At 40.0% G+C, this 72089-nt stretch overlaps 1 protein-coding gene across 1 annotated transcript; it reads left to right on the forward strand.

Annotated features, from left to right (window-relative positions):
• The first annotated feature begins 21836 nt into the window (after positions 1 to 21836).
• Cytip (cytohesin 1 interacting protein) lies at positions 21837 to 50635 on the forward strand. The gene is made up of 8 exons (XM_057755402.1): positions 21837 to 22057; positions 29967 to 30016; positions 30378 to 30432; positions 33818 to 33920; positions 34110 to 34203; positions 36833 to 36902; positions 45500 to 45566; positions 49949 to 50635. The coding sequence occupies exons 1-8, from the start codon at positions 21884 to 21886 to the stop codon at positions 50416 to 50418; spliced, it is 1083 nt and encodes a 360-aa protein (XP_057611385.1). The 5' UTR covers positions 21837 to 21883; the 3' UTR covers positions 50419 to 50635.
• Positions 50636 to 72089: the final 21454 nt, after the last annotated feature.

Genomic DNA, 72089 nt, shown 5'->3' on the forward strand with positions numbered 1-72089 from the left:
TTAGGTGCAAAGCTCTCATAAGCAGGAACCTGGGCCTGTGGTTGATCAGTCATCTGTAATGCGCAGACAGCTTGTCACACCCAATGAAAACAACGAAGAAAGGGAAGCAAGCAGGGGAAGTGGGAAGGGGTGTATCACCGTACAGATCTTAGTGGTCTCTGGGCATTTGGAAAATGCAGAAGTTATCATATTGTTTTCAAAACCTTAATTTGCCTCTCTAAGACCTCCCAAGTATACTATTGACATTAGCTATTTGAGAAAAAGGATACCTTTATTCCTAAAGCAAGCTTGTTTCTGTCCACATCATGCCAATAGTCAATACCTCTGGGTTCCTTGGGTATTTAAAACTAACATTTACTAAGTGCTACTGTGTCACACATTTTTCTACTAATTGAATGTAAACAATACTTGGCAAGGTTATTATTTTTATATAGCTATGCACATGGACACATACTGTAATAAGGCGAAGCTATTGCTAGTATTGTGCTGCATGCTGCCCTTATACGGAACTTACAGGGAGCATGCAGCATTAATTAGTCCTTTCCCATATCTCACCGTGCACTTTCTGTGTGTCCCAGTGTCTACTCCACACACACATTTACCTTCTGCTTGGAGTAATCTCAAGATGCTTAAGTTATTTCTTACCATCCTGTGGTCAACTACATACATACTTATCTCCTTGAATTGACCATCAACTGTTTGACGTCTAAGAGATTTCTTTACGCTGTTCTGGTTAGGTACTAAGTAGTAAATGAACTCATGGCTTAATGGCTTTAATGAACAACAGCCTTCATCTTGTCCACAGATCTGCAGTTTGGGTAGGGCTCAGTGAAGATACATTGTCTTTACTCTACTTAGGGTTAGTTAAGGTGGTTCCGAGGCTAAAGGCTGGGATTGGATCACATATGCCATATTTGATCTTGTTCTCAACTGGGATAGCTGGAATCTAAATGCAGTCTTTCTATGAAGTAGCCTGACTTCCTCAGAACACAATGATTGGCTTCCAAAGATCCTAGAAGAACTGAGAGGAACTTTTTATAGCTAGCTTGTGAACGTCACAATTCTTCATTTACGTAGGCTTAGCCAGACGTCAGTAGAGAGAATGTCTCAAAACCTATAATGTAATGATGCCATGTGGAATGGGCTTTAAGGAAGATGCCATCTTCAAAATATGTGTTATAGTTAACTAAACTTTCATTTCAGGATCATCTCTCCGTGTTCTAGACTTTTATTTCTCAGTTTTATCAACAGTACATTTTCAATTAATGTCCAGGAAATATATCTGTTGAATCAAATTTAAGAGGAGGCAGCTTTCTTCGCTGAGCTGACCTAACACAGATGTGAGGTGTGTAGCTCTTACAAAAAACCCTGGAGAGTATATTGGGTCTCACTCAGGACAGTTGGTGGGGCTTGCCAGAACAGGCACGTGTAGCTATGTCTTTATCTTTAGGCTTCCTTTTGCTTGGAACGGGGAGGGAAAATATGGTGGTAGTTTGAGCTTTTAAAGAATGTGCACCTAGTCTCTATGGGAGAAGGGCAATAGTGGTAGCAGTTCTTCATACTTTAATCCTGAGAGGCACCTACGACAAGCAAGATGAACTTTAGTGTCGAGACTAGCTACCATTCGCATTTGGTGGTCATCTTTTCTACTGAGTTTTCTGTTCCTACTATTAGGATGTTTTTCAAACATGGAGCACTATGTACTTTAAGAATACTTCTGTGCCGGGTGGTGGTGGCACATGCCTTTAATCCCGGCACTTGGGAGGCAGAGGCAGGTGGATCTCTGTGAGTTCGAGGCCAGCCTCGTCTACAAGAGCTAGTTCCAGGACAGGCTCCAAAGCTGCAGCAAAATACTGCCTAGAAAAACAAAAGCAAAAACAAAACAAACAAAAAGAATACTTCTGTAGAAAGGGTTACGGATTTCCTCACTGACTGAGATTCCAAAGGTGCACGTTAGATCAGCTCAGTGAAGAAAGCTGCCTCCTGTTAAATTTGATTCAACAAATATATTTCCTGGACATTAATTGAAAATGTACTCTTGATAAATACCAGTTGAGGCTTCATGTTAAAGAATACATCTCCTGGCCAACCCTTGCAGGGTCAGTTGAGAATGAGAGACATACACAAGTCCATGGAAGGCCACAGTCACAACCGTGATTCAGAACTCACCAGTCTTGTGACTTTGTCTTTCTTATCCTCCTTTCCTGTTGACTCTGCAAAGTCCTTCATCCTCTGTCCTGTTGGATCTCCCAGCTGATGGCAATTTCCTCTGCTTTCAGAAAATTAATACGCTTGCTCATTCCTGCCATTTCTTTACTTAAAATGATATTGCCTGGCTCCTGCAAGCTTCCGCACTTCACAGGTGTGTGTGTGTATGTGTGTGTGTGTGTAAAATCCTGTCTGTTTTTCCTTTTAGGACTTTTAATTTGAGCGTGCAAGATCCATAGGCTGTTTTCATGTTTCTAGTCTGGTTTAAGTAGAGTTAAGGCTGGCAATCAGTAAGTATCTGTAAAGAGGACTTGGAGTCAGATATAAAACTCAAAAAATGTGCTCATTTTAAACTATATCTGGAAAACATCTATCAGATCAGCGAAGACAATATCATTTTCTTACATTCTCTGATTGTGTGTACATCACTCCAGCCAGGAATCTGTGTCCTGGCTACTTATGGGAGTCGTCTGTCATGCAGCGTATATCAGTTCTTCAGACATGTATTTATTGCGAGTATGAGCAGTTTCCTCCTCGAGCTTACGGCATTACCTTTGAACAGATCTCAAAGGCAATTTTCAGCTACCCACCCATCTTTGTTTGCACATTTTCCCTGACTGATAATGTTTAACAGTAGAGTATGACTTCATGGTAGTCACTAGAAGTTTCTATATCCAGGAAGAACAAGCAACTCAAAAGTGAGTTTCATAATATCATGGGAACCTTTGAATATTTGGGTCTGATGGAAACTGATCCAAAGGGATGGTTGAATCCTCAATTCTCTAGAGTTCAAGTTGTGTCTTTAAGAATGGTTATTTTTGGAAAGCTACAAGATCGTGGTGCTTTTTAATGTCTCATTGCCAATGGCTTTGGTAGAGTAAGAGAGAAAGAGAATTAAATTTCCCAATGTGACAAGGCTTTGTGGCTTAATTTCCAGCTCTTGAAGGTTGAGTACTGTTTTCTGGAGTTCAACTGCAATGCTGGTAATGAAATTAGGGTCGGACACCACTGTGAAATATTCCAACTCCCTGTCATCACTGTCACAACAACATCATTCTCCTGGTCCCTGGAGATGAGTCAGAATCCTTGAGTCTCTCTCTTATTGCTTCTTAATCCCCAAAGTCACAAAGTCCTAAACTTCTATTGCTTGCTTTTTCTGAGGTGCTTCTTCTACTCCCTCCATTGCTTTGATTCAAGTGCTTATCACTCATTTTCAATATTCTCTAGGAAATATTGAACTGTCTTCAGTCCTCCTTCCCATTATAAATGAACCACCAAATCAGTTCCCCAAAAATGAGTTAATGTCTGACAAAATTTAAAAAAATTCTAATCGTAATTTTTACTCTTATGGTAGAATCAAGTCCAAATTATCTACTGCGGTAGATATGGATGGACCCACATCCACAATGCCCCGTGAGGCGCTCAGATGTTATCACGTACACACGTCGCTTGTCCACAAACACCAAGCTGCACTTCCACTCTGTGTTCTCCTCTTGACAAGTCCCCTTACCTCACGGACCCTGGTCACCTTTCTTTTTCAAAGGTAACTCTTATCCTGAAGTCAAGAAGTTATCTCTCTGTTTGGGCCCTTGAAAGAAGTTTTTTCCTTTTCTTGCTCTGCTGTGGGGCACAGTAGAGATGTTTCTCTAAACTGAGTCATGCAGGGCATAGCTGGAGTTTTCCCATCCTCAGCATCACTTTCTCAGAGTCAGGGGCAAGGGCCTGGCTTTAATCTTGATGGAGTTCTTCGGAATTGCAATTTTCCATAGATTCTCTTTGAGAAGAGGTTAAGTCAAATACAGATCATCAACTTAATTTTTCTTTTGTATATAGAGTATGTAAAGCAAATGCAATACAAATGTGTGATTGTTTTGGTATCTAATTACTCAAATTAAGTTTTAAAATAAAAAACTCAAAATGTCATCTCATAAAGGATATTTAAAGCATAGTAGACTAAGAACTTAGGTCATTTAGCTTCTACAGCAAGTACGAGCACCTTCTGATGCTGGCCCATACTAATAATTTAAAAATCCAAACCAAAAGTATGTTAATAGCATCAAGGATTGGTTATTCGATACATTAGCATAGGAGTGTTTAAAACTTGCGGAATACCCGACCTTACCTTTATTTCCATAGTCATGTTTAGAACTGAGGTTGCTGTCATATGTTTATGAGAATAGGCACCTACAGAGTTTGTTTCACACTTTGGATATACAATGAAGATCTGACAGATGAGTAAGATAGCTGAGGTTTAGTGTTATGAAAAATTATTAATTAAAATAATTATTTTTTTTTGAAGAAAAGCTTTTTGTGTGTCTTCTTCTAAATCTTTCTTATTCCAAAGGGTATAGATAGATCTCAGAGCCAGCTCTCCTTGCATCTTGCCACAGATTTTCAGTTACCTGCTTTAGGTTCAAATGGTGTATAATTTTCCCATCAGTACCTTTTGGTATTTCATAATGTTTTGGGTAATGCTATTCATAATAGCCCTGCTATTTGGCCTCTACCGCACACGCAGCTAATATTTTGGGACCAGCACTTCCTTTGAGCTTTGTGCACAGATGAAACATGAAGCAGGGAGGGGCATGTCTCTTCCTCACTGCTGGACTCTTGCATCACTATGGAAAAAAGTGTCTCACTCTTCTGTAGATAAAAATCTTTCTCTGTCTATTTCCCATATATAACATGAGACTAAATGCTGCAGAACAACAGCTCTTCTCACCACATCCATGCAGATAAGTGAATCAAAGGGAGGATAGTGAGGCAGAAACCGTGGCCCCAAAACTGATGGATTTTGATACTGTCTTCTAGCATGTTCTTGATGCCAAACACATGGAGACGGATTAAGGCAATTTCTATTGTGTCCTCCCATTTACAGAAGGAGAATGGACAATATTATGCTTTGTCCTCCTGGTCTTTTGCTTGTTAGGACTTGATAGACGGAGGCAGGGGCTCAGTCGCATTGCTCAGTTCTTCTGTTTGACCGCTGGATCAGTTCCAGCCTCCCCCCCCCCAGATGTCTTGCTCTACTTTGTAGAATTTCTGATGTTCTGTAAATACCCTTGGCAGTCCTTGCCAAAGTGGAACAGGCTTCTCTTTCAGCAAAGTGCCAACTCACCTGGTTGCTTAAGGTCCCTGCTATCTTGTCCTTGTCTAGATTCTGAGGGCGCATATCCTCTTTTCTCAAGATATTAAAAGGATGGGTAGCAGAAGACTTTGTGGTAACCTGACTACTCTGTACCCTGCCATTGAGGGATTGCTTTCTTCACATTTTCCTTGTCTGAATTCAGATCTCTATGACTAAATTTAGTCAGAGTAAAGTCACTGAAGTTTCCATGCTAAAGTTCCACACGCTCTAAATTTAGTGTGTCAAGTTGGATTTTTCCCACCCAGGTCAGCCCCAATTTTTCTGTTTAAGAAACTCAATTATGATTATCTGGAAGGGCCAATTCTGTGACAGCTTTTACTGTTAAGCAGAAAGAACTCTTAGGTTGCCATCAGGCATGGTGGCATACATCAGGAATCTCATCATTCATAGAGCAGAGGCAGGAGACCCACCAGTTCCAGTACAGCCTGGACTACAGAGCAGCTCTGCCTCAAAACACTAAAAACAAACCAACAAAACAAACAAACAAAAACAAAATGAGCTCCAAAGATTTCACTTCACATAATCTGCCAAGGACTGACCACTGAGACAGAGACAGTATCATCATCATCATCATCATCATCATCATCATCATCATCATCATCATCATTTATGCCCTGGCAATGCTCAAGCAAGCATGTGCAGCCCACTTGTGGCAGTTCTCCAGTTGCTCCTGTCCTGGGCAGTCCTAGATGCTTGTGGTATTGTCATACCCAAGGTTCCACAGTCTTCCCTTATGCTGTCTACCCAGTGTTTTGGGGGCCTTCCTCTTCACCTTATCCTACGCACTTCATTAAGCAGTGTTATCTTCGGGTACCTGTTGTCATTCATCCTCATGACATGGCCGAAACATAGATAGGAAGTGTTTTCTAAATACTCAGTTGTGTTATAATAAGTATGTGATAAATCTGAAGGATTCCTCATAATCAGGAGATTTTTGTTGTAGAGTGTACTCATGTTTTTTAATTTATTTACACTGATTTTCTGTGTATTCTTGGCCATATTTTCTTAAAAAGAAAAAGAGCTTTTCTAGGCAACACAAATAGGAAGACTTGTAAAGATTACCCTCAAGTTCTTCCTTTTCAAAAGGCCAAATATGGAGCACAAAGACTGTGTTATTGCCTATATGTGCTTTTAAAGCTTACTATCATTATATCAAAATAACTTTACATTTTTCCACTTTAGAAACCAAGAGTTCAGGATGAGGAGTATTCTTTAGTGTGAAAGAGCTTTTTCTTAGCCATGTGGTTCTTTTTATGTAAAAAAAAAGTGTATGTTAGTTCATGTGGGCACATTGATTATGATCAATTTTTCTGCTTTGATGTGTTTGTTATTTTATTTTTAAATGAGAATCTGGCTATTATGATTAAATATATTTTGTGCCATTCTTCTTAATCATTCCAAATAATTGAGTTAGAAAAAAAACGCTCTAGATTAATTTAATTCCAAAGGACATAAAAAGGGAAAACCTGCCTTCCATTTAGGGCTATTTGCTCTGGGTTCCTTCCATGTACCTGAAGAAGGAAACAGTGTTTCCCTTGATCTTCTATAATTAGAATTTTAACATTGAAGCTTTTTTTTTGTCAGAATAGATGTCAAGTAATTTGGTAGATGTTGTAAAATCAATCAGAGTCTTTAAAAATTTTGTCCTGCCAAGACTGTGAAATACATTTGTACATATTCATCTTTGAATTGATGGATGGGTGTCAGGCAGTAGGCAGCAAGATTGAGCACTAAACGATTCTTGTGTCAGGCTTCAACAATCTCAGCAATCTGATCTGTAACACATAAAAGGCATAGGAAAAGAGCAAAACCAGAAATATGTATGAGGATTTGGTCTTAAGTCAGGAAATAGCAGCTAGGAATTATTTTTACCGGGAGATACAGAAAAATAGTAAAGCTAGAAGGCTGGGACTTTTGATGAATAAATGAACCGATTATTTTATGTTTTATTGAAAAGTTACATTATCTTGTGCCGCGTTGAACTTGAGGAGATGAATTGAAAGAGAATAAGAATGAGTGAAGGCTGGGAAGGCTGATTTTATGAGGAAAAATGAAAAATAGGCCAAGCTCCATCGATGATTATCATAACATTCTTGGGCGAGGAGAGTAAGCCTGAGAGGCTGAGGGCTGGTCCTCAGCCTACAGCTCCTTCTGTAGCCCACCGTATAGTCACACAAGTGGCTACTACTTTGTCATGGTGTCCATTTCATTGTACCATTGCACGAGACGAACTTAATGTCATCTCACCTTCTCAGGCAGTCAGAATACAAAACAAGAAGAGGTGTAGAATGTCTGGAGCTCATCTCGTTGGGGAAACATCTCTTTGTAAAGCTAGGGATGAAGTGCTCATGGACACTGGGGAGTGTTTCTGCTCCATATACTGCTGGCCTTTTGTGATGCTCATCTCTTTCTCCCTCTCACTGCAGAACCCCTTGTGCCTTTTGTATCCACAATCATGGTTGAACATCCACTCTGAAAAAGCAAGAATGAAAATAGGAAAATTAATGCAAGCTCAGTTTCTTCTGTGGCATCTACTGGCTCTTTCTCAGTCTGCCCTACTTTTTCTCAAACCTGGCTTGCATACCAATTTGGGGTGTTTCTTTGCGAATCTTGTTGAGTTTCTGCGAGGAATAACAGGTTGGTTTTTAAGGGAAAAGAATTACAGCTATAAGCCTGTAGAAAACTTTGAGACTACAGTGCTTAGAGTAAACAACACTGAAATATATTTCTCTCTACACCCAAGCCCTTCAGGAACCCAGGGAACGAGTAAATAATTAACTCTCTACTGCTTGCTTGGAAAATGGTGCAGAGTGCCTTAGGGTGTGTTGAGCCAGCACTAGACAATCTTCAATGTTCTCTGCAGTCCACAAGTTCCAAAGTATCGTTCCTGCCCTTAGGGAAATCACATTTCAAAACTGCAGGAAGGGGAAGCCTAGATTAAGTCAAGGTGAGGTGTTTCATTGGAAAACAACAGAAGCTGCCCCACCCCCACCCCGCCTGTATGTCCATAAACACTTAAAACATTCATTTCAGACAAAGGGCATTTTATTTTCCACCTGGAGAGATCATCAGTTTAGGTGGCTTGGTTTTTCAGGTCTTTGGAACAGAGAGCCACCTTCCATAAGTGAAGCTAATAAGCAAGGTGTGGCAAGTGGCCAGCAAGGGACACACTGGAGGTTGGAAGGAGTCCAGAATGCAACTCATGAACTATTTATAGTTTAAAGGGGATGCTGACCTTTTGAAAAAGTTAAATCAGTTACAGAGACAGTGAAAGAGAGAAAGAGGAAATTCTGGATATTAACACTGGCAAGGCGGTATTGGGCACAGACCCTGGGCTTCAATTAGCCAGGGGAGTTTGCTCAGAAAAACCCAGTGCTTCATGCAAATTTGGGAACAACAGTGAGGACTATGTTAATGACCCACAAAAGATTACTAGGGATCTCACCTAGGTCTTCCATGCATTTTTTTAACCTTTTAGGAGCCAGGCCATAGGGGAGGCATGGCACACCCTCAGGCCCCTCTGTTTCTTACCCTAAATAAACTCTCCAGTTTCCTATCTTTGTGTATCTACAGAAGTCTAAAGAGGCACAGGGGCATGGAACCTTCCGGATCTGTCTTCTGCACTCACATCTGACCCTGTGATAGGGTCAGTCATTACAAAATAAAGTTAAATGTAGCATATGTGACTGGTTGGGGCTACGCTTACATTTGAGAATAGATTCCTAACACAGCTATTCATAACACTAGTAGGCAGACTACCTATGAGAAGGGAGGTGATAGAGAGGCACCCCTGGTTTTACAAGTGAAACCTTGGGCCTGGCATCTGCAGCAAAGAGGAAAGGACACACCCCTCTGTGGTTAGGTGGTTAGGCATTTGGGAGCCTTCTATATATAGAAAGCTTTTTGTTATATGCTATGAGTGAGACAAAATATGGGGCCCGAACACACAGTTATAAGACCACACAGACAGCCACCGTTTAGGGAGACGTACAACAGCATAAGAAACACTGGGGAGTATCAGTGAGCCTCTTCCCTGAAACTGAGTGCTGTCTTCCACACAGACTACGGAGTTGAGTGCCATATCCCAGAGAGGAGCGACAGATCGATACAATCTGGCTGCTTCTTCATTCAGTTTCTCAGCTCGTGGCTAAGCGCCAGGGATATATTTTGCTGTCTTTGTTCTGCCCTGCACACGTGCTCTGGCAGGCAGCTGCTATGTCTTCCTTTCAGGGCTCAGCCACCATCAGGGTACTTCTGTGAGGTCCTAGCAAGAATTTACATCAGTCCTGGCCAGTAATTACTGTCTCTTTCCAGACACAACTCTTACACATTCTGCATGTTAAATGCTCCAGGGCTGTGGAGCAAGGAGGGTGAGGCTGACATGCTCCCTGTCATAAACCTTGGGGTGATACTGGCAGTAGGGAACAAACAGCGCAGCCTCCCAGCCAGGTGCTCAGGACTATAATTCCAGCTTTAAGAGGCAAATACAGGAGGACCAGGAGTTCAAGGTTAGCCAAGGATATAGGACGCCTTGTCTCAAAACATGAAAAACAAAGGGGTGAAGAGGGCATCCTTTCTTCACGTAGAATGGTCAAGGGCATCTCTTTAGATGCTGCTAACGTAAGATGCGCCGTTTGGATGATGGTCCCTGTCCTAGTCTGCTATTTACTGATGCCCTAAGTGTTTACTAATCACATCTACTTTCCACTTGGTCTGCTCTGTTTAAACACAAGCATTTCTCAGGGACAATGGAGACATTGTCTCCTCGTGTTTCATTAAACATGCCTAGCATTCCTCTACCAAGGTGCTGAGTGTCCTACCAAATGGACATGTGATAGAGTTTGAAATAAAATTCTTCAGTACAGTCTCTTCTATGTGCTCTGTCTCCATCCACATCTCCCCCAGGAACCTCCTTGTGAAGTTTAATTACATCAACAATCCCCTTTAAATTAATTTCATTTGTCATCTCATCATCCAAATTTTACTACACCGCTTAAGCCTGTGGAGAGGTGTTACACAAATGGATAAAATGAGGTTTCTAGCCCTGGATGGTGAGGAGAGTAAATAAGTGGGCATGTATCAGAGGCAGCTGAGTCAGGCAAAGGGGTGAATGGAACAGGAGTCTGGGAGTAGCAAAGACCCATTATCTGCTGCTGGTGTAGGGCGATGCTGCAGAGGAAGGGACATTTAAGGTGAGCCACTCAGAGAGTATGGAATTTAACGATGAGGGAGAAAAGCCGGTGATTGGCAGGGAGCACAGCTAACAGATACTCAGGTATGATTATCCCAGGTGAACTGACAGAAGGAAGGCGATCACATTTTGGAGCAATGAGACAATTTGTCTAGATTAAAATTGATAACTGAAGAATTAGGTTAAAAACTACATGGTAGATGCATTTGAAAGTAAAGATAGGAAATCACATGATTTGACTGATGTGGAGTCACAACATGTCCTGATGCTAACATTAGAAGATGGAAAACTGGGGGCACCAAACAAAGGGAGGCAATTTTGTGTGTTTGTGTGTGTGTGTTGTGCTGAGGACCACTCCTTGACTTCAAGAGAAGATGGAGATAGATGAAGTGGTAGGACATTCCAGAGGAATGACACATGAGGTCCTACCATATCAGATGAGAAATCAGAGAATGGTCTGGCAGATTGCATCTGCGACATAGCACTGGCCCAGACAGTCTGCTTCTATCTATAGCTTAGTGTATGAACGTCTTGTGGCAGGAAGGAAGCTGTAAACTCTACTTCCTGAATTCCGAAGCATCTTTATATTTGTCATATTAGGATATTTCCCATCACCTTTGAGCATATGCAGGATGACTTTTTTTCCTTGAACAGCAGTTAGTGAATTAATGGTACATGTTTTAATTGAGGGTGCCTTATTATCAAACTGTAACATGAAATATACATTAGTACTATATTTCAGTTTTGCCTTAAAATAGCCATACTCATTGTAATTGAATCAAACAATCCAGAGTATAAATTACATTTAGATATTGAAAACACCATGAATATCATTCAGCAAGCACATTCATTGCCCAAAGTAAATAATCAGAGAAAATATATTCACCTCCAAGCTTTAGGCACTAAATGAATGCATGGATCACTACTTACTCGAACACTCTGATAAATGTGCTTCTCTTTAGTGTTAGAAGGATACAAATAAATGAGACAAAAATAATTGCTTGGACTGGGAATATATGGGTAGCATCCAGAAGAAGAAAAGACTGAAATTTGAATAAGGCAGAATGTAACAAATCAAGGAAGAGGTTTGGATGGTCGGAGTTCCTTGGGGCCTCAGGTGAAGATTGGAGAAAGTTGAGAAGTTTAAGGTGAGCCTCAGATGATGGGTAGGCAACAAATTGATGAAGTGGGTGGATTCAGGTGAACCGTGTGTTATGAACAAAAGTGAGGTGTTAGAAAGAACCCGTGTCTTCAGGTAAGGAAAGACTTTATCTTTGGAATGAAGGCTCTGGATAGCAGTAACAACCCTGGGAGACTTGGATCAATTATTATTTATTTGTATGTGATTGTGTGTTCCACATGTTGGCATCACTCATCCTATTGTAGAAGCTGAGCTGAGCACAAAGAAATACAGGCCAGTTGGGTAGCTTGGTCAAGAAGGTAAGGACCCATGTTTCACCAGCTGACCTGACTCCTTCCCTAAGAAGGCTAGTGAAAAGCTATACACATGGGGACATGTGTCTGGGAAAGGATGCTGCCAAAGAAAAGGAGAGGAGTTGCAGGAGATGTGAAGAAATCTAAACTGAATTCTGCAGCTGAAGTGATGCCACATTCGGGACTTGGGATAATATATGATCAGTATTATAGATGGGGTAGTAGAATTGCCCCATAATAATCAATTGACATATTTCCTGCCCACATACTTCCTGCCCACATGAGATCAAGCACATCCAGTGTAGATGGATCAAGCAAACTTGTTTAGAGGAGGGAAAACATGTGGCTTGTTATTCCCCACAAAGAAACCTCCTACATTTCAGGAACCATCTGTCCTTGGACAAGGAACTTGCAGATCAGAGGCCTTTTTGTTTCATGGATCTCTTAGGTACAGTAATTAAAACTTAAAATGTAATGTTGGCTCTCATACTTTACTCTTTTTAGTTAAATAAAATTTAAGAACTGTTTCTTGTTTCCTTAAGTGAGGCATTGTGTTAGGTCAGAAATGACTAGAAGTGATGAATATGATGTTTTTCATTGTATTGCATTTAAATCTTAAAGCGAGTGAGATTTTAAATCTATTTAAAATTGTAAATAGGCTGGGGTAGAAATAAAGGATTCCGGTTTTCTAAGAAGTTACCTTATTGCCCATCTGTAGCTCCTTCTGCTACACACACACACACACACACACACACACACACTTCTGGATTTTGGAAACAAAAATGGAGAAGGCAAGGCACATTCCATCAGTTTCTGCATGCTGACCCTCTTTGCTGATTCACTTACCATGTTCAAAGACATCCTCTACAGGTGGCAGAGTGACTCCCAGCAGCAGATGGGGAACAGATTGGAGGGAGGACTCTTTGGAGAAGTCTAAGGGAAAGCTTCCTGGGAGCTGTTCCTTTTGTATGTGGTTGAACATCTTCCTCCATCTAATTGCATTGAACTGGTGCCTCTAGTTTATTTTGAATGGAGAGAAAAGGCAAGTGAAGTAGAATTGGGGGAGCAGTGTTGTGAGACAAAGGAGGGCAAAAGCTCCCCAGAGGAGCTGCCTTGTGTGAAAGGGACAGAAATAAGGTCAGAATGACTAGGTGTGGTCTGATATGAGGTCAGGTATGTACCAGAACAAGCAGGGGCAGGAAGGGTAGACTAAGGGGAAACCACCCAGACTTCATGTAAGTGTTTTGTTATTCCAAGTATCTCATACAATTCCCATTCTGAAGCTCAAGTTGCTTTCTAAGAAGTTGGTTTCTAAAGACTTTCCCATTTCTGTGGGGATAACTGCTCACGCACCGGTGCAAGGGTGAGGCTATGTAAAAGGTGAGCCTGAGAGGAAGAGGTGAAGGAAGAGGAAGAAGCCACCCTCACTTGTTTATCTCGAAATTCTGTGAAAGGTTCGGTTTTGAAATGTACCTCTGTGAGTGTGATGAGGAAGAAAACAGGTAAGAAATTACTTAAGAGACAAGTAGACAGACAGACAAGCAGACAGATATCTGTGTGTATGTGTGTGTGCATGCGTGTCTATCTTTTGTCTGCCTCTCTCTCTCTCTCTCTCTCTCTCTCTCACACACACACACACACACACACACACACAATGGCCTTTATAGAAACAACCAGTAGGCTTTAATAACCTTGATCAGTGTCCTTGGCCTGTGATTTCTTTCCCTCCTTTGCCATTGTTTTGTAGAGACCTAATTAGACCTTTTTAGAAGAAGAATTTTGCTTAATTGGAAGAAGGTGATACAAGGATGAAAAATAAATGAAAAAAAATCTGTTTTCCAACAAACACTGGGCATCCACTGGATACAATGATAATTATCACTAGTAAGCATAAACCAAAGGATGAGGACCTACAAAACCAAGATATATCAGCAAAATGGCTCCTTAAAATTATCTGTGAATTATTGAAATTTTGAAACTGATTTATCAGTGTGCAGATGAAATGCATATGAAAGGTTTAAAGAAGATCTCTCTCTTAAATAGAGCTCTGGCGATCATCGGCCTCTCTTTTCCTTCTCCAAGGCCATCACCAGTGATAACTAGGACTAGCAGGTCACCTTGTATTTTCTTGTTCCTTTTTCAATGTTTGTCTATGTTAGTCTTCATGGTATTTTCCTTAAAAAAAGAACAAAATCAAAATAAAAGCAACTTAGTACCACACTTGTCATTCTTCTGCCTTTGTCTTAAGGGTCTTGATCAGCACCTGAATTGCCTGTCTTACACTTTCCACCTAGTGCAATGTATTCCACAGAATTAAACTCACAAATCATCTCAGCACATCCATATGATACACAATTAGACCGGAAATGGTTTGTAGCTGCAAACAACCCTGTAAAAATCATTCTTGGATTGTCTTTGTAGAAAGAAGGGTTTACCAAGACTTCTAAAGTTAGAATTACTAGCTGCATACTTACTTTGAAACCATCAAATGACATCACTAATAAGACTTGATTGATATATATTCCTACTCAAGGTGTCTACCTACCCATTTTTTGCACCTTTTCCAGTACTGTATATCTGTCTTGTAGGCAACAGTTAATATTTACTATTTCAAAGTATTTCCTACTACTTTGTTTCACCAATAAAGTTAAATATTGACGAATCTATTGGTGATTTATATTTATTCTCTAAATTATAAGTTCACTGCTTTGTTATGCCTTGTATTGAAATCCCTAATGAAACCATAGAACTGTTTTTTTGGTGTAAATGCAAGAGGGTCTTTGTTTAGCAAGCTTATGTTTAGACCACAAACCTCCAGCACACCAACATAGTGAATGAGAAGAGAGTGTAGCCCCTAGTTCAAAGAGAGACAAGCTTTTAAAGGGAAACACTGCAATTAAGGGAATACATGTCTTACTGACTCAGGATTGGGTAGAAGGAGTACAGAGTAAGAAGATTTCTGAAATCATTGGTCAGTTTTTGGGCACAAAATCCTAAAAAAGTACTAAAAATCATTGACGAGGCATTCACGAGGGCGGGATGCCTGCAGAGACATCTGAATCTTCTTAACGTTGACTGTCTCATACCTTAATTGGCTGTCCAGTTGACTGTCCATTTTAAGTTTCTCTGTCACAACACATTATTGGACCTGAGGTCAATCCCAAGTCATCAACTGTTTTAAGAGAAGTCCCATCTTTAAGATGGGGTCTGTGTAGTCACATTTTAGTTAAATATTTTAAGGTCTCAGAGTTTTGCATTTTGAAAAAACTTTTCTAAGAATTATCACTTGACACACTCTACTTACTGTTTCCATTATTATTATTATTCCAATTATATGGACTGAACCCGTGGTCTTGCACTTTTCAGTGACTGAGCCAAAGCCCCAGTGCAAGCTCTCCGTCCATTATAACCACTAAGTAATTGTTTCTTAGGAGTAATGCTGACCTGATGCTTTCTGGGAACCCCAGAATGGACCAGGCCAGAGTCCTTCATCCTGGCCTGTATTTAACTAAAGATGGCTTCAAATTTGGGTCAAAGTTATGTGGTCTTATTATCGTCAGGTGGGATTAACAAATAAGCATAGTTATAAGACTCTCTCGTGGGAGCGTGATCTACGTTTCCCTCAGTCTAGATTTTGTAGCTACCCTCATAAAGTTTTAAAAATGCTTGTTTATGATGCTGTAGTTGTTATTAATAATGGTTCTTTTATCCACGATTTCAAGTCTTTTTATAAGATTGCAATATAACAATGAAATAATTTTAATAATTAAGTATAAGTATAGCAAAAATTATGAAGTATCGTATGTAAGAGTTGGTGTTGCATAACAACCTACTTGTTTTTGTATTTTACTTCTTCCTCTTATAATTTGGAAAAATATTGCTAAGTTTGCTCTTCCCTTCTTTGAATTGAGTCCTACTATGTTGACCAGGCTGGCTTTAACTCCTGGGACCAAGCAATCCTCCCAACTCAGTGACCGGAGTGGCTGGAATTACCGGACTGTACCACTGTGCCCAGATAACGGTTCTATAATCAGTTATGTGTCTTGGGGAGGATAGTCATGGAAGCCGAGAATCACTACATTATTTGTGCTTATGGAATTACAAGAAGAGCAATTGCAGAAATCATCGACCTTTCAATATTTAGCATCCATCTGTGGGTATTTATTTTAGATTTAGATTACTCATTTCTGTTGAAACCTAGCTTGTTTATGATTTCAAAAAGTAAAATTAGTATTCATAGAACCTCAACTTGTGCCTGAAGGGTGACTGGACACCACAAGGCTCCCTTAGTGAAGCAAATGTGGTTCCCTTCAGCGCAGGTGAAACTTGGCAAATGAACAGAAAAAGATGGCTCTAGGAAAGTGGTAGACAAACTCAACTTGGTTTCCTTTAACCGATAGTGGCGCTGTTTGCGTTGTCTCTATTGAAAGAGACTCCCTCCCCCTCCCCTAGCTCCAGCTTTATCCCTCCAAAAGAGAGCTATGTCCGTGGAAACTCGGGCGCCCTTCCTGTCCTGAAGCTGTGTTATGAAGGAGTGAATAGTCTATTGTTCTTCACGCCCTGGGTGAAGGCTCCTTTCTGTCATCCGCAGGCCTGCTGTTTCGCTTGGCTTTTATGTTTATCACTTAAATAAATTATGCAGCATGGAAGGAATACATCACACAGAGCTACTGCACGTACAGCCAGGCTGGAATTCAGAACTTCATGTGCCCTCCTATCACCCTGTTTCCCTCTTCGATGGGAAATTTAAGGAATTTTCTTTCGACTGGAAAGTTACACCTTTAAAATTACTGTACCGACTTCCTTTAAAACTCCCAACAAGGCTTGGACACCGCCTGATAATTTTGGATAACACCTGGAGCTGTATGCAGGCAAAGAAGGTGATTTTCAAAACTTACACACATCCCCTGCTCCAAGGGACCCACATGCCACTTTACACAGACCGCATGACTTCTTACAGACCTATTTCTGACACCCACTCTCTGCTGTGCGCATGCTCTCCAAGGCTGAAGTAGGGAGGAACGGAACTTTTACGAAGTCGCCGGCGATGTTGCTCTGTGATAAAGGAGTGAATGGATGTGGGAAAATATCTATTTTGTTTATCACTTAAATAAATTATGCAGCATGGAAGGAATACATCACACAGAGCTACTGCACGTACAGCCAGGCTGGAATTCAGAACTTCATGTGCCCTCCTATCACCCTGTTTCCCTCTTCGATGGGAAATTTAAGGAATTTTCTTTCGACTGGAAAGTTACACCTTTAAAATTACTGTACCGACAGAGTTAGCTCATCGGAGGACTTCAAGCTGATCTTGATAAGACAAGATGCCTCAGATAAATCTGGGGGCCTCTCTGGGGTGATAGGATGGTCCAGCCATGGCTCCATGAGCAAGTGAACCGAACCCGAATAGGTTAGAAAAATGTTTCCTTGTTTGCATATTAGGAACATTCTGCTAATTATTATTTATCGTGAGGGTTAATTTTTTTTTCTCTTTTCGGTTTAAATATGTGTTAGTATTTCTAATCCTGCTTTTGGTGCTTCTCCTCACTGCTGTTAATGAGCTGAGTCTGTTACTTTTTTTCCTTGAACCAGCTACTCTCTGGGGAAAGTCTTTGCAGGATAACCTTAGGTTGCCTATTTTGAAGATGAATACTTTTATTTTTCTTTTGAGAATGGAATCTAATTTCCATTTAGTCAGGGAAAATGGAAATGTCCATCTGCCCAAGCCAGTCTTTAAAATGAGGTAATGAGGGCACTAGAGATAGGGCACGGTGATTAGGCACACTTGCTACTTTTCCAGAGGACCGAAGCTCTGATCTCAGCACCCATGTTTGGTCATTTAAAACCTCCTGTAACTCCAGTTCCAGGAGCTCTGACATCCTCTTCTGGAACCTGAATGAAAGCATATGTTTTCATGCCCACATGTGTGCTTGCATGTGTGTGCGTACACACACACACACACACACACACCAACAAAAAATTTAAAAATCTTAAAAGCCTTACAATGACTTGTATATTTAAAATAAAATAAGTAACTTTACAAAATTAAATTCACCGTCTGCAAATTCAAACCCAGAGTCTTCCGCGTTCATCTATGTGATGTTGACTCAAATGTCTTACTTACGTCCAGGAGCCAAATAAAAGCTTCCTGTATAGTAAGGGCATAAAATAAAACAAAACACTATGACATTTTAGGAAGCCAAATAAAGTCTTGAACAAATAATTCACAAAGCCGGAATGGAAATCTAACTAGACGGGGACAGAATCTCCTCATTCAGAACCCGTTCACTTCTCTCCCGTGTTCATGCGAATTAACAGATATTTTGAGCTGAAAGGAACACAGGAGTTTAGGAACTGGATGTGAAAATGCTTTGTGAACACATCTTGATTTACCTTGGGGACTACACACGTATTCCAGCGCTATGCTCCGTAAGGGTGATGAGGCCCCTCTGCTGCACATGTGGGTACTGGGTAGTTGGCAGGCAAAATTTATGTGGAGTTAAGGTTGTTGCCTCTGAGCGTTCCCTTTCGAGCTCTTACTACTTAGATCAAAATTGACCAGTAATAGTTTATTTTGTTCTGTGAGTTACACATGGGCTCTTGTGCCCGTTCCTCCTAAATGCTGTGTTGATACATGTGGAACTTGAGGTTTAGAGAGCATATGAATCAGCTCAGGCTGCTGGACAACATCCAGCATAGCAGGCCTGGTAATCTAAGACCCTGGGCGGCTCTACACGACAGACATTTTGTTTTCAGGGTTCTGGGGACTTCAAAGTCTAAGATAAAGGTGTTGACTTGATACTGTGGATCTCTTCCTGTGTTTACATGGCTGCCTTCTTGCTGTGCCCTTAATGGAAAGAGACCTCTCTGATGTGCGTTCTCTCAAGGACACGGTCTCTTAGATCAGGGTTTCTTCCCGCTGACCTCAGCTGACCCTGATTACCTCTTTATCCAGTGGTCGTCTACATTGGAGGTTAGGGTTTCAACATGTGCACACGTGGGATACACTTTAGTCTGTATTCCGAAACCATCAGACCAGGATTTGAAACTAGGGGTCTGGCATTAGAGCAGTAGGGTCAATATTCTTGCTATTTTTGTGGATGGTCAGCAGGTTGGCCACAGTTTCTTGAAGAACTTCCTGCCTTTCTGTCTACATTCTGGACTCAGTACATCTTTTTACCTGCCTCTACCAAATCTTCCCATGTCCCTCAGGGTTCACTTCATTCATCCTAAAGATGGATCTCTACAGAAAACCAAAATGCTCTCGGTAAGAGGATTACTTGCCTTCCAACAATGGAAAGTTAGTTTTTGAAGCACATGGCAAGCAGTCCTTTAAAGAGATCTGTTCTCACACTCAAGCCATCCTTAAGAACATGATAGCCCCTTTGGAATGGCTTCCTTCCTTCCTTCTTTCCTTCCTTCCTTCCTTCCTTTCCTCCTTTTTTCCTTTCTTTCTTAGGTTGTGTTTTCTTCCCCAATGCTTCAGAAAATTACTATTTAATTAATTTTTAAAATATAACTCCTTTTTTTTTAACTTTTATTGACAGACATTTCTTTTACAATTTTTGCATAGAAGACATAAAACACAAACTTAAATTTAAAATATGTCTTTTGATTTCCAGAAATGAGAGGAAACGGTGCATTAATGTACAGTCTTAAATGTCTCTAACTATGACCCATGTGTAGTATTTAGGGCTTAAAGGAATGATCAAAAAAATATGACAGGTCCCTTCAGAGATAGAGTGAGAAAAGAACTTGGACTGTGTTCATTTTGTCCCACGGACAGTGAAGCACACCTGAGACCTGCGTGGTGGGCAGCTTGACCAGATCATCCTCAGCATTCCCTCCTCAGTGATGTAGAGGCAGAAGGGAGATGGCAAGCAGGCACTTAGCATTCTATGAAAGTAAATCCTAGAGAAAAAAAAAGAGAAAACACAGGACTTCTGAAATCTACATAGTAGAGAGAAGGCTACATTGCCTTCAAAAGATTCATGCTTCTCCACATTGTATCACAACTGACACTTCTGATCAGGGTGTTATTTAAAATATGTAATAAGTGCCTTGAGACAGGCCTTAAGAATCAGAACAGAGAGCAGAACCTTAGGAATTGGCCAGTTCATAAATATGTAATTAATGGGTGTGACCTGACTGACGTGTATGGGCAGGGAGCAGATGTGCCTTTGACTGATATTTCACAGAGTATAAAATTAAGTGTACTTATTAAAAGATTCAGCTTGATAAATGCATTCCACAACTTATATAGTGAAAAATACGTTCACATTTCTCCAGTTAATCATTAAGATCTATAGTCTACAGTCTAATATTTTATAACACTGAATTCATACAATTTTAGTTTTCATCTATAAAACTTGGCTAGATTTGATGTTTTGAAATATTAACACATTTACTTAACCGTACGGAGACAAGAATGAATGTTATCCATTAATTGTGTTACATGCTTCATAGCCTCTCTAATATTCCTTTCTAACATGCACACACACGGGCGCGCACGCACACACATGCACACACACAGAGGTGCACACACAGGCACACACAAATGCACACACACATGTACTTGCACACACATTTATAATAACGCACTTTCAGAGGTGCTCATGCCTTACACGAATACTTCTATGATTCATATTTGTTTAACTACAAAAGTCACGGCCGCTCCCTTCTGAATTGCACTTCCCTGTCACCTGAAAGGGTGTGTGTTTGTATATTCTGACCTGGATTTTATATATTTTGGTGGATACCATTTCCCTTCTATCTTAATCCAGTTCCAACAGAAAGGAGTCATACGATGGTCGAACTTCCCCATTCTCTGATTTGGCTCCCTCTTTTGATTAATTCTGAAGACTTTAGAATTCACATTTGGCAAGTTTTGCGTAAGCTGAATTCACCTCAACTTCCAGCGCACACATTCCCTTCTAGCGTCAATCCTGGTGGTGACCTTCCGAACGACTTTTAGATGCATGCTTGACCTCTGTGCTATTTAAAACTTCTTCTTTTTACTTTTGTTTTGATTCTACCTTCTGTCCTGCTCTGCCTCCCTATGAAACCTCTTCTCTTCAAATGACTTTAATAATAAAAAATAAAAAAGAGCCACTGTTTTCAGGTAGCCTGTGATGGCACACTAGAACAGCTGGGCCATCCTGTGCTATCTTAGCCTGCTTATTTCCTTCTTACCTACCCCATTCTTTTCCCCTAATGCTTCAGCTATGTCCAGTCCCGGACATGACCAACATTCTACACTACACGTACTGCCCTTCCCTCCCCATTATGTGCTGTAAAGCTGATTGGTAATTTCAGGAAGGACAGAGCAGCACGGAGGTAAGAAGGCAGGCGCCAACGCCACAGCTGAGGTGAATGAATGCCTTCTTGAGGAACTTTAGCCAGCTAGGGTGCCCTTCAGGAGAGGAGCACTACACATGACCAGCACCTGTGATGCTTAACGCCCTCAGAGGCGAGGGTCGGTGCAGTCCTCCATGCACACTGTGGCACTAATGTTAAATAAGGGCATGGTGGGAAACAGATGGCAGAACTTGAGCAAGACTCTTTTTCCTTTTAAAAACTAGAAAATTCTGTTTGAATACAGGTAGCCATAGAGTATCAAATTCTAAGTGTTCTGGCTGTTTGAGGGAGAGAAAAAAAAGTAAAGTGATTGAGTGATTTTTTTTTTTAATTGTAGAAAAGGAGCAAGAGGTTCTCCCAGGAGCCCTGGGGAGTGGGAGCACTTCTAGATAGGGTTTGTGTAACTGTACCTCAAACCACAGCAGTCACGTGGGTCCGTTCTGCTTTGCTGCGTTTTGACTGCCCGTCAGAGGGTGCATTTCACTTCCCCCCTCCAGCAGGGCCACTGCAGCATGTGCTGGCGGGATTAATCTTTGTCCACAATGTCTTTGCAAAGGCTTCTACAGCAGCAGAACAGCAATGGCAACTTGGAGTACCCTGCTAATCCCACTTATAGCGCCTACGCCACACTCACGGGCCCGCTCACGATGGAGGACAGCAGAAGGATCCAGATGCTGGCAGACACTGTGGCTACTTTGCCTCGGGGACGAAAACAGGTAGGATTGCACTTCTGTCTAGAATGTTCATGTTTGTCTGATGACGGCCAAAAGTGGTACTTGCTCCTGCGTGTCTCCATGAATTCCTTGACTCCCAGCCTTACTTCCCATGCTTAAGAGTGAGTTGGTTCATATTCAAAAGAGAATTCTTCCCCCTCCTAAGGACAACCTCTCTACTAAGTCAGTCCACTCAGGACTTGGGAATTATTGACTGTATGTGCAGGGAAGAAGGTGACATGCGCAACAGAGACAATGTAGCACTCCAGAGATGGGGAAACAGTCTTAAGCTTTTTAAAAAAGTAAGACGTAAATATTTCTTTTTTAGTATGTACTCAAGTAAAATGAAGTTGTTGTGCACAACAAGCTTGAAGATGGTTTACAGGGATGCAAGCAGCGGCATTGGAATTTTCTCCTTTGTGTCTCCATCGATTCTCTCACTCCTAGTCTCACCTCCAGACCTAGGTAGTCCTACTAATTCCCAGTCAAGAGACGATGCATCCTGGAACACAAGGGTTGTGAACTAAATTAATTCTTCAGCTCCCGAGCACTGACACAACCCAGAGCCGTTGGGAAGAAAGACTTTCGTGGGGAGGTAAACATTGACTAAACACCCAGTTTGGCTGCTTAGCGGCTGTGGCCTCTTGAGTAAGGTGCCTGCCACCCTCACCTTATGTCCCTTACAAAAAGAGGCTATTGCACTAAATTCCATTCATTTGATTAGGCAATGGCAGAAACACCATCCTTGAACTTTGCGCTCCTTAAGTAAGGAAATGTGTGGGGCACTCGGCGCTTGGTTAGAGGCTGTTTGGAAATTTTTATTGCATAAACTTTCTTTAGAGATGGGCACTCATTTGTAAAAATTTATGTCTACAAGAATTTGTTCTAATTTTTTAGTCTTTAATTAACCATGTATCTCTTTGTATATTTTGATCATATTGATTGGCCCAAAGTATATATTTGAATTTTCATACAGCAATTGTACACAAGATGTTTAGAATTGGCTGATAGCCTGAGAGTATAACTATGTGGTCTGCATTCTTGTGTGCATCGTGTTCTTCTCTGAATGCTTTTAACCTCAGTATTGCAGAGTCCCAGCTGGGGGGAGAGGCAGCTTCTTCTTTCAGTGATATGGTGAACTGATTCCTTGGCATTTTCCACAGCGATAGGATGATGGCATCATTTCCTAAGATTTGAATCTCACTTTCAATCCAAAGTGCTTTCAAGATTTAAAGTTTCATGAACATTTGTATCAATTTATAAATGGGCAGCACAGCAAACACCAACATCTTTACTCGGGTTCTAGCTAAAGTACGGTCCATTTCTGTTTCTATTTTCCATGAAGCTGTTAAACTAAATTCTGTTCATTTGTTTAATCTATGATTTGTTCTCTGGGTACATTACTTAGCAGGAAAGCAACCTGCTCATTTTGCATCAAGGGATGGATCTTTCCACATCTCCTTTTTACCTCAAGCATTAAATCATGTTGGACCCCTGCAAGGCGAAAACCATCAAACTATCTAGATCAGTCACAAGGGCCTGTTTCCTTCCTAGAGAAGAGTTACAGTTTAGGGACAGAACAAACAGGTGTTATACAACAGATATGTAACATGACTCTGAAAAGCATCCTGCAGTCTGGTACCCCTAAACAAGGGACTCCTTAAGGTGGAGACACAGACTCTTGTGCCTTGGGGTCAATTTTACACAGTCACACAGTGCTTAGTGTGTCAAGAAGATCTAGTGTGCCTGGAAAGGAGAGATAGACTTGTGGTAAATTTCCTTGAGAAAGCAGTCCAGTTGGCTGTTGCTGTCCACAGTGGTTCTAAAATCCCCACCCATGCAAAGCAAAGACTGCAGATGCTGGAATCCCTGATGTAAAATGGCAGCCCATTTGCATGTAAACTGCTAGTATCGGATCTCATACCTAAGACATCATCACTGGCTATATGAATAGTTGTCACATTGTATCATTTGAAGAATGACAGAAAAGAAACATAAATGTTCAATTTAGATGTCATGTTTTGTTTCTATGGAATCTCTTTTCCTTCAGCTGGTTGAATGGATGGATGCAGAAATCTAACTATAATCCGACCAGCCTCCAGAGCCACTGAGTAGGTTTAAGATGTTGGGAAATTTAGGAACTTCATTCTAGAAAAGTGGCAGGTTGGTGGGCGGGCTTTTACAGTAGCTGGAGAAAGAGGAAATGAAGCAGTGAATAGGTAAAGACTTGGTGGTCAATGGCACTGAAGGCCAATGAGGCACATCTGGCTTTTAAGCCTGAGTAAGGATACTATGAATTGGAAAAGGACTACCAGTAGGATTTGGTGACTATTGGAGGGAATGGTAAGAGGGATGTAGGCATATAAAATGTGTAAGCATGCAGACTTCCCAGACCATTAACTTGTTACGCGTTCTCTATTTCTTTGCTTTCTTTTCTTGTACTCTTTAACACACTGTGAGATATACTTCCCCTATTCTTAAGACTTTTTCTGGCCTAGTGGTGGTAGTGATCTCTAAGCCAAGGCCAACTTGGTCTATAGAGTGAGTTCCAGGACATCCAGGGCTAAGCAGAGAAACCCCATCCCGGAAATTAAAAAATAACAAAACCCTTTTTCTAAACCAAACCTTTGGAGCATGGTACCTATGGTTCTAGGTAATCACTGTCAGTGAAACTTCATGCAGGTGTATGTCAAGATTTTATAGTTTTCCACATGCACATTTGCTTCTTATTAATTGTTTTCTTAGAAACGCAAACAACAGCAATGAGAAAAGCCACCCTTCTGACACTGTCTGCACGGTCTGCAGCAGGATTCCCATGAGGCAATAGCAGCAGCAGCAGCAGCAGCAACCGCAGCAGGTGTTCCTCTGTCTGCTGTTATTTTCAACACTTTGAGGGCTGACGTCAACGTTCGTACTTCTTGTTATTGTGGCTTTGGTTTCTGCAAAGCTATATCTGGCTAGCTTCTAGCTTCACCTTAATCTTAACCCAGAATCCACTGGGTGTTTGCTCTCCTAATTGTTTAAAAATAGATTTCTGTGTGTGTCTATTATTTCAGTACCTGCATTGGTAGGGAGTGCCAGACATAGCAGTAACACTTCTAATTTTGAACATAGGTTTTTGGGGCGAAGCCCCTGCAATAGAAAACCCTGAGGGAGGTTGATGGAAGAGAATGGAAGTCTTGTAAGCATGCCACGTCCCAGGTTTAGAGACAGTGCCTGCCTGACACTCTCACAAGGCTGTGATGAAGGAGGCTCTCGCCTAGTGGGAATCAGGAACCTGGCACACAGGTATGCAGTTTAATTATGGATTAGACCCAAACTGATTGCCATTGTCTAGTTTTCCTTGAGTGATGAAATTTTCACTAAATTGGAAGGTTCTAGAAAGCTGGTTTCACACACAATTTCAGGTAGGGATGGTGCTAAATGCTTGTAATGGGTGTAGTTCTCGGTTGGGTTCTGCCCACAGGGATGTTCTTTGGACTTTTGCCAGTATCTCATTAGGCAAAATCAATTCTGCAGTGTTAGGCTGGGTCAAATACCCAACTATTCTTCTTTTGCAAAAGGTGTGGGGCTGTAATCAGACCTTCCTGGAAGCTGGATGCTATTTGTTTCCCATCGAGGTATTATAAGTTAGGGCATTGACTTCAGTTTCATTATTCTGGTGTGTCTTTGGATAGTTTGATCCTTTCTGTCTTAATTGTCTGACTTTCAAAAGATGGGGGAGAACTGTATTCATGGAACAGTCGGGAATAAAGGTGAGATAGGCAGAGAATTGGAAAGAATCATAATTCGAAACAAAGTGTTAAAAAAAAAAAGAAGCCCACCTCCGAATCCGGACCCTCCCCTAACTACACCCACAACTCTCTCAGGAAATGAGTCCATAGAGCCAGGACAAGAACACAGGTCTGCCTTAGCAACCAAAGTGCTTCTGTGTTGGTCTCTGAGCTGCTTTGAGGAGGCTTCACCATCAGGCCGTGTTTCCGACTTCCTCTCTGCTTTGCCCACCAACAGCTGCTGTGTTTCGTCTTGATTTTCCACTAAAGAGAGACCTGCGAATTGCTATTTATCAGGAGACACTCGGTGTGGAATATTAATGCCTTGCCTTTTAAGTCGTCTCCCTGAAAGCAGAGGAACGTCCCTGCAATGAGCCCCAGACATCACTAGACTCCTGGCTAGTAAGATGCTAAGGAGCCTGGTTTGCTGTAGTGAGAGCCGAATGTGCCGCTTTCAAGTCTGCCAAATTGCTAAACCTAGACTTCTCATATTAGATAATGTGTAATAAAAGACAGCTGTTGCCAGCATATGCTGTGAATTGCACACCAGTTCTCCATTCACGATTTCTTTCTTGTGTGTGTGCCATCACTACAATGCAGGAAGACTCACTCTGGCTGGGAAGGCAGTCTGTCTACGCAACACCTACTCCAAGGCCACATCTTCAGATAGGGCTGATGTGTGCCAGGGAGATGGACACAGAAAAAATTTGATTCAGAAGATCCTTGAGAAGTCCTTAAGACACACTCCAAGTAACAGGCAGTTTAGCAGGGGAGCAAGGCAGGAGACAGAGTATTTTCTTTCTATGTCAACCCCTTGGACAGCTCAGATCAAAACCAAGAAGACTTTGTGTGATTGGCCACCATCAGAGAGTTTCACTGTAGCTAATGCATTTAAATTGCTTTGTATTTATATACTCACTGTTTAAAATCTCTTCCAGTCCAGAATGGGAACTAATCTCAAATCTGGTTTTGTCTGGACGTTTTGTGTCACTGGTAACCCAAACATATCAGCCACGGGAGTGTTCTTCATTACTGTTTAGCCAGCAAGCTACACAGAACTGTTACAAGGAGAGAGGTGAGCAACTCCTCGCCTGTATGGAAAAGTCTGATCTATTTTAGATTTTAGAATTGAGTCTATCCATAATAACCTTTCACTGAAAAGGCATATTGAGGAAATCCTGAGGCTCACACCAATTCTGTGTCTATGGGGCTAAGAAAGGGGCATTGAACACTGTGCTAGTCAGATGTTTTATTAATTCTTGCCAACTGGTTAGTTCTTGAGAACTGATTAATTGTTAACATTAGTTTATTTAGCATTAGGTATTAAGATACCACTATTTTACTTTGTTTTTTCTTAGCCCTCTTTCTATACGACTTGATGGTTTTAAAATCCTTCTATATGTTTGAGACTGTCGGGGACCAGCCTTGACAAAAATATCTCTTGACAGGGTAGGGGTGTAGGAATCAGAAAAATAAGTAAAGATAATGAAGATACAAGTAAAATAATAAAACAGGATAGTACCAGGAGGGAATGTCAGTGAATACTGAAATTGCCTGTGTTTAATTTTCCACATTTTTATCTTTTGAAAATCATCTTGGAATTTTTCCCATGAAGCTTTAATTTAATGAAGGACAAAGTTAAAGACGATCTTAGTGCATCTGACTGAACTTGAATATTTTACTCGGGATCTCTCACCATCCTTCTGTTGCAGATGGCGTCTGAGGTTTCGTTCTGTCTGTCTGTTTTACTATTTTTAAAGTCACAATCTACTCTAGGCCTCTGTGAAGCACTGAGGTGAGAAGTAAAGCCACTTTATCTCCCCAGAGCCCCAAAGCACACAGATGATTAGCTGAAGAATTGAAACGTTCAATCAGACACGCTCTTCATCTAAATGGGTACATATGGGCTCATACAAACCTGTGTGTGGACAGTAATGGGAGATGGCAAACCGTAATAGTAAGAGCACCGTTCTCAAAACACAAACCCTCCACTGGGATTATAGTTAACAGAATTAAATACAGCTGAACTGAGTATTTGACAATCTGAATGAAGGGTGAATCCAAGGAGATGGCGATATTGAAAATAGATCATGAAAATATGAACAGAATGTAAGGATGAGATGCCTGTGAATGTCACCTTCTTCTTTTTTTTTTTTCAGCCCCAATTCACAGGGATGCAGCTTTCTGATGTAACCAAAAAGTTCCTAACCCTGTTAATCTTTCCATGCCTCCCCCCACCAAGTGTGTGTGTGTGCGCGCGTGTACATGTGCACGCACGTGCACACACACACACATTAAGTATTTTAGGAGAAAATCAGTTTATGACAAACCATTCAAATTGCTGCAAGTATCCCATAACTAGTTCTTATAAATCAAGATTAGAAACTTATTACAAGCCTACAGGGTGATTTGGGACCTGCGCCTTCCTGCTTGAGGCTCCAGGTACAACTGATAAAAGAGGGCAATGCAGTTGTTACACAGAAAGCCTGTGTGGTGACATCATCTCTCCCTTCCATGCAGTGACTGGTGGCTGAATTTCTAACAGTGAGGCATTCCAGAAAATTTGTGAAATTGTTGGCATTTGGTACCTGACAATTTGAATTTATGGTAATATGGGCATCTATGGAATTTGTCCTGTATGCATTAATTTCTCCTATGCATTTTCTATGTATGGATTCTATCCTCACATTATTTTTAGTTATCCCTATCACCCTCTTTGATCTCCCATTTTGTTTGTTTATGAATGACAGTTACATTATGTTGGCAGTTAAATGTCATGGCCGATCAGCGGGAGCGATGACTCGGCATGAACAGCACTTGCTGCTCTTGTAGGGGACCTGGATTTAATTTCTGGTGTTCTCATAGAGGTTCCTGGCAGGCAGTGTTCAATTCCAGCTCCAAGGATCTGGTGGCTTCTGACCGGCACAGACACTGGTCATGCACACCACGTACATACATATGTTCAGGCAAAATATTCATATATATAAAATAAAAATAAAATATTTTTTTAAAATATCATGGCTTAATTAGGGGAATAATGTTATGTTTTAAGTCCTTAGAACAATATTTTAAGAAAGGACTAATTAATAATTAACATCTACAAAATGTTTCTTAAACAGAGGAAACCAAAACTAAAACTGATCACAGTCCCTTAAGATGAAGGTCTGCCCTGTTGCTGACATTCTCTTTCTATAAGAGTTTGGGTCTGTCCCAGAGCCTTATTGTTTATATGACTTTTCCCAAAATGAGCAGATGAGTGAATATGTTGTTATTTATAGCATTATGAGGTTTCTTCACCTTTTTTTTTTTTTTTGGCAGGAAATCTCACTACGTTCTTCCTAAACTATTGTAAAAATAAATCATAATCAGAATTGAGGTTTGGAGTCCCTGCTTTAGTTTTTTTCCTAAATCTATTTATTAGTTTCTATTCTAATTATTTGTGTGTGGGTTGTGGTGTTAGTGACTCTCTCTCTCTCTCTCTCTGCCCCCCCCCGTATGTGTGTGCGCGCACATGCGTGTAATGCTACGCATGAGGAAGTCAGAAGACAAATGCAGGAGTTGGTCCTCCCTTCCCACTGATTAAACCTATGCGGCAAGGCTTGTGAGCATCTTTACCCACTGAGCCATCTTGCCAGTGTCTTGAATCATATTTCTGTCTGTGAGCTCATTCTTTACAGATTATCTTAACCTGGTAATAAAGAGTAACATGTTGAACTGTTATAGTAAATATAAGCATTTAATCTGCAGTTATAGAAAATATGAACTATGGTTTTCATGCCATTCTCTGGGTAGGAGTTTCAGTATGATTGTAAATTGCTATAGCTCATTTTGAGAGGTTGACATAATCATGGGTTAGACATAAAGCAATCCTTGGAAGCTTGACATTCTGCTACAAGGAGCAAGCATTTTCCTCACCCAATATCTTACTATCTGAGCTTCTCCTCATCTTCTGAAGATTATGTCTGGGAGTTCATCTTCTCCCAGACCCTCCTTTGCTGTTGTGAGAAAATGGGCATCACTAATCTTACCTAATAAAGTTTCCAGGATGATGATGAAGAACATACGTCATTTGTAACCAGAACAGTTGCAGACACATATTAAAGACCTTGAGATAACTCTGTGCTCTTTGTATTTTTCAGCTTGCTTTGGCCAGATCAAGTTCTCTAGGTGAATTTTCCTGGTCTCAAAGGTAAAGAGATTCCTTTTCCTTTTTCTTTCTTTCCTTCCTTCCTTCCTTCCTTCCTTCCTTCCTTCCTTCCTTCCTTTCTTCCTTCTTCTTTTTTATTAAGTCTCTGTCAGAGATGTTTATGGATGTAAGTGCTCCAATATGTACATGTGCACATGCGCACACATACGCGCACACACACATGCGTGCACGTACACGCATACACACCTGCACACATGCATGATAGTATTGCACCACTAACCCATACTAGAATTACAGAAATTAAAACTAGTTTTCATTGTAACAGTAATTGTTACAATGCTAAATATATTCCAAATATGATGCTTTGTTATTTATGCAGTTTAAACTTTTTTTTTCCTTACAGAAAGCTTGTTACTGTGGAAAAGCAGGACAATGGAGCATTTGGATTTGAAATACAGGTGGGCAGTTTGTAAACATTCTGTATTTTCAAGGGAGAAGCAGACACTAATTACACCATAATATTTGGAAGGAGCAATGTGGTTAGGACAGGCTTAGAATGACGGTGGGGACTGGGTTTTATTTGGTGTGTGGCTGATTTTCAGTATGCTGAATACTACCAGGGGAGAAAACACTGAAACGTCTGCTTCCCTAGAGATGCTTCCTCCTTGTGCTGAGCCACTGCAGTCTTAAAGATAGGTCAGACATAGGTGCTTGACACTTCAGGACCTTAAGAGGAAAGCAAAGGACATTTTACAGAAGTTTACTTTCATATAATCATATTCTTGTACTGTATATCTATCAGATTCTAAATATTTGAGCTGGGCATGGTGGTTCATGGCTTTAATCCAAGCACTTGAAAGGCAGAGGGTGGAAGGGAGTATCGGGCTAGCCAGGACTACATTGTGAAATCTTAGCCGGGCGGTGGTGGCGCACGCCTTTAATCCCAGCACTCGGGAGGCAGAGGCAGGCGGATCTCTGTGAGTTCGAGACCAGCCTGGTCTACAAGAGCTAGTTCCAGGACAGGCTCCAAAACCACAGAGAAACCTTGTCTCGAAAAACCAGAAAAAAAAAAAAATTAAAAGACAAGTTAAGAGGAATACTTGTGAGATATTATATTTGTATATATAAATCCAGATATGTCTTAACAGAGACCCAACATTTCTTATTGGGTACAATATTAAATTTGTAACCCTTTCCTCACCATAATAAGATAATAACTCTATTACTTGAAAACCACGGCTAGAAATTTTTACCCTTCTTCATGGGTTTCATTGTGGCTGTCCAAGATTTTTTTTAATGTGTTGCCTGTCTTTTCACGATTATGTTTGTGAAGATGGTGAATGGAGGCAGTCACGTGGGCTGTCGTCTAATCAAGCTCAGTAGTAACAACTCAAGTCTCAAGTTTTCACATCGTTTCTGCCTTTCTTTTCGATGTGCGTTGCATAATCACATTCTTATGTTCTAGGTCAGATTTTAGACCTTTGTTCCACCGAGTGCTGCTTTTGGAAAACCTTGGTGTGATATCAACCCCATAAAGGAAGCCTAGTGTATATTTTAGGAGCCGGAGCAGGAAACTGCTGCCTTAAATATGCTCTCTGAGTAAAGAAACAACTTAAAATGATCAAGGAAGTCTTGGGAGAAAAGGTTTTTGCTTTTGGAAATCCCTACTTTAAAGTTTATCATAAAATCATGGAGACATAATTTTCTACAAAAATGGGGGAAATCGATGAGATTTTAGAAGTATGGTCCCCTCACAGGAGCCGTTTGCCTTTCTTTGAAGAGATGCTGCATGCCCATCACGGGCCTCTTCAAGGTTGCCTCTTGATAGCAACTGGAAGTAGGGGGACCGAGTGCCTGCTTGTCTTGTTTTCCCAATGGTGGGTCACATTGCTGCATCCTTTCTTGTCTCTCTTACCACAAGAGTGGTGTAGAATCATACACATCATCATTACTAGACAACGGGCCGCAGAGACGTGAAAGTTGAGGAGCTCAAGGAGACCTGATGGTTCTAGCCAAAGGCCACAGCACATGCGTGTTATCTCAGAAGTCAACAATTTGCAGCGGTGCTCTTGACAATTAATTACTTTCCAAGCCAAAGACAGTGTGAGCAGAGGAGATGTGGGTGTGATATGGGGGATATGTGACCAAGTAATAAAGACTCAGAGACAGATATTGAGGTTAACCATGAAGGTCAGAAAAACAAAGCAGCCATCCACTGGGTATTACCGCGATCTCAGTCCAAAAATGGTGATCCTGCCTCCAGGAAACCTCCGAATGAGACTGAGAATGAGAGCTATCTCTTCCTCTCTAGTTCTGGGATTAAGGGTGTGCACTACTTCCTGATTTCTATGGCAAGCTAGTGTAGCTCCTGGCATTAAATGTGTGTGTCTTTGTGGCTACTGGATTTAAAGGTGTGTGTCATTGCTGACGGATCTGTAAGACTGACCAGTGTGGTTGTTTGACTTTTTTGATCTTCAGGCAAGTTTTACTTATTAAAAACACAGATGAAATGCCACTATGAAGTATTCTTTTCTGAGCCTACATGGATTTTGGGTTTGCCTTTCTATCGCTAATCCCCAAATTGACAACTACACTCTGTTCACCTTGACACCTGGGAATGGAGGGCGGGTCTCCCTGTTGATGGGGAGTATAAGAACAGTGACTTCTAAAAGGTATATCAGTTCACTCTTTGGCTCTTGCAATCTTCGGCTCCTCTTTCTAGAAGGAGCTGATCTGTGGTGTGGTCTAGGGCAGGAAACTCTCAGAAAGGTTTCGAATTCAGGTGGGACCTGTGTTGAAGCTGCTCTGCTTTTCAAATAGAGGATTCTAAATACATTAGAGTTGAGCAAACATCTTGTAGTGTTTAGCAGAACCAAGTGGCTCGCTTTTAAAGTGACATGACTGCAACTGATTATGGCGTCTCAGCCACAGATTTCTCTAGAAGGAAACACTCTAATGTGGCTTAAATTTTGGTAATCAGATCTTTAACCGACAACCCAAAACACTGATTTTGGTTCTAGATGGAACTCCATCCCACAACTGAAATTATTAAATAGGAAAGCATGCTTGTTTGGAGTTATAGGAGTCCTATATGTATCAAATGTCTCCTTAGTGTTTTATACATTTTGACATGAAAACTAAAAACATCGACAATAAAACTCAGTACCACTGAACTTTTTGTGTCAAACCGAGACACTTGGGGAAGCATGTCTCTTTTTATTTAGTTGGATGACTGAGGAACTGGTGAGAACTCAGGGCAGGAGGGGTCTTGTGTGCTCAGAAATGAAATTGATTTAGTCAATTAGACCACTTAAAACAAACAGGACAGATTGCCGTTATTTGCAGAACTCCGATTTAATATAAGCATTGCTGGTTTTATTATGTTGGATATTTGAAATATCCACAGTCTCCCGGCTGGATATTTTGTGTCTCATACTCTTCCCCAATGCCTTCTTTAGCCTGCAAGTCCCACAAGGCGCTTTTCCTTTGCACATGGCTACCCCTGTTTCATCCCATGGAGAATAAGTTTAATTTCTTCCTTAGTAAATACACAGTGATAGCCTCGGGTGGTCTCTGGGATTTGAAAACAGACCATTTAGAGCCACTTGCATCCTACTTTCTTTTTCATGCCAGATGTTCTTTATGAATGGAACTGGCTGCCAATTATCTGCTGGAATTATAAAATTGGTACCTTCCGTTCAGTGTACAGCAAGGAAAGCTTTTCCAAGTTGTCCTTTGCACTTACCTATTGTGCCGCTTAATGCTGTTGGCATGAGTTGATGTTTTGACAAATATTTGTTGACGTCTTTGAGAAGTTACTATGTACCCACTTCAATTTTATAGACCTACAGGCTCCAGAACCAGAACATCTGCTCCTCGGAAGTGTGCACCATGATCTACAAAGTACAGGAAGACAGTCCCGCTCACTGCGCTGGCCTGCAAGCTGGTAAGCTAGCTCTGCCCATGCTAGAAGCTATTTAGATAGCAAGAAACTCTTTGAGAGTGAAGGTTGGGGATAAGTGGTTGCTTGGAGTTTTCTTGAGCGACACTGGGGGTGGAACTTGTTTGTCTTCATTTCCACATCAGGAGGCTTTGCTTAAGTAATAAAATACTCCTTTTCCTTGGCATCTCCCAGGTGACATCCTTGCAAATATCAATGGTGTGAGCACAGAAGGCTTTACCCACAAACAAGTGGTTGACCTGATCCGATCATCAGGAAATCTGCTAACGTAAATATCCACTTATTTGCTGTGGGGTTTCAAAGACGTTTTGGTGTCTAAAAATGTTTGGGGGGGGGTGTTGCCGTAAGTGAATAGACTATTTGTGGGTCACCAAAAACAAGGCAGCATACACAGTTTTGGGATGGGCGCAGACATTTTTATGGGGTTCTTTTGTTTCTCAGGGCTTCATGAGTCATGAACGTATTGTCAACATCTGAAGTCAGGAAATGCCACTAGACAAAGGTGTTTTGTAGAAGGGACATCATTTGCTAATGTATTTTTAATATCTGATTCGATAAAACTGGCACACATTTCTTTGGACCAAATAAACTGGTCCTGCTTCCATGGTTCCTGTAATCTTTCAGCTATAACATTTTTTCTCTCTCATATTCTCAAGCATCTTGTTTTTCCTCTGTTATTGTTCCATAAAGATTAGTGAAAAAAAATTTCCTCAACGTTCCCCACCTTAGAATATACATAGTAACATGTACTCATGTTCAACTGATCAGAATGATTCTGGTCTTCCCAGCTGCTCAATGGGCTTAATCTTTGAGGCTGATTTTAAAAACCTCAAGGAGATATATCTACAGGGATAGTCATTGCATCCACAACGTCACCTAGAGAGCACTGGGCTTGCTTTTGTTTGTTCCAAGAACCCAGTAAGATATTAATAAGCAGTTATAATTGAATTTATTGTTGCATTAAAATCATATATACTGATCAAATATTAAGTTTTTATCTCCGTGTATGTTCTAAAGAGGCAAAAATAAAGGCCGTTGAACTCTAAAAATTATAGAAGCTTTCTAATAAAAACTTGAAGTATTTTAGTTGCAGTTATTGGTAACCAATATAAGGAAGGAGAATAGGGCAACAGGGGAGTAAGAAAGTGGCCAGCTGAGATTTGACGTTCAAAGTACTCCACTCTGGCGATGTACCATTGGAACTGAGACTAAATAGAGGGAAGGAATGGCCATCTGAACTTTTGGTAGGAACACTGGGGTAAAGAAAGATGTCTTTGAGCCCTGAAAAAGGATTTCACATACCCTGAGGACAAAGTGAATTTGGCGGCTAGTGGATTAGAGAGAAAGTATGAGCAATGAAGTCATAGTTGGCCAAACATCAGATCTCGAGAAGCATTGCTGTGCCAGGGAGTTTACATTTTATTCTGAGTAAGGTGGTTTCAGCATTACCTAATTCTTTTTGTTCCATAGCCTCGTTGTCAGCCTGGCTTTATTCCTTTATGTGCAGTGAGGGCCTGAGGTAAAGAGAGAATAGTTGAGTTCAGTTGACTAGTGAGTGAAATGGGATCCAACCTGCCATGGATGTCAACATTTGCTCTTTCCAGTTACAGCTGTTCATGGTGAGCTGCCAGTAGAATCTACTAGATTCTTCATGGATACTTCAAAGGAAATTTGGGGTGGGTGTATTGGGGCAGTTTCATGGATGACTTGATGATGGCAGAGTGGAGCCCCGCCCTCTGAACTCTCGTTCTCAAGGGTAAAAGTTAGGGAAGCTCTGGCCTCAAAGAAACCTAGAACCAGATAGATAAAATACTATTGGTTAGAGTCAGAAAAATATGTACCACATAGATGAAGCAAGAAGACACAGATAAATAAGGTTAGAGATAGTTCTCAGAAATAGATGTTTGGTAAATTATGAGATAGTGTGAACAAATACTGAAGAAAGGGCAGATCTCTACAGCTGTGCGCATCCCTTACTTAGACAGGCTTGAGCAACACTGAGAGTCTTATGAAGCTTTATAGTGATTCTGTTGCCCACCAGACAGAGACTGTCTCGATTAGAAATCAGACTGAATTTAGACTATCATCTTATTCTGTTGGGTGTGATGCCGGAAGAATAGGGGGTTCACATATAGTACTCTTACCCCATTTTAATTTTTTCTCACACTTCTATGAACATAATTACAATGTACTAGTCAAAAGGAATTAGAACAAATACTTTCAAATGCTTAAGAGTATGATTCAAAGGTGAAATTAACTATCATACTCAGACGGGGAATTTGTAGTCAAAACAACAATCAAAACAAACCAGCTCCAGAGAGAACAAACCTCCTATTTTTAGAATATCTTTGATGTAGGAGGAGAAGAGCATTGTTAAACTGATAATTCCAACATGCCCATCTGTAAACTAAAGGGTTTGAGATGAAATAGCCATACGAGGTTGCAGACAAAATTACCCTGCTTCAACTAGCACATTGAGCCCCCTGTAATGAATGTCCTGAATAACATTTTTGTTGACATACTATCTGGCTCATAGTAGAAGCCCAGTGAATATTCACCAAATGGCTGAGAATCAATTCTAGTGGAGAGCAACCACCATTAGCAAATAGTGCCTTCTAGAAAATGAGCTCGGGTTTGCAAATTAACAACACTTTTCTCTCTACTTTTTGTCAGACAGTTTTTCATCCCGCTTTCTTTCTCCCAGTGTTCTTGGGAAACTTGGCTTAGGTTCATATACTCAAGTGTCCACACTCGGAGTTGAATGCATTGGGAAAGGTGGCATTTATGTGGAATTTCTGGTATAGTCTGTTTTTCACATGTGGTGCTTCACAGGGACGGCACCTCTTTGAAGGCATAGCTCTGCGATTTACCCCCTCCTTCCCCTTCTCTTCAAACAGGATAGAGACTCTTAACGGAACAATGATTCACAGGAGAGCAGAGCTCGAAGCAAAGCTGCAGGAGTTAAAGGTAATTTGATTGAAGAGAGCACATCATTTTTCACCCTTGAATGTATGAGGAGTAGAATAATGATCTGGCTGAGGAACTGAGATAGCCCTTGAAGGGGAAATGGCAGGACACATCTACACTGCCGACTTGTCAAGGGCCACGCAATTACTCTCTCAGGAATAGCTAAGACTGTGAATATGTATAAATCACCCTCTTCCTTCCTCACTCAGAGTCTAGGAGGCTCAGGGAGCCAGCGGGAAGGCATCTTACCTGAAGAACTATTCACGTTTGCACCTGTGACACTCTTGATTTACATTTTGTTGAAGGGGGAAAAAAGAGTGGGGGTGTGCACTGAGTGCTGTGGAGTGTTGGCAGGCCCAACACGTCACTTTCCCAGGGTCCTTTGCCTCTTTTCCTTCTGCACCAGCCTAAAAATGGAGTATCTGCCACCAACCCTGTGGCTGTCCTTGAATTCGTCTCCATTGACGAACACACTATTACCTGAAGGGAAGGAAAAAGGTCACAAGTGACAGTGCCTAATGCAGGATGCTCTTTGAAGGTTTTCAGAATCTCAGTTCCCTAGGCTGGTGATTGGTGAGTCTTCCAAGTTATGAATTCCAGACTCTAAAAAAGTAAGTCAAAGATGCTCCTGACTCCTCCCAGGCCCAGTTGATGATCTCATCTTAGTGCTACTCTTGTAGGACAGTGGAGCAGTCAGCCTATGCAGAGATGGCTTGGCTACAAGCAAGCTACTCATTGTACTTTGTAAAAACCTGCATTCATTAGTTTTTCACATGAAGTACACTCATTGGCTATTGATTTCACTATTTATATTTTATCTAGACTCTTTTCCTTCTACCATGATCACTCACTAGCAAGCCTAATTTATATTGGGTTTGACACTCTTGTAGTAGTGTCCATCCCCATGAATTTTAAAATCAATTAAAAATCATTGATGAATCCTCTCTGCTCAGATATGGAAAGGAATTAAATTTTATTCATATAATACGTTAAAACATTAGAAATCTTTGTGGCTTTAATTTTTCAAATTTTGAATATGTTTTCCCATTTTTGTTTTATACTTCATATACTCCAGGATAACTACCTTCATGCATTCTCAAATACATTCTCTAGCAAAAAAGATAACCCTTTGTCTTTTAAGTTCCATATCTTTAGTTCATTTATTTAATTAATTTACTTTTCTTCTCATATAGCATTGGCTAGGATCTTCAATATACTGTAAATTGTTGTCTATTCTTCACTTTAATGAACTGCTTCTAAAATTTTTATTGCATTTATATGAGAGGTAATAAGAACTTTATACTATCTTTAGGCTTATAAAAACTTCCAAAGTTTAATTTTTTTTTTTTGTAAACAGCAAATAATCTTGGTGAATATCTTCTTCCAGATGTCCTCAATCTTTTGTTTTTAAAAAGGGTAATGAAAAATAGACTCGTTATTTTATGTTTTATTACATGAAATAATACATTTCTATACATGAAATGAAAGTACTTACTTAAAAAACATTATTTCATAGTTTTCAGTGATTTCTACTCTTTGAACATAATTTTAACAAAATTTCTGGAATTTTAATGTGCATAATTAGCTAGTTTTAACTATCAATGTGCAAGCCTTTCAAAATCTCTGTTCTTTTCTAGAATTTAAATAGGTCCTTAAATTTACTTTGAATATCTATTTAAGAATCCACCTTCCTCGTATTTACTTTAGGGTATTTTATCAATTAAAGCATACATGATATGGAATTTTATTATGAATAGCTTGAAGTGAAAACATACACAAATGTGTCTCATTGGTGTGCTCACATTCTTCATTTTACTCTTCTCCATGGCTGTTTGTCATTCTCTCATATTACTTTATTAAATAATGACCACTAGATCTTTCCAGAAATGTTCTTATATTTCTCTGCTACTCTTGAAGAACTAGTTTCTAGGTAATTAAGAGTGTCCTAGGTTAATGAGCTCTAAATTTTGTTTTCTTAGTTCTTTAAAAACCTTTGATATATTTATTTATAAAGAAGCTCCTAAATATTAATCAGTTGTTAGTCATCTACACTAATTTTTTTTAAAAAAAATTAGTTTGTTTTTTGCTTTTTCGTATTGAGTTCTTTAATTCATCCAGAAACAATCTTTGCATGTGCTATAAAGTATGGTATAATTGGACTTTTTCCCATATGCACAGGTGGTTCTCCCAATAAAATTTACTTTATATTCTGCTTTTCTTTTCAAATGAATTGCTGTGAAACTTATATTTTAAAATAATTTTTACGTCAGTCCATATTTACTTAAACGTTTTCTATTGTGATATGCTGGTTAATTTGTTTTTTATATCCAACTCAATGTAGACAATTTTTTCTGTCCCAACAGTCAGCTCTGTCCTATCAGCTGGCTCCCCAAATAACTACACAGAGACGTACTATTAATTATAAATGCTTGGTCTATAGCTTAGTCTTGTTGCTAATGAGATCTTATAACTTGAATTAACCCATATTTCTTCTCTATGGTCTACTATGTGGCAGCACCTTTTTCTTTTCTTTTTTCTTATTTATTTATTTATTTATTTTTTTAGCATGGCATATTTATTTGTCTGACTGATGATCACCCCCTCTCCCTCCCACCAACTCTGTTCCTCTTCTTCTCAGTATCCTTTCATTTTGGGTCTCCCACCTACTTCTTACTTCTTTCTGCCTAGCTATTGCTTAGTCAGCTCTTTTATGAAAAACAAACAAACAAAACAACCAAAGGTACCTTGGCAAAGATATTACCTCACAGTATACAAGTTTATTCTATAACAACTCAGTTTGCAATCAGTTTTGATAGGTAATTGGGCAGTGTTCTTATTCTGTTGGTCATCTGTCAAATCGTCAGGTTCCATGAATAAATGCCAGAGGTTTGAGTGACATTTCATGTTATATAGATAAGTCAATGGCAAGAACATTAAATATTACAAGGTATTTCATATTCTTTTTTTTTTTTCTTGGTTTTTCGAGACAGGGTTTCTCTGTAGCTTTGGTGCCTGTCCCGGAACTAGCTCTTGTAGACCAGGCTGGCCTCGAACTCCCAGAGATCCTCCTGTCTCTGCCTCCCGAGTGCTGGGATTAAAGGCGTGCACCACCACCGCCCGGCTCATATTCTTATTTGTAGGTTATTGTTTTAGGTTTCTATTGCTGTGAAGGGATACCATGATCATAACAACCCTTATAAAGGAAAATATTTAATTGGGGTGACTTACAGTTTTAGGAGTTTAGTCCATTATCATTATGGTGGGTCATGGTGGCATGCAGACAGACAAGGCACTGGAAAAGGAGCTGAGAGTTCTACATCTTGAGCCACAGGCAACAAAAAGTGTCCGTGTCCACACTGGGAGTGCTCTGAGCATAGGAACTCTCAAAGTCTGCTCTCCAACGTGGCCACACCTGCTCTAATAGTGTCAGTTCCTAAAGACTTATATCTGTCTGTCTATCATCCCAGTCACAGTTCCCCCCTCCTCCTCCCATTTCCACCCTACCCTCCATACCACAGTTGTCTTAGCAATTTAATATTTTTCTTTGCATCTTTCAAAAAATCTGATCATTGTCTACATATAGGTCATATAGTCATTTGTTATGTCATCTCTTGTACGTTATGACTTTATTATGGTTTTTTGTAAAGGTAAATTTTTATAGTTAGATATAGGTATACGTCAATCATTTTATGTTGTTGGTAATAACCAAACACTTTATTGAACCACATATACAGTCTCCCCTAAGTTGTTTGTGCGTTATTGTGGTCTATAAGGGTAGTAGCTGTAAAAAATGGATCTGGTTCCTTTCCTTCTCTGCTGTGCTGTCTCAGCTAGGTTTGCTTCAGATGAGGAAAATAGTCAGAGTCATTGTTATTTTATCCTTTAAGGTGATTCTTGAAGCTCTTTCACTTTAGGTATGAGTTCTTTTGATGAATACATTTCAGGTTCAAGAGGCTCCCATCTAAACCCTATTTTTACTGGGTTTTATGATGGCTATGTATTAAATTTTATTCAATACATTTCTATGCATCTGGTAAGAATGTCTTTTCAAAGATTTATTAAAAATATCTATCAATATGGTGAGTGGTACTAAGTATTTTTCAAGAGTAAAAGTACCCTTTAATTTTGAACATAAATCCAGCATGGTCACCTTGAGATTTGCAATCATTTTGCATTCTTTTAGACTTACGTTGCTACTATTGGTGACTTTTGAAAAGCACCCTGATTGACCTATATTTTTATTTCTCAGACTCCACCTTAGGTTTCAGTGTTAAACTTACTAAGTTTATGATGTGAGCTGGGTTGTTCCTCCTTTGTTCTCTGGTATAATTTTTATAATGCCATCTGCATCATTAGGACTTGGGGTTCTTTCTGGGGGGAACATTTTCAAACCACAGTTTCAATTTCTTTATTAGTAGTAAAACTACTCATATGTTCTTTTTGGAAAGGCTTTAGTGGGTTCTATTTTGGTCAATAAAGTTTTCTAATATGTGTTTTCTAATAAAGTTTTCAAACATATGGCAAAACCTGATACAACTTTTTTTCTTAACATGTAAACATCTGCTATAGATGCGATTTCTGTCCTAATTACTTATGCATTCTATTTTCATGCTTCCTTTTTTCCCTCTTAGTAATTTTTTTCTAGAGTACTTTCTAATTATATCATCTCCTTTCCTGCTCTCTCTCTCTCTCTCTCTCTCTCTCTCTCTCTCTGTGCCATGTGTGTGCGTCTCTCTCTCTCTCTCTCTCTCTCTCTCTCTCTCTCTCTCTGTATGTGTCTGTATGTATGTGTGCCTGTGTGTATGTGCATCTCTCTCTCTGTATGTGTGCATGTGTGTCTTTCTTTCCCTTACTCTCCTGGCTACCTTTTTCTCTGACTTAATTAGGTCCAGACTCATACCTCAATTCATACTGTTTAAAATTGGCACTGATCTTTATGTCTACAAGACATGTGACACCAGCTCTGGCCAAACCATTTTATTGGGTGCATTGTCTTTTTTGCTCCTCACATTACCTTGCGGGATTCTGCTAGAAATGCCTTAGGGTCTTTTGATTTGTCTGTCTTGATAATGACATCAGCAGCATCCTTCTTATCTGTTTTCCATACAGAATGTGTTCCTTCTAATTAGCTTTTAAATGTGATTCCTACTTTATTGACAAAAATATTTCTTTTTTATATCTATCTGTTTTTATTTCTCTCACCTTTTTATGCTTATGAAAACTGGTTTTATTTTTTTCATTTTTTTAATAAGAATTTATAAATTCTTACTTGGTGTCTGTTTTGAATCCCGCCTGTTTCTTTGTTACTTGGAGGAAATCCGTGTCCTTAGTGTTGGTCAAAAGCATCACCCCAGCTCCCTAACGCCCCCTTATATAAAGAGTCTGGAATATTATAGTCAGGGGCCTCATTCTGGCCCCTGGCATCCATATTTGGAATATTGGGTCGAAAGTTCCATTTCAATCTCCCTCCCCTGGGAGTTGTCTTGGTCCGGACTCCACCTCCGGGAAAGCCTGTCAAGCAGTGACCCCTCCCTAGGGAGGGTCAAGAAAGCCTGCCAAGCAGTGATCCCCTTCCCAGAGAGGGTCAGGACCATTCCCACAGGCTACTGGAGAATGCACACGTGGTCTTCGGGTTTCATGTGATCTCCCCCTTTCTCTCTCTCTTCCCCTTGTCATACTTTCCTGGTGCCACCCGGGAGGAATTATTTGCCTTGGCAGAGAGGCTAGTCTAAGAAATATTCCTAACACTGAGTAGCATGCCGTTCCTGTAATTGAACATCTGAGGATGCTTTGGAGTTGAGTGTCAGCTTTTTCATTTCCCTCCACACTGTACAGTTGTAGATTTCCCTCCACACTGAGCTTCAAAGCTCCCCTTGCAGGGCCAGGTCTGGCAGCTTGACTACCGCTCTCAGAAAGTAAACACACTTTGTGGCTCAGATTATGAGACATTGCTGTGTTGCTGTCTCCTAAGGCGCCTCCAGCTGCTAGAAGCTTTTATCAGCCTCCTTTTCTTAGTGCCTAATTCTCTGCCAGGGTTCATTTGTCAGGAAGGAAATTTGGCTGAGCTCTTTGTGTTAAATAGAGACATTTAAACCACATATTAGCACAGGGTCTAAATTCCTAGCTAACTCTTGATGCTTCTGCTTGATGTATCTTGAAGTTCATTTCTGTTTTCCAACCTGCATTTATGTCTCACAACTAATCTTAAATGATGAGATATGTATCCCTCAAGGCAGAGATAACTGTCTGACCTATAACTAAAGTCAGGCTGACTTCCCCTCTACTCGATGGCATTTGTTTTGCATTCCATACACATGAACATTCAAGCTGCAAAGACTCTTCAGAGCCCCAGTCTCTTCTCTGCTCTAGAAGAAGTTGTCCTTTCTGAGTCACATCTTCAGGGATTTTCTTTTCTTTATCTTAACCTATGCTTCAGATGCTTAGCACAAGTAGTGGACTAGTTAAAAGAGCAAGCTTTGAATCTATCTCTGCTTCTTATTACACTGGTTTGATACATAGAGAAATACTTTGCTTCCGTGAAATTTTATTTTCCATCCTACAGCAGAATTATGACAATTCATGGCGCATTATTTGTAAGACTACAATGAAAAGATAAGCGGCCAGGAGAAATGTTATTTGCCTTGTGTAGAATGAAAAGACTGGGGTCACAGCTGGAACCAACTCCGCAGGTGATACCTGAGGGTTGTTTTTAGGAAGCTGTTCTCTTATATATCCTTTAAGCAATATTCATCCATTCCTTCCCTGCCATGTATGGGTCCAGGGTCATCATGGGGTATCCCATGGCCAGATCCACATACGCTTTACCACTCATCTGATACAGAAAATCGAGATCTTTCTGAACGTATGATGGGGATGGCAGTAACGCAGACAGAAATCACCCTAAGGATAGTAGAGAACAGTTTCACATAGAAAACAGTCACTTTGGTATCTCTGCTCTTTCTACTTATATTTTCTTGCTGTAAGTCATGGCATATTTAGATGACTCCGTTAGACCAGCAAACCAGTGACCATAAAACCTTCTGCCACAAATATAAACCATTTGGAAAGCTCTGACCATGTACTTTTTCAAAGTAAATTCAGAAATAACATTTTTGTCCTTGTGTTTTGAGTTTTGACCGTTCCTATTCCTCTCCTGTGCTCTATTCTCTTGTAGGAGATAAACACCTTTATCAAAGAAGACATGTGTAGGTACATGCGGTAACTCTGGCCAGCCCTGTGCTCCATGAGCCTCTGGTTCTGGACTTCTCATGACTCTAGACTTGTAACATGACAAGAGCAGTGACGGATGCTGCCAGCCCCCGTGACTACTATAGAATGATATCACAATGCGGAAGGAAAAACAAATGAACCGCGCTAAGCATTTAGTTGCTTTTGTTATTTGACTGAATATTGGCAGCCATAGACTTGCTTCAGACGCTGCTGTGAGACAGACTGAGTGTTCTCCAGACTGAAGAATGACCCCTGCTCCGCTTACTCATTTAATGATGTTCTTGAGATTTTCTTTTCTTCTCTTTCTCCCATTTCCTTTCAAATGTACATTAAAAATAATCTTTCTATTTTAATCTTCATTTACTCCCTCCAGGTGATGGCGTAGAAAGTATTGCTCTTTTCCAACTAGGCCATATTTCTTGTGGGCAAATGTCCTTGGCAAGTGTGACCTGTGCCCACATGCTGGCCTTGCTATGGGGACCTAAAATGCCAAAGGCAGGGGTAAAGTAGGGGGCAGGAAACAGGAGGCAGAGTGAGCATGTCACACCTGCCTGTCCATATGGCTTCTTCCCAGTTGGCTTTAACTTCCATTGACTTGGCTGCTCTGTGACTGGACCAGGCCAGGCCTTGTGTGCTGGGTGCCTGTTCCCATTGTCTCCTCATTCTCATGAGGGTAACTTTTCATTTGCCACAGCAACCAAAGAAAGAGTTGTGAAGTCTGGGTATGGGCTGGGGAAACAGTTCAGTTGGTAGAATGCTTGCTTAACAAGCATCATGCCTTGGGATCGCTCCCCAGAACGTCATAAATGGCATGGTGGAGCATGTACTTGGGAATCGAAAGCAGGAGAATCCAAAGTCCAATATCATCTTCAACTACATAGTAAGATCAAGACTCAAGGTTAACCTGGGCTACATGAAATGATATCGCAAAACAAACAACAAAGTTAATTACTTAAGTGCGTTCTAGGTAGATGTCCAATAAGAGAATTATATCAGAGCCCAGACTATGATTGATGGTGGTATTTACTAAGCATTTACTAATCTTTAGTTGTTGGTACAAACTTTTACATCTGTTCACTTCTTCATCCCTAAAACTCTGGGCTTTTTATTCCATGTTATCTGTATCATCCATGCGGAAAAACAATCTGTTCTATATTTTAGAAATAAAACTACATGACCTTCATTGGTTTTCTAGTTCTTGAAGAGAATGCTTGTTGACCCTTGTGCAATCAGAATTTCTAGTATCATGTGCAATTCAGCAGAAGTCTTTAAAGAAAGAGAGTAGCTAGTCATGCTGTATGTCTCCACTGCCTTGCCTCCTTGGGATTTCCTAAGACTCAGAACATTTCCCCCTGTCTTTCTCACAGCAAACCTTGAAGAAAAAATGGGTGGAGCTCAGGTCTCTGCACTTACAGGAACAGCGCCTGCTGCATGGTAAGCTCAATTTCCTGTCAGGAAACCACATTCTCATCACACCCTCTCTGTATTTCTGCCTCCAAATATTTTAAGATGATCACTATTACAGTAAAAGTCTACTTAGCACAGATGAAGGACACTAGTCTGTGCTTGCTGGGATGAACTCTGGTGTGACCCATGTGTTTGGAGGATGACGAGTCAAGCTACAGTCCTCCACACACAGTGCATATGCGTGTGAAAACGTGTAGGACATAGGAATAAACACACTTGCCATAGGTGACCAATAATTCCAGAAGAGCTACAGATAACATTGCCTGGTGTTCTGGCTGAGGCTATTCAAAACTGGCATAGCTACATCTTTTATAGAAAGAATACCAACTGTTTTTCAAATTTTATGCGTTATATTTATATGGAGACTCTCAAGACCAAGTCAGACATATAAGACTATTATGCTGGTAACAGGCACTTGTTATCTATGCATGTTGAAGCAAGGAGTTGAATCTAGTCAGCTGGTTTGCTCTTTGCTGTGTTACTTGAGGAAGCAAACTTCTTTTTTGGGTGGTCAGTTGGGACAGTGTCCCGCTTATAGCCCTGCGTAGACTGGTGATCATGATGCAGCCCCAGCTGGCATCCTCAAGCTTCAGCCTTGCAAACACTGAAATCCCAGGCGTGCACTACCATAGCTGGCAGGAAGGAAGTCTCTGCACAAGTAATGTCCTGAAGTCACCAGCTGTATGGCTGGAATGTAGGCCAATTCTTCTTTAGTAACACTCTGCCCTAATTTTTGTTTAGCTCCTGGAATATTTGTTCAAATTGTAATACTTTGCAGAAAAAGCTGCCATCTAAAAATTGCTTAAAACAGAGTCATAAAGACAAACAAACAAACTGTATCTGGTGATGGATATCATGTGATATACTGTGATGTGAACATTACATAATATTTAAGTCTAGATAAACTAACTAACTTTTCAGACATTCATCTTTTTTTCTTTCTTTTCTTTCTTTCTTTTTTTTTTTTTTTGGTAGTAAAAGCTCTTAAAATATCTTCCTTCTAGCTCTTGGAAGTTTATAGTAGATTCTTGTTAGCTGTAGTTACCCCACCATGTAAAGCACACTAAAGTTCCCACCCTTGTGTAGTTGTAACTAGTGACGATGGATCTGGGTTTCTATTGACCTCTCCCCTCTATCCCTCTGCCCAGTCTCTGGTAACCACCATTATGCTCTTAACAGCTATTATACCAGCAAACATTTTCAGATAGTACGAACTGAGATCATTTCATATTTTTGTTTTTGTATTTGGACTTCTTCATTTAACATAACGATGCCCATACTATCACAAATAATGAAATTTCTTTCTTTTTTCATGAGTAAGTGGTATTCCACTCTACACAGACTGTATTTTCTCCCTCCATTTGTCAGTCAGCGGGTATCTTTGTAGAGCCCATCCCTTGGCTTCTGTGAATGGTGATAAGATGAGCATGCCAGTGCAGGTTTTGTTGATACACCAATTCTATTTCCTATGGGTATACATACATGTACTAGTAGCATTACTGGGTTATATGGCAGGTGTGTGTGTGTGTGTGCGTGTGTGTGTGTGTGTGTGTGGCCAACATACCATTTTCCATGGTAGATGAACTGTGGGAGGGTTGTTTATTCTTCACATCTTCACCATTTATTTTGATCTTGTATCTTTTTGGTATATTCTTATAGGGGTGAGGTGAGTCATTGTGGTTTTATTTGTGTTTACCAGCTAATTAATGACCATATATCTGTTGGCCAATTTCATGTCTTCTTTTGACAAATATCTAAGTATATTCTACTTTGTCTCTTACAGTCTTTTATTTATTGTTTGATTGTTTTTTGGAGCTCCTTATAAACCTGTAGTCATCATTTAGTCATTGATAACAGTATAGAGATTTGATTTGCATTTTTTAGTAGACAAATTTGAAACTTGCATGAGTTCCTTCTCTTTTATAAATTGTTTATTTAAACTCTGTCTCTCTCTCTCTGTCTTTCTCTCTGTCTCTCTCTCTCTGTCTCTCTCTCTGTCTCTGTCTCTCTGTCTCTCTCTCTCTATGTGTGTGTGTGTGTTTGTGCTCACACGCAGGTTTTGTGCCACAGTGTGTATATGTGAAGGTCAGGGGACCACTTGCAAGAGTCAGTTCTCTCCTTCTACTATATGGGTCCCCTTGATTGACCTCAGGTTATTAGGTTGACCATTACCCGCTGAGTCATCTCACTGGCCTACTTTTTCTTTTTATGAATTTCAGTTCATTTTTGTTGCTGTTTTGCTATGTTGAAAGCCTCTTGTCTCGCCTTTTTGATGCTAGCTAACATTCCAGGAATGTACCATCATGCCCAGCTCTGTCATACTACATTTTGAGGAATCAAAAGGTTGTGGGTTTTTTGTTTGTTTGTTTGTTTTTTGAAGGAGAGAGTGACAAAGTCTTCCTTGAAGCCTTGTTGTTCAACTTCCTGGATTTCATAGTCATGGAATATTGCAGAAGCCTTTGCCTACTGATGGTTTCCAAGCAGCCCTGTGTATACATTTCCCACATGTACAGGAACTCATAAATAGATCTAATATTAGAAACAATATTGTTGCTTATTTTTTGAGGGTGTTCATTCATCTGCTCTCTTTAGAACTAGAAGAAGCACCCAGAACATGAGGGTTTATAAAGCAGTTGCTCTTCCATCCAGACATACAGCTCATTGTAAGATGAGACCAAGCAAGTTGTAGTAGCAGAAAGGAAAATACCATGCAGGTGGGCTGCAATTGACCTCTAGATTAAATGAAATAAGAACAGTATCTCTTTGGGCTGCCAAGCAAAGACACAGGAGAACTGAGTAAAGATGACTAACACGGGACAGCCTGAGGAGTACCTGACATCTCTCGTTCTCAATGATGCTTTTCCGAGCACACTAGCTAACCGAGTGATGAGAAGTTAGTGGGAAAGGACAGCCTGTGGCATACTTGACATCTCACGCTCTCAGTTATGCTTCTCTGACCGAGTGATGAGAATCTGGTGGGGTAGGACAGGGTGTGACTCATCATTCAGTTTGGGGAACCCATTTGTGGGTTATGAAGCATTGATGGAAACACCGGGCTTAGCAGCTAGAACACGGTTTTTGGAGGCACATGCTAGAAGGACAGAGATGCTTTCTAAGCTCAGCACCATTCTAGGACTCCCAGTCATTCCAGGAGGAAATTTGGAATATTAAGAGTGAACAGTGTAATTGACTTCATAAGCCTTTTATCTGCTTTGCAACTGTTCTTCCATATGCCTTTGTAGTAGGAAGGGCCACTTGGTTCCCGGCTGCTCATCCCAAAAATAATCACACAGAAACTGTATTATTTAAATCACTGCTTGGCCCATTAGCTCTAGCTTCTTATTGGCTAACACTTATATTTTAATTTAACCCATTTTTAGTAATCTGTGTATCGCCATGTAGCTGGGGCTTACTGGCTAAAATTTTGGCTTCTGTCTCCAGCAAAGTTACATGGCTTCTCTCTGCCTTCTTCCTCCCAACATTCCATTTAGTTTTCCCTGCCTAACTCTGTTTCCCTATAGCTCTGCTATAGGTCCAAAGCAGTTCCTTTATTAACCAATGATATTTACAGCATACAGAGGGGAATCCCACATCATACCTTAAATGGCTTGATAAGAAACTTATGATTCTTTTTAAAGACAGCTGATGAGAGTCAGAGAAGCATTTCTCTGAGCATTTATTTTGACCTCACTTCTGTGAGTATTTTCATAAAAGTTTCCAGGGTTACACATTTTATGAAATTAACACTTGGAGGTTCACAGGGTTGTCATAGTGTCAGTTGGGTGGAAACTGATTTCATATCAAGTATGCTTGTTCGCTGCCACTAAGATAAATCAGTTTACAGAAATAGAAGCTTTACTTGGCTTAGAGTTTGGAGGTTTCAGTCCATAAGGCTTGGGCACATCATGGCCCATCATAACAGAATCACTTAGTAGAATAAAAAAGCTTTGTTGGCAATTGGAGCATGAGAAAAAAATTGGACCAGGACACAAAAGCTGTAATCAAGACCACGTCTCCAGTGACTTAAACCCTCTCAGGAGGCTGCATCTTTTAATGTTTTCATCATCTCCCAATATCATCACTACATGAATCTCTTGGAGTATATTTCACATCCAAGCTATGGACGTGAAATACCTTGCTTTAATTTATTTTAGGTTCTAATGTCCATGACCCTTTCCTTAGGAGCTAGGCCATCGATGCTAGTTTGGAAAACTAACCATATTTGTACAATTGAAAACTCAGACCAAAGTGTTTGTTCTTCTTCTCTTGCTTCTTCAAAATTGGGTGTGCTTTCTTGGGGGAACTGGTGGTCTTATCCGTCCCACAATAGACTCTTCTCTGTATTGTAGGAGATGCGGCTAACTCCCAAAATTTGGGAAACATGGACCTGGATGAGTTGTCCTTGTTTGGAAACCTGCTGGGGCCAGGCCCAGCTCTCCTGGACCAAAACCGACTGCCCAGTGAGAGCAGCAGCTGTAAGAGCCGTTTGAGCTCCCTGACCATGGACAGCGAGGATGGCTACCGGACAAGTGTGTCTGAGGACTCCAGCCGGGGCGCCTTCAGCCGGCAGACCAGCACGGATGACGAGTGCTTTCTCTCTAAGGACGGAGATGATATTCTGAGGAATGCTTCTTCCAGGAGAAACCGAAGCATCAGTATCACCAGCAGTGGCTCCTTATCCCCGTTGTGGGAAGGCAATTACTCAAGCATGTTTGGGACTCTGCCCCGGAAAAGCAGACGGGGAAGTGTTCGGAAGCAAATTTTGAAATTCATTCCTGGCCTTCATCGTGCAGTGGAAGAGGAAGAGAGTCGCTTCTGATGGGTGTGGCAGAGACCCTTTGAATCAGCTGGTCTCACAATTCTCTCCCTACTTGTCTAGATGAGCTCCACCTGCCTTGGTGGGGCAATACAGCCTGACTGCCAAGTTCACATCCCAATTCACAGCAGCATTGACCTTCATGTTCTTACATTGTTATTTTTGGGTCTTATATCATTTTTATTTCATCCAGTACAGCTCAAGTTCTAAGTGGACAGCGGGGGGGAAAACGCAATAGATTAGATAATGTAATAAATAATATGCCTATTCATTCTAATGCTGGCCACAAAAGTACAAAAGTATTTATTTTAATGACTATGCTTGTAAAAAAAAAAACAGAGAACGTGAACATGGAGTGACAGGATATAATTATTGGGTTGCCTCCCATAGGTTAATTTGGTAAACTACAAAACTTTTTGTTTGCTTAATTTCCTCAGTAGCCTCTGGGGGCAGCCTTCACAAGAGAGACTTTAATTTTTTTTAAACTATTAAATGATCATAAATAAACAAAAATAACTATCAGCGTCACCTTACTTTGACAGTGACAGCAAGGGAGGAGGTTAGCGTTGGAGGCGAAGAGCTGAGCTCCCTAAGAAGCATGGAATGGGGTACTGAGGTGGGGCTCTTGGGACTGTTACCCTGCTTTTTTTGGTAATGATATATAAATAAGATGAATGAAAATTTTTTTGGACATTTCAATTTTTTTCTACCTAAACATGGATGCCAAATCTAGAAATCTCAGGATCTTGTAGCTCTGTGATTATTTTTTGCTATAAATGTCTAAACTTCTAAAAAGGATAATGGGAAAAGAACTTGTCTTTCGTGCTCCTCCTCGGTAGACATTCTGCATAGGTGCTGCCTCAGTCCTTGCTTCCCTGGTAGCTGTGCCTGTATTGTATCCTCACCTGTCCATCATTTTCTATTTTATTTCAACATACATTAAAGGCTTTGTTCTGTTGGTAAAGTTGTTCATTACCTATATGCTAAAGTAAACAGTCCAAACCATGTGCTAAACACATGTTGATTATAAGCCCTGTGTATGTGTGTGTGTGTGTGCACATGCGCGTGTGTGTGTTTTCAATAGAACTGCTACATTTAAGTGATATTTCGAGTTGATCCACAGAAAGTACTTTTGAGAAAAAGGTGAGATAGGGAAGTTTATAGCATAATAAGTAATAAATTAATAAAATATCTAGGTGGGATATTTTGTCTATAAATTCTTTGAACTAAGGCGCACCAGCTAGAGGCTCTGTATGGCATATTTCTCGGTCACACCCGCAGTTCTGCCTCCCAAATATGGAGTATCAGGTAGTCCAAAAACACCTTGTATGTGATCCTTGAACAATGGAGACAAGATACAAAAAGTAAATCAGGGGTGTAGCAACTCTGGTCTATTACCTTGTCAGCATCCTGGCTGAAACGGTTAACCATTTCTCCTTGGATCTAGCCAGTGCTCTTGGCATCTTTGGATTTCCTACACCTTTGCTGGTTCGGCTGTAGTTATGTTAAAACATCTGGGCCTTTCTTACCCTAGATGTGTATGATACAAGGATTTAGAGAGTCAGAAACTCAACTCTCACCAAAATTCAACAGTGGCTCTTGAGCTGGCTCACATGAAGCTTAAAGACTCAGACAAACGTAGGAGTAAGCAAAGAGAATGAAGCTTTATTGAGGTAAGCTGGGGAAAATGGGAAATTAAAGGAGAAACTCTTGAAAGTGAGAGGGGGTAGAAAAGCCCCTTTCTAAGAGGGGAAAAGCCATGGAAATGCCTTGTGTAGAAGTTTTTATTTTTATTTGCAGAATTTACAGCAGAAACTTGACAAGCACTGAGATAATTTCTGTTGAGATTGGTCAGCTTTCTAGGTCATCATGGGCCAAGCTAATGGAGGGATAGCACTGTATGTGTCCCTTCTGCGCAACCCTAAAATGATCAAGCCCTGCTTGTTTGCTGACCCCTCCATCAGGGTAATAAATAGAAGCCCAGCTTTGTTCATCTCTGACTTTGTTAGCTACTGGACTTGATCTCTGTCTGCTAGCCGATAGGTCTCTAGTAGTTGCTATTGTAGGTGTGTGGTCTCTTTGTTCTCACACTCCTATGACTAGCTTGCATTTTTATCATGGCAGAAGGCTAACTCAATCACAGCTACCAGGGCGTGGTTGTAGTTGTCCTTTTATTTTGCTTTCGTTTTAGCTCGTTGTCTCCTTTCTGAACTAGATGGAGGCTTCTTGTTAGAATATATCCTTATCCACAGTTTAGTCTGTCATGGCTGAATTAGAAGCAAGACTATACAAAAGGGCAACTGTGCCTTGTGTGGGCTCCTCTAATGGTGCAACCTGCATGGGATTGATCTCATCTGGGAAGAGGAAATGAAGAAATGACTGACACATTTAGAGAAAAGCTGGGTGGAGTAGGCCATAAGCTAGGATAGAGATGCACCAGTATCCAGGAAGCTCAGCATATTTCTTACACAGCTGAATAAAGAGGTGAGTTTATAATATATAGCCAAAGAAGGTCACAGATTAGCTGACTTTGGTAAGATGCCTCTACAGGAGAGCAGTCTAGGGCTTGAGCTGTGACTGGAACATTCACACACAGTCAACATCTGTGTTCAGACCAGGGGCAGACCTTGACAGTCCCGTGGGTCTGAGACACTGGGGTCTTTTGACATGACTGTGCTAGTATCAACAATATAAAATCATTCTAGACTTATCCACCCCCTAGGACACTGATCATCTGGACTGCCAGTAATGACATTGCTACCTTGAGCCTGTCCTTTTTTCTTATCTAGTCATCATAAGTTTACCCATACATAGCTGCAAGTTCTCTTCGTCATCTTCCTTGGTACTTTTTACTTAATTGTTTTAATTCCAACCTTCATTTTAACCCCAGTATCTGTCTGACCTTCACCTTTGTGATCACCAAGGAATCTTTTCCATGAGCCCCCTCTCTCGTACTACCCGCAGTGAGATGGCTCCTGCCATAGTTCTATTCAGTTCTCATGATAATACTTTTAATTCATCCGCCAGAAAATATTAAAATATAAATTATAGACTCAGCACTGAAAAATCATGTATGTCTCTGGCAAGTAAGAAACCAAACATGCGGGGTGATCCTTTCCTTAGTTTTCATTAGCAAGTTCTCAACTATAGGCACCTACCAACTATAGTACCTACATTCTTAGCACTGTTACATTAATGTTTCCTTAAGGGCTTGTAAATCAGCTACCATCCAACTAGCACAGCATTTTTCTCATCTTCTAGGATTATTGTTAAGCAGATATCATGAGGATCAGTTTACATAAACACCGCATCTTAATTTTACTTCATGAAGTATGGGGACAAGACATGCATTTATATGGGTCAAGATGATTTAACATCACCCCTGTGTGAGACCTCATGTCAGAGCTACTTCAGATCATTTCGGAGAGTAGGTCATAGATCATCTGCATCTCTTGTGATTTTAATGCAGAAGTGCAAACTTCTGTTAGTAAATGTCAAATGTAAAGTGGGGACAGGGACGGGGCAGGGCAAGCATCAAGTTCATCCGTACTGAGATAAATTAGCATTAAGAAGTAGATCTGTGCTCTTGGGCTTTGTGAGGAGGAAGCAAAGCTGGCTAACCAAGGCACAGGAAGGGAGGCTGCTGGTGTTCAAAAGTGGTTTCATTGAAATGGGGGGGGTGAGTTTCACGCTATGTTTCAGTCTACATCTGGTCTGAGTAGGACATTAGAAGAAACTTCTGTGGTACTGTGACTCACTTGTGTGTAATTTATGTGGAAAATAATTTAAAATCTGTTTTCTCTTTTTTTAACTCCAAAGTTGTCAAGTATGTAATTTGGTGCATCACATTGACAATTTGTCACGAAAATACTGTTTTCTAGACTGGTGTCTGATAAACCAATTCTGAGTCAAGCAAATTCTGAACTGAATAATTATGTAGCTAAGAGAATATTGTATCAAGCAAGTAGGAAGTGATTTTTAAAAGATCTTGTTATTTTATGTGCATGAGTGTTTTATCTTCACCCAGGTAGGTGTCGGTGGGGATCAAAAGGCATCAGATTCCCTTGGAACTAGAGTTGTGGGTGGTTGTTAGCCTTCATGTACATGCGGGGAACTGAAGCTGGACCTCTGCAAGACCAGCCAGTGCACTTAACTACTGAGCAATCTCTCCAGCCCCAGGAAATGCAATTTTTTTGAAATAATAAACTTGAACTCATAACACTCACTTTCAACACTTTTATATCTTAGGTTCAAGACATAAATAACAGAAATATCAGTTTGAGCCAAAGAAACAAAACTTAGACGTAGTTTCTATGCACTCATCATGAAGCATGATAAGTAAAGAAGAAGCATATAAGTAAACAAGAGTAACTAATATATCACTAGGCCGAATCCTTCAGGTTACAAGCACTGTTGCTTGCTTGTTGTCTACTTCCATACAAAATTGTGGACTACAAAATGAAAGTATTTATTTTTAGAAATAAAGAATGCTATTCTTGGATATGAACATTTTTCTTCTTCTTCCTCCCCTTCCTTTACTATTAAAAGTGAAAAGTGTGTTTTAAAGGAAGATTTCAAAATATCTAAGTGACCACTTGAGATTTTAAGATGCCATTTCTAGTCCTCTGCATGAAATTGGTCCCATAGGCTATTATGTTTCAATGCTTGGTCCCCAGTTGGTGGAACTGTTCAGGAAGGATTAGGGAATGTGGCCTTGTTGAGCAGGTATGTCATGGGGAGTGAGATTTGATTCCATCTTATCCTGGTGTCTCTCTGTCTCATGGTTTTGTCTCAAGATGTGAGTTCTTAGCTACTGCGCCATAGCCAGGCCAATCTGTCTGCTGCCTTGCTCCTTGCCATGTTGGTCATAGACACTAACTCTTTGAAACCATAAGCCCCCCAAATAAATGCTTTCTTTTATGAGTTACCTTGTCCATGATGATTTATCGCAGCAATAGAAAAGTAACCAAGACAACAATACAAGGCACCACAGTGCTAGGTGTATAGATTGGGGGAAAACTGTCTCCTTGTGTGTATAAGGCTCTGTGCTTAATACCATTACTACAAATAACCAAAGCAAACCAAAGATTACCTACTTTTTTGAGAGTTTATAGCTATTAATTTTCCATCATGACTCAAAAAATTATTACACTTCTAGAGACCCATGTTTGGATCTGCTTAGCATCTCAGAGACCTACTTTAGTAAAGAGGATGGGCAGGTTTGAGTTCTCACCTGAAGTCTAGACTGAGAATTCACTTGCAAGCTCCTGCTTATTGTCAGAGTGTTGTCCTTCTGGGCATATGATTCCAGTCATCTTATTTCTTTAAAACCATCAATGGAAAGGAAGGGAAAGGCCACGAGCAAGGCAGAATCTTAAGTAATTCAGTTTAGTCATGGGTGATTGACCATAATCTGTGTTGTGTAATATAACCACTGAAATGTCTTCCAATGCTCTTTACCATATGATGTAACACTGGAGTGGCATTATGACATTTGTGCTGGATGTCAGAATATCATCATGGAGTCCCATCCTACCAATGTGAGTGTGCATACTGCCAGAAGGAAGACATAGGCTCCATCTTGTAGAACAAGAATATTTTTATTGACATATTTTAAAGATTATTTTTACTTATGTACATATGAGTTTATGTCACTTGTGTGGGCACACACAGAAGCCAGAATAAGGTGTCATATAGCCTAGAACTGAAGTTATAAACATTTTGAACAACCTGATGTGGGTAATAGGAATTGAACTCCTAGAAAAGCAAGAAGTGCTCCTAACCATTGAACCAACTCTTCAGGCACTAGAAGCAGGAATTTGAAAGAGGCACAGGTATCAGGAGGTAGAAAGAGGTAACCCGAAGAGCATCTCTTTGCTGTTCAAAGAATTCAAAAACTGAATGGTACAAAGGTGTCAGGATTTCCTTAAATTATTTTGAGTACAAAATAAGCTGTAAGTATTACAATCTTATTTTTAATGTCAAGAAATTGTCACATGAGTTAGGGAACTATTCTCAAAGCTTAGTAGGATTCTTGAATCAAATCTGTTGTTGTCCTCTTAATTTTGTCTTCAATGTGCATGGCATGATGGAAGATTCTTTAAGAGATACCATAGAGGGAAGTAAGCGCTTCCCTTCCAATCCTACTTGAAGAATTTATCTAAGTTCAGTAACAGGTGTCTCTTAAAGATCAGAGGACACAGGGATTGCATAGAAATGCAAACAAAGCACATGCCATCAAAGCTATAAATCAGAAAAAGAAATGAACAACTATGAACTAAAGGCAGGAAACAAGATGGGCATTGTGGCACATGCCAGTCAGCCAAGCACTTGGGAGACCGAAGTAGAAGAACTGATCCTAGCTTGAGGTCAGTCTGTGCTGTATGGTGAGTACCAGGCCAGTCAAGTCTTCATAATAGATCCTGTTTAAAAACGGGGATAAGGGATGTACTGGATCAGGAAATACCACAATCAAAATTAGTAGAAAATGAGCAAAATAAGTAGATTCAAAAAAATATGAAATACTTACATTTTAGGATTTGATGTTAACTTTCACAATTTAATAAAAAAAGTACCTTTAAAAACCTATAATTAATATAACAGTTTTCAAGTATCATAATGATGTGAAACTAGGTGTGTACTCCCATAATCAGCCACAAGGCAAGGAGAGCCTTTCTTGCAGCTCTTATTTCCTATTCAGTGCAGTGCTGACCATCTTGCTAGTGTGCAATTAGACAAGAAGAAAAGATGAAAAGCATCCAAGATGTCAAGGAAGCAAAGTTTTGTTTGTTGATGAGATGGCTCATATAAAGCATCCTAAAACATCACTCATGCAATAGAAAATTCTGGAAACAATCCTGAGACAACAAGTTCTCAGAGCACAAGGTCAGTACAGAGCCATTGCTTCCTTACTTATTAGTCACTAACAGTTGGAATCTGAAATTTTCAAAACTATTATGTTGTGCTAAAAATGATACAGACATGCAGATATCCAGAAATATGTCCATGAGATTTCTGTGTTAGAAGCTCCAGAGTGAGCAAGATCAAGAAAAAAAATCCATGTAAATACAAGACTCAGTAGCTTTAAGATCTCACCCATCTTTAAATTAATCTATAGTTTACTATCACCTCAATTATAAATGCCAACAAACTTCTGATGGACAAGCATAAAGTCATTCTTAAATTTACATAGGAAGTTAAACTACTTAAAATATCCAACAATATAGTGCAGAAAAAGACCAAAGTAGAGAAAATTAAAGTGTCATATTTTCAGTTATTATAAATCTCTAGTGTTCAAGAGAACACACTACTTATATAGAGCTTCCTTGTTCCCATAAGTCTCCATGTAGTGTAGGTTTAGCCTAGAGACCTCTTTGCAAAGACTCTGGCATAGAAAGGGAAAAAATAAACATTCTGGACTATAGTTACCCAATGAACTTTATTTCAACTGGGTAACCTAGGAAAATATTAATAAATGTCATGTTGGTAATATACACCCTTGGTATCTCATAGAGAAAAACACACTGTGGCACTCTTCCTCCAAGCCCAGAGTCCCAGGATACAAGAAATACTTTGACAAACCCCAAGTCAGACACTATAAGATAAAAACTAGCCCCTCTAAAAACTATCATAAAAAACAATTGAAGTCTGAGACTCCATCATTCTCAAGAGGAGCTTGAGACATGATAACCAGATGTAATGTAGTATTCAGGAAGAGCAGAAGATATTAGGTAAGAAGAAATGCTAGATGAAGTATGATTAGTTAATATATAGATGTTGCGACTAGTTTTCACAAACAGTACCAAGGACATGTATGTAGTTATTTCCTCCAAACCGACACACTCCTTTCTAGAGGGAGGAGGCTCATTGACAGTCAGGAAGTGGGAGCTGGAGAGGGGATCAGTAGCTAACACTGCCTGCTGCTCTTCCAGATGTTTAAAATTCATTTCCCAGCTTCCATGTCAGGTGGTGCTCAACTGCCTGTAATTTCAGCTCCAGGGAATCCTCCATGGGCGTGTACCATACACACACACACACACACACACACACACACACACACACAGAGTCTTACAAACAAAAGACTCAGGAAGTGAATAAAATGAAACTCAGTCATGTGCAAAACTCACACCTCCCAGCAAACCCCTGAAACAAGAGTCACAAGGCTTTTCCCTAAGGTCACAGAAGCCTTAGCCATCACTATGTGTTGCCATTCAGCAACCGTCAGAGCTCTGGTAGCTTGTGCAAGGAGCTCCAGAGATGGAGTTTCTGAGCTGTCTCTTGGTGCTGGAGAATTGTCTGTATTCTGTCAATCATGTTATAAATAAATGCTGATTGGCCAGGTAGGAAATATAGGTGGGAAAACCAGACGGGAAGTAAAAATGATGTAATGAGAACAGGAGCATTCTGGGAAGGAGGAAGTTGATTCCTCCTACTCCTGCCCAGACAACAAAAGCAGCAGGATGTGAGCTGCCCCACTGAAAAAAGGTACTGAGCCACATGGCTAACATAGATCAGAAAATGGGTTAATCAAGATGTGAGAGTTAGCCAATGAGAGGCTAGAGCTAATGGGCCAATCAGCTTTATAACTTACAGAGATCTTTGTGTAATTTTCTTTGGGGCTAAACAGTTGTGGGGTACTGGGCGGAACAGAAAACCCAAACTAGCAGGCCTGGCCCTTCATGTTACAGTCTCTCATATTAGAACATTTTTTTTTCTGTTATTCATGCAGCCTTTGAGTTACTCAGGCTCCTTTAAGTAACTCTTACCGCATGCACCAATAAGTATCTCCAATAAATTCACTGACTCACTAAGGCAGATGTGGGTGGAATGATTTCCTTGAGCAGTTCTTCATGCTCTGTGCAAAGAGTTGTTTATTCTCATCCCCCCAGGAAAAGTCATACACCACAACTATGACATTATAAGGTGCAAACAGCCAGGGAAAGTGTACACTAAGTATATGGGACAATGGAATACTATCACAATTATTTTTAGTAAATATAAAACTCCATAAACAGAGTGTAGTAAAAATAAGTAGATTTAAATTTATGGATGATATTTAAAAGAAGGAAGAGAAGATAACAGGTCTTTTCTTTTGGGCCACCGACCAGCTTCCAAATCATGCCGTGGAGACATTATTAATTATGAATGCTCAATTTTATCTTAGCTCTTATTTTAATCTCTTTCTCTTTATCTACATTTTGCCTCTGGTCTTCTTACCTTTCTTCCTACTGTGTACATATGGCTAGCAGCAGCCTGTTTTCTGGCTCCCAGTACATCCCTCTCTTTCTCCCTCATTCTCTTCTTTCTTTTCTTGCTGGCCTAGATTTCTCCTACTTAATCTCTCTGTCCACCAGCCTCACCTGTCCTGGCCATTCAGCTTTTTATTAGCTCAATTAGGTGCCTTTAGCAGGCAAGGGAACCAAATGCAACATATCTTTACATAATTAAACAAGTGCAACACAGAAAAATGTAACAACATCTTTATATTGTTAAAAAGGCAGAAGAAACAAATGTAACACATCTTTGCCTAGTAAAAATAACATTTCACAACAAGAGAAACCTTGGTAGAGAAGTAAACCATGAAAATTGACAAGAAGGGTTCAAGTAAATATAAATATTTTTATTTTGAGAACAACTATGGATTGATGATTTTTGGACCAAAATTTAAGGAACTTGGAAGGCACCACTTTAGTAAAAAAAAAAACCTGACCTGGCAAACTAAACATTAATTTTTTTAGATACATCATAAAGTGAGGTAGCAAGGCAAAGCATAGCCTATAAGCTTGAGGGAGAAATTCAATTTAGAGAATCACAATTCATTAGAGCAGGTGCTTACAGAAAAGCAATGCTCATAAGAGAGCCTGAGTGGTAATTGATAAATTCCTGAAGTTTATGTGGAGTTATAAATTCCCAGAGTTATGGTTATTGTTGGAAGACCAGTTATCATACTTTTGTGTGTGGTTGTTCTCATGGTATATACAGCAGAAATGCCTGAGTATCCCATTCTTAAGGAGTTCTGCAGACAGTGTTTACTGAATCTAAATGACTAGGATTTTTGTTTGTTTGTTTGTTTTAGCATAACTGACCAAGGGGTTGGGAAACACCCAACAGTAGCCCATTGAGTCATGCTGTCCCAACAAGGAGAGGAGGGCTGAGAAGCATTTATGAAGCCCATAATACAGAGATAAAGCTCCCTGTAACAATGAGGCCCAACAAAACTGTAGCTCTCTCCCAATCTTTGAATCCCATCTTTATCTTAAAGAAGCTCTATTTAGATTAATTTCTTTTAGGTGGTACTTGATGTAGGGAAATGAAGACAATGTTACAAGACTCTAAATAAGAAAAGACATAGTTTGAAGAAAAAGAGGAAGTCATGGAAGGAGAACCAGCCATGGCAGAGATGCTGTAACTACTAGATTGGAGACATAACAATTTCTTAGGATTTCAGTCTTTCTGGTTACACTGCCTGTCTCAGTTAGGGTTTTCATTGCTGTGAAAAGACACCATGACCACTGCAACTCTTACAAATGAAAACATCTAATTGGGGTGGCTCGCTACAGTTTCAGAGGTTCAGTACATTATTATCACGGTGGGAGCATGGTGGTGTGCAGACAGCTGTGGTGCTGGAGGAGCAGCAGACACTCCTACACCTTGCAGGCAACAGGAAGTTAACTGAGACACTGCATAGTATCCTGAGCATAGGAAACCTCAAAGCCTGCCCCCACAGTTATAGACTTCTATTAACAAGGCTGTACCCTCTCCAACAAAGCTACACCTCCTAATAGTGCCACTCCATATGAGATTATGGGTACCATTTCTATTCAAACTACCACACTGTCCATCTGTTCTCATGTACTTCTAAGGACTTTAGTGAATAAAGGCTTATTCAACACAAGCAATTAAGACTCACCACTAGGATTCAAGGGTGATTCTAAGTATGATGACTGATTACCACAATATTCCACATTAATAGAATACAGAACTAAAGTCATATGGTCACTTCAAAAATGCAGAACACAAGATTGACTGAACCCAACAATAGTCATAACAAAAAATAAAAGGAAATTACCTCAATGAAATAAAGGCCATACATCTGTGAACAATTCATAGCTGATATCATACTCAGTATAAAAATAATCAGAGTCAGATGACTAACCACTGTGTCAACCAACAAGGTTAACTAACAAAGCTGGAGTCAGAAACCATGCTAACTGGGTGGGCAACACACAAACCACACATGGTCATCTTCTAGTTGGGCTAGTGGGACATGTATAGAACATGAGGATCCTTCCCTGACTCAGACCATGACAACAAGAGAATTAGCCAATCTCAGTAGAGATTACCTCAGCATTTGTCACTTTTTTGCCATGGCCCTGTAAAAATCCCTAGATAAAGGAGAGGAATCCAGTGGATTTTTTTTTACCCACTTGGAAGGCACTCTAGGGAGTTTCTTTCACTCAATTTCTCACTTTTCTGTAATTTTTCTTAATAGTGCTTATTTCTGCTTTGCATACTGCCTCAAGAGCCCTTGCCTTTAATTTTTACTGACTTGAGACAGTGAGTTGTCACAGACTGACCTTTGGTGACAACATGATGAGTGTACAGCACCTTGGGACCGTGGTTCAGACACAATTAGGCAGAGCGAGCTCTTGCCATACACAGAAAAAAAAACCCATAGCCAGTCAACCAACCAAAAAATCCTACCTCAGCACAAAATTAACATAAATTGGTTGTGTTTCTAATAACCTACAATATATTATGTAAAGAGGAAATTAAGAAACAAATCTTGCTTACAATAACATAGGAAGAAAAATCTAAAAACAAACATTAAAATGCAAGACATGTATTGACAATTCAAAATAGGCATGTATAAACCAAGAAAAAATTTAAATAAGATCCAAAGAAAAAAATCATGTTGCATTTAATGGAAGACAATTTAAAGATATTAAAATGTTCATAATTCCAAAGAAGTTTACAGAGTCTGTTAAAAAGCCATTAATGTCTCAATGATATTTTTCTTTCTTTTTTCCTTTTATTGAAAACAGATTCTTTTCTCATTCAATATATCCTGATTTACAGTTTCCTGTCTACTTCTCCCAGTTCTTCCCCACATCCACTCTGTAACACCCACTCTATATTCACTCCCTTTCTGTCTCTCACTAGGAAGAACGGGCTTCTAAAACATAGCAACCAAACATGACAAAATAAAATATAATAAGATAAAGCAAAAATGATCACATTGAGGCTGGACAAAGGTATCCCAACAGACAGAAAAGAGCCCTTCAAACAGGCACAAGAATCAGAGTACCACTTATTCATGTTAGTCTCATATTTTTATGGAAGTCCCATAAAAATACTAGGCTGAAATTTTGATATATATGCAGAGGATCTGATCCAGATGAATGTAGGCCTGCGCTCACTGCCTCAGGCTCTTTGAGTTCTTATGGCACTTGCTCAGTTGTATCAGAGGGTCTTTTTCTCCTGGTGTCCACCATCTCCTCCGATTCTTACACTCTTTCCACCTCCTTCTCTGCTAGGTTCCCTGAGCTCTGAGGAGAGGTGCTGTGAGGCAATGGCTTTTTATTCTGTCCCTTGTATTATTTTTAATAAAATGCTGATTGGCTAGTAACTAGGCAGGAAGTAGAGGTGGGACAACGAGAATCCTGGGAAGAGGGAAACACAGTCTGCAGTCGTGACGCAGCCACAGAGGAAGCAAGACATGATTGCCTTGCCGAGAAAGGTACCAAGCCATGTGGCTAACATGAAATATGGGCTAATATAAGAATTAGTTAAAAAGAAGAGCCTGAGATACTGGGCCAGTCAGTTTATAATTAATGTAGACCTCTGCGTAATTTCTTTGGGACTTAATAACTGCGGGAACCGGGCAGAAAACTCAGTCAACTGAAAGGAAATTGATGGAGATATCCAATGTACAGCTCCGTGTTACAAGGACTCTCTCTTCATAATATCTGACTGTCAATCTCTGCATCTATTTCTGCCTTCTGCCAGAGGAAGCCTCTCTGAAGATGAGTGAACAAGCCCTGATCTATGAGCATAACTGAATATCATTAAGAGTCATTTTATTGATACTCTTTTAAAATTATTTTTTAACCAGTAGTGTTTGGTCTCTGGACTATCTAGTCTTTGGTTCCTTTTCACCCATGAGTGCTAGATATGGGTTCCATCTCCTGTAGTGGGCCTTAACCAGTCATCGATTGGCTATTCTGCCAAGTTCTGGGCCACCATTGTCCTAGCATATCTTGCAGGCAGGGCAGATTATTGTTGAAAGTTTGGTGGCTGGGTTGGTATTTATCTTTCTCTTTTGTTAACCTGCAGAGTACTTTCCCCCACCAAGAACACTAGAAAGTAGGAGTGAAGGTTCCATGTAGGCAACCAGCTCCATGTTCAGTGAATTCTTGTGGGAATTGTCCTCAACTGTGACAATTCTGCTGCCAATTTGTGGTGATCAACCATTGCCTTAGCAACAGCCTGGGTTACGTGAGGATTTCCATGGGACCCCCATCGCCAACAATTTAATTGACTGTAACCCAATCTTGGTACAGAATACCTTATTTGGTGACAAAAGGTAGCCCATTGGGCTCCATCTCCCCCATCATTAGCAGATCTCATTTGGGTCACCTTCATCTATTTTAGGGTGTTTCTACTGCACGAGGTTTCCATATCTTCTCTCAAATGCCCCTCAAGTCCAGCTGTCTCTCCCTGAATTTCCTCCCTCAACCTTATCTCCTCTTTCTGTCCCCACTCTATCCTCCAATACCAGTCCCTATCTGAACCCAGTCCATCCATAAAGTCTACTCTATATCCTCCTTCCAGGGAGGTCCATGTTTCCCCACTTGCCCCTTTCTCTATACCTAAGCTCTCTGGGTCTACTGATTATTAAGCTGACTATCATTTATTTAATGGGCAATATCCACATATTAATACTACATACCATATTTATATTTATGGATTTGTATTATTTATTCAGAATGATTTTTTCTAATTCCATCAATTTGCAACAAATTTCATGATGTCTTTTTTTTTTTAGAGAGATGATCGATATTCAGCTGTAAAAATATACCAGTTTTATAAATCTGCTCTTCTGTTGAGGGACGTATAGGTTGTTTCCAGTTTCTGGCTATTGTGAATGAAGCCACTGTGATGATAATTGAGCAAGTGTCCTTGTGATAAGATGGAGCATCCTTTGGGTATATGTCCTGGATCTTGAGATAGCTTGATTTTCATTTTTTTTTTTTTGAGGAACCACCATACTGATTTCCATCATGTCTGCACAAGTTTGCATTCCCACCACTTGTGTTATTGATCTTAGCTAATCTGATAGGTGGAAAATAGAATCTTAAGTTTTGATTCACATTTCTCTGATGGCTAAGGATGTTGAACATTTTTTAAGCATTTCTTAGCTATTTGAGTTACTTTGATAGAGAATTTGCTGCTTATATTTGTACCCCATTTAAAAATTGGATTCTTAATTTTTGTGATATCCAGTTTGAGTTCCATATGCATTTTGGATACTAGTTTTCTATCAGATGTGGAGTTGCTAAATATCTTTTCCCATTCTGTAGGCTTCTGCTTTGTCCAAATGATGATGTCCTTTGCCTTACAGAAGATTTCAGTTTCATGAAGTCACATTTATTAACTGTTTATCTTAGTCCTATACTATTGATGTTTTGTTCAGGAAGTCTTCTCTTGTGCCAATGTATTCAAGGCTATTCTCCATTTCCTCTTCCATCAGGTTCAGTATATCTGGTTTTATATTTAAGGTCTTTGATCCTCTTAGACTTGAGTTTTGTACAAAGTTTTACAAATGGATTAATTTACATTCTTATACAAGCAGACCTCCAGTTAGATCGGTACCATGTGTGGAAGATGTACCAGCTAAGCAGGCCAGGAGAACAGGCGACTGGATAGAAAATATGGGATTTTTATTTAGTAGATGTCAAGTGAAACAAGCCAGGCTCACAAGGACAAATATCACATAGTTTCTCTCATATATACAGCTTTATGGGGGCATGAATGTAGAAGAGGAAGTACGAGTTTTGGAAAAGAGATCTCAATGGAGGGGTAGGGCCGGATAACACAGAGCAGAGGGGCAAAAACTTAATACATCACTTTTCTCTCAGATGGAGAATCTAGATTTAAGTATGTATATTTATACACACATATTTTCATGTAACAGGAAAACAAATGGCTGCTTTTCAGGGAAGGAAAACTAGGAGATAGGGACGTAAAGATACATTGGAGAAAGGAGAGTAGACGCAGGAAAAGACAGTGAGGAAGGTGAGTAAAAGGGAAATACAGTAGTGTGTGTATGTGTGTGTGTGCGTGCATACACACATATATCATAATGAAACGTAATATTTTAGATGATAACTGAAGCATAAATTTAACAAAGCTTCTGGGTGGACCACAACTTTACTCAGACCCCAAAGATGTCACTCAGATTTTGTGCAGCTGATGCCAAAAATACGGGTAATAAAAAAGTAGTCCCCAAATAGGTTATGTCAAGCTATAAAGCTTTCACAGAGCAAGGGAATAAAGAGAAAACATATTCGGTGAAAATTTTTTATGAATTATATATGAGGTAAGGGGGCTAAAAACCAGAATAGACCAGGAATGCAAACTACTTAATACTAAGTAACGAATCCTGTTTCCAAAATGGGGCAAGGACTCACATAGGGATGACACAAAAGTAGTCGTACAAACAGCCACAGATACAAGGAACATCTTCTGATAATGAGAAATATGCAAATTAACCCACCATGAGGCGTTATCTTAGACCCATTAGCTCAGCTAGTCTGTAAAATGATAGAAGATAACAAATGTTGGCAGGATGTGGAGAAAGGAAACAGTTCTTCCTTACACCCTGCTGATGATGTGGAAAGTTAGTCCAGCCATTCATCAGGGCTCCTCAACAAACTAAAAATGGAGTTGTCCTATGACTCAATGTTATATCTAAATCGCTACCTAGAACAATTGATGTCAGCTTACCAATGAGATGTCGGCCTCTATTCAGTAGCTCACTCCTGTGCTACACTGTCTATGGTATGGAGGCAGTTTTGGTGTCTAGCAACAGATGGATTGATTCTTTAAAATCTCCAGGTCAGGAGGGGAAAGAACTCTCCTCGAACTGTGACATTAAATCAATAGGGGCTAACCAACTCTCAGGATACCAACATACAGTGGAAAGAATTGCATGGTCTTTCCTCATCTGGAAGTTGGCATTTTGTAATTATTTTCTTTTAAAATATCCAGAAAGTAATTAATTGGGTTGATAGGTCTCTCAACCTTTTTTTTTTTTAAAGATTTATTTATTTATTTATTTATTATATATTCAGTGTTCTGCCTGCATGTATCCCTGCAGGCCAGAAGAGGGCACCAAATCTCATTACAGATGGTTGTGAGCACATGTGGTTGCTGGGAATTGAACTCAGGACCTCTGGAAGAGCAGGCAAAGCTCTTAACCACTGAGCCACCTCTCCAGCCCCAGGTCTCTCAACTTTATTCCTTTTCCAGAGAGAGAAAATAAGACATCAATTGACCAGAACATGCATGTTCTTATTACAGAAACTGCTTTGCCACACTGTCACTAAAAACATTGAGGTTAGTGGAAATGTTGAAATTATTTTAAAATAAAATGTATGAAGAGCATAGGTGATGACAGTGGCTGAGATTCTTGTCTCAATGAGCTGTCCTTGAAGAGCTGCATTTCCTCACCACAGTGCACTGCGCTCTTAATCTGTTTACAAGCTAGACAGATCCAGGGGTTCAAACAGGATGTGGGTAAAGAGTCACACATGCAACTGGCTAGCCCAGACATGAGCTCAGCTGTCTAAACTCCAGTCTTCTAACAACCGCAGGACTGCTGTATGCCAAATGCAGATTGCTGGGCATCAAGGGCCAGAAATGCTGCTCATTTGTCCTGGGTGGCAGAAGAACCTTCCCCCCCGCCCAGATAGTTTTTCCAGAAGATTTAAGATGATGGTCAGGGAACCATATTTTGTGACATACTACTCAAAAAACGCCAATTTATGTGCTCTGACATGGATTAAGGGTGAGAGCTATGATTAAGAAAAGAGTATAAGAAAAATGTCAATGATACTAAACATTCCTTTGGAAGAAAACAAACTCCTGATCATATTTGCAGATTTCCCATGCCAGTTCTGTCATTTTCAACCCCAACATGTAAAACTCCCCAGGTTCCCTAAAGCAGACACCCTTTGAAAGAAGCTCATCCACTTATTTCAGTGGTATCTACCTCTCTTCCCTTTGTGCTATTCCCGAGAGAAAAGAACTAACTGGCGTGACTGTTTTCCCACTACCACACCCTTACCTTTTCTAGTACACCCCTTTTCAAAGAAGTCTGAGGACCCATGAGCATATGAAGTCTCTTAGTGTCGTCACCAATTCAGCTTTCCAGTATCACATAGTTTTCATTGTGGAGACTTTTCATATTCTGGCTTACAGGTACTTTTGAAGCTGTTGGAAATAGGGCTGTTCCCTGATTTCTTTCATAGCTGTATATGAAAACTATTTGTTTGATATGTTGATTTTGTGTCTGGCTACAAAGTGCTTTCTGGTAAAAATCTTTAGTCCTTTAAGTGCAAGGTTATGACTTCTGTAGATATAGTTTCGCTTATATTTCTTTAAAAAACATTTATTTTAGGTGTGTAGATGTATTGTCTGGATGTAAATATATGCCCTGCATGCATGTAGAAGTTTACGAGGCCAAAATAGGGTATTGGATCCCTTAGGACTTGGATTCCAGAGAGTTTTAGGTAGTTGGAATCAAACCCAGGACTTCTGGAAAGGTTTAACCCAGGTTCTTAAACACTGAGTCTTCGTCTAGCCCCTCCTTATGCCTTTTCTTTTAGTCCTGTTCCTTTCCTTTCCTTTCCTTTCCTTTCCTTTCCTTTCCTTTCCTTTCCTTTCCTTTCCTTTCCTTTCCTTTCCTTTCCTTTCCTTTCCTTTCCTTTGTTCCTTTGCTTCTTTATTTTTCAGAAACTGTAATATATAAGCAGTAACAAAACAACAACAACAAAAAAACCAACAACAAGACAGACAAAGCATTGATGTGGCACACGATGCCTGTCTGCACTCTATGCACCACCATACAGTTCGGGAACCTGGCAAGGGGCTGGAGATTGAAACACACAAAGACTCACAGACAGAGAGAGACACAGATCATCCTTGATGCCAGAATGCTCCAAGAATTTCCCTGTTATTGTGTTCAGGGGCAGCTTATATAGAGATAGCTATGCCCCAGCCAAACGCACCAGAAACCACTCTCCTGTCATCAGGAACTCCTGAGGGTCTCATACTCAGAGCAGCTGTAGGCACTCAGATGGCGGGGGAGGGATAAGTTGTCTAGAAGAAATTCAGGAACTGGGGGCTCACTGATCCCAAAACATTGAGACAAAATTTCCCCAAGAATATAATTGAGTTCATTTGAGTTGACAGTCTACTGTGAGGCATGGGGATTGCCAGGGTTTGTATGGTTTGTATGCCCACTGAGATTCCACTTGACAAAACTAATTTTTCTTTTGTGAGACATTGTTAATTGCAGATAGCTTCTGGGTTACATTTGGGAGACTGTGTCCAATTCTCACTCTTAGTGCTAGGACCCCATTCGACTTATAACCCGTGCATTCTGCCTTAGTCGCTGTGAGTTATATTCGCACTGGTCATGTTGTGTCTGAAAAACAAGACTTCCTTGGTATCCTCCGTCTTCTCTGGCTTTTAAAATCTTTCTGCCTCATCTTTCTCAAAGTTCACTGAGCCCAGAGGGGATAGGTTTGATGGATATCTCCCATTTAGGACTAAGTGTTCCAAGGTCTCTGTATATTATACAATTGTGGATATCTGCATTTGTTTCAATTTACTGCAGGTGGGAACTTCTCTGATGATGGCTGAGGTAGACACTGATGCAGGGGTGTAGCTGACTGTCAGTCATTCTACTGATACATTTCTTCAGAAGAATAATAGTATTAATTTTCCCTAGGTTCATACCTTATCTAATTCTGGGTTCTTGGCCACCCAAGTATTGTCAGGCATGGGTTCCACCTCCTGGAGTGGACATTAAATCCAATAACATAATAATTGGTTACTCCCACAACTTTTGTGCCACTATTCACCAGGGTATGATGTAGGCAGTTCTCAATTGTAGATTGAAGGTTTTATAGCTGACTTAATATAATTCTTTTCTCCTTTGGGAATGTGTAGAGTACTTTCTAGTACTGTGAACACTATCTCATAGAGGTAAAGAAGGCTCTATTTAGGCAGTAGTTTAGCTTCTCCATGTTCAATAATATACATAGGTGTTGTTTTAGGCAATAAGGGCTTACCATCAGTTTATGGATAACAACACAAACTCTTGGCAATAGCTTGACTTGTATAGGGATTCCCATGAAACTCCTTTGACCAACAACTCAATAAGATATAAACCAGTCTTGATGCTAGAGCTTTCATTTGATGGTGAGAAATATCTAGTTCAAGCTTTGTCTCCCTTTGATTTGGTGATTGCATTTAGATTTCTTTCATATAGGTATAAATATGAAGAAACTTAAAGCCAGGTGTGGTGGCACATGCCTTTAATCCTAGCACTTGGGAGGTAGAAACAGGCAGATTCCTGAATTCAAGACCAGACTGGTCTATAGAGAAGTTCCAGAACAGTCAGAGCTACAGAGAAACCCTGTCTCAAAATGCAAAACAAATAACAAAAAGAAGTTTCTATATGACCCTCAGATGGCAATTAGTTTTGGCTGTTTTTCCTCCAATTCCCTCTCCTTCTTCCTTCTGTTCTCATCTACCCTCCCCCATCTATCCATAACTATATGTTATATTTCCTCTTATTTAGGAACCTTTGGGAATCTGGCTCCCCTGAATCCCTTACTCCATACCCAACCTCTCTGGTCATAGTGTTTTAACACATGCTTATTGAAGACTTTAAAGATACCACCCACAAATGTTCAAATGGCACCAGGAAGCAAGCCAACATTGATATCCTTTCATCTGACTAAACTAAACTAAACTAAACTTTAAACTAAAGCAAATCAGAAGAAATAAACAGGAACACTTCATTCTAATAAAGAAATATTTAACTAAGAAGACATTATTTTAAACATATACACCAAACTCTGATACACGCAATTTTAGAAAAAAAATATACTGCTGCTACATTTAAAGATACAGATTAACATTAACATAAACAGTAACTGATTTCGATGCCCTGATTTCTCCAATAGAGGAATCCTTTGGACAGAAACCAAACAGAAAAACATCAGAATTAACTGACACCATGCATCAAATATACTATAGCAGATATCTGTACAACATTTTGTCCAAACCCCAAGGAACACACATTCTACTCAGCATCACATAGAAGTCTCTCTAAAATAGACCACATCCTAGAAACAAAACAAATTTTTACAAATCATAAAAGAGTAAAATAGCTGTACCCTGGCCATAATGCAGTAACACAAAATTGGCAACAGACAAATATCTACTAAATACACAAATTCATGTAGATTAAATAACTCATTACTGAATAATAAAAAGGTCAAAGAAGAAATCAAAAAGAAATATGATTTTTTTGGAATTATGAAAATGAAAATGTACACTATAGAACCTCTGTGATACATTGAAAGCAGTCCTATGAGGGAAATTTTTTTATTTTTATTGAAAATAGACTTTTTCATGCAATGTATTCTGATTACAGTTTCCCCTCCCCCAACTCTTCCCAGTCACTCCCATCTCCACTTCCCTTTGGATCCATACCATTTTTTCCCTCCCCTTAGAAAAAACAGGCTTCTAAGGAGTAAACAAAACAAAACAAATCAGAGTAGGACTAAAAAAGTTAGCAGAAGAAAATGAACCCAAAAGCTCAAAAAATACATATAAAGATGCAGAGACATGTATGTTTGTACACATAGGAATCTCATAAAAACACAAAGTCAGGAGCCATATAATACATACAAAGGATCTGTAAGGGTAAAAAAATACTGAAACAACATTATAAGACAAAGAACCTCCAAAGATGTTGCTGAATTCTATTTGTATCAGCCATTCACTTCTGTGCATAAAGCCTACCCTTAAGAGTTATTTGATTCTATTTGTCTGCTCTTTTGTGAAGAGAAATGGAGAAGTGGGTCTGAGGAAGGTAGGGAACTGGGAAGAGTGGACAGAGGGGAGGCTGTTGTTAGTATATACTGTATAAGTAATAATAAAGTTTTAAAAATGTAGAAACAGAATAAATAAATAATTTAATGATGAAATGCAAAATTTCAAAAGACAAGAAAAAGAAATCAAATTCAAACACAATTGAAGTAAGGAAATAATAAAAATGAGACCAAAAATTAATGATATAAAAGCAATGAAACTGATAGAAAGAATCAAGGATCCAAGAGCTACTTCTAGAAAATAAATAAGATTGATTTTCAGGCCCTGATCCAACTAACCAAACAGGGAAAAAAAGAGAGGGCCAAATAAACAGAATAAGAAATGAACAAGGAAACATTACAACAGACACTAAAGAAATTCAGAGTATTATAAAGGAATACTTGAAAACCTGCACTCCATCAAGTCAGAAAACCTAAAAGAATTGGACCAAAATGGACATTCAGTCAAACCATCAAAATAAACCTAGAAAAAGTCATTAA

This window comes from Chionomys nivalis, chromosome 22 (genome assembly GCF_950005125.1).
Source record: "Chionomys nivalis chromosome 22, mChiNiv1.1, whole genome shotgun sequence".
Classification (NCBI taxonomy): Eukaryota; Metazoa; Chordata; class Mammalia; order Rodentia; family Cricetidae; genus Chionomys; species Chionomys nivalis.

Coding starts and splice junctions, on each gene's coding strand:
- Cytip (XM_057755402.1), top strand. CDS start 21,884: ATGTCTTTGCAAAGGCTTCTACAGCAGCAGAACAGCAATGGCAACTTG. Junction 30,433..33,817: donor CATTTGGATTTGAAATACAG/GTGGGCAGTTTG, acceptor TCAATTTTATAG/ACCTACAGGCTCCAGAACCA. Junction 33,921..34,109: donor CTGCGCTGGCCTGCAAGCTG/GTAAGCTAGCTC, acceptor GGCATCTCCCAG/GTGACATCCTTGCAAATATC.